The 72,089-nt window shown below is 37.5% G+C and overlaps 2 protein-coding genes across 2 annotated transcripts; one reads left to right on the top strand and one right to left on the bottom strand.

The window, feature by feature from the left end:
- The first annotated feature begins 24,965 nt into the window (after positions 1 to 24,965).
- On the top strand, positions 24,966 to 56,660 carry itgb8 (integrin, beta 8). The gene is made up of 16 exons (XM_030147938.1): positions 24,966 to 25,512; positions 27,703 to 27,788; positions 33,288 to 33,459; positions 33,543 to 33,649; positions 34,000 to 34,139; positions 36,455 to 36,620; positions 37,531 to 37,689; positions 37,913 to 38,008; positions 39,037 to 39,129; positions 42,961 to 43,101; positions 46,480 to 46,879; positions 46,980 to 47,202; positions 47,299 to 47,402; positions 51,767 to 51,883; positions 53,968 to 54,131; positions 55,866 to 56,660. Exons 1-16 carry the CDS (start codon positions 25,419 to 25,421, stop codon positions 55,992 to 55,994), a joined length of 2,391 nt encoding a protein of 796 aa, XP_030003798.1. The 5' UTR covers positions 24,966 to 25,418; the 3' UTR covers positions 55,995 to 56,660.
- Positions 56,661 to 59,328: 2,668 nt separating this feature from the next.
- sp8a (sp8 transcription factor a) lies at positions 59,329 to 61,200 on the bottom strand. Its single transcript, XM_030147948.1, has 2 exons — positions 61,024 to 61,200; positions 59,329 to 60,695 (listed from the first exon to the last, which is right to left on the bottom strand). The coding sequence occupies exons 1-2, from the start codon at positions 61,042 to 61,044 to the stop codon at positions 59,454 to 59,456; spliced, it is 1,263 nt and encodes a 420-aa protein (XP_030003808.1). The 5' UTR covers positions 61,045 to 61,200; the 3' UTR covers positions 59,329 to 59,453.
- Between the last annotated feature and the right edge of the window lie 10,889 nt (positions 61,201 to 72,089).

Genomic DNA, 72,089 nt, shown 5'->3' with positions numbered 1-72,089 from the left:
TCCATTCCCTCCACCTTAAAGTGATCCGATGCAGGTTTTTAATCACCTGACACATCTGTCCAAAAGCATGAAGCAGAACAGTCATCATCCATAATGCTGGTAAAGCACTTCCTGTTTGTGTGATGGGAGAATGCCCTTGAACTCACACCAGAACACACATGCGCTGGTATCGCTCCCAGTCTCACCATCAGACTCAAACAAAGAGGAAAAACACACAAGACAGTAAAAGAGAAAGTCTTCTTACAGCGCTCAGCTTTCCACTGTAAAACCAGGATAAACATATGGAGTTACTGTAATTCAGCCACCGACTCAGGAAGAACGGGAACAGAAAGATGAGGCAGAGATGACAAGAAGTGAACCTGAAACTGAAAAAACAGAGAGCACATTGAGTCAAAGCAAAAGGGAAAGTTCTAGGGTGGAAGATTTAGGGGCATTTAGTCGGATCTAATTATAGAAATGAAATATAAAGAATTATGTTTGTGTTACCCTAGAATGAGCCACTTTTATCTGTGAGAGGAGAGTTTATGCAAAGCAGCAACATGTTTTTTCTTTTTATTCGATTTTGTTATGATCATTTTATCATTTTCTGTTTTGACTTGAAAAAGTGCTTAAATAAGAAAAGAATATTTCTAAAATCTATATGAATTTATATAAAGCACACAATTACAATCAAATGTTCTATATATTCTTGCCTTTTAATTTTACACTTTTTTTAATGTTCTATGTAATGAAAGGAATATATTTCAGCTCTATATGAGATATGGATTTCACTGGTATCGTGTATTTGCTTCTTTTTTACCTCATGTGATCACTTTGCTTTGTGTGTTTGTTTGCATGTTTATTTGTTTGTTAGCAGGATAACTCAAAAAGTTATGGACGGATTTTCTTAAAATTTTAGGAAATGTTGATACTGGCACAAGGAAGAAATGATTAAATTTTGGTGGTGATGGGGGGCGGGTGATCTGTCTTGGCGGACGCCTGTGCTCTCCGAGGGCTTTTCTTGTTTTATTTATTTATTTACTCCTCTTTTACTCTTAGCTATTCTACCTATTCTATTTTTTTTTACCTATTTTACCTATTCTACCTCTTTTTGTGCTGCTTTCATGGATTTAGTTTGTTTTCTACATGAAACTGTTTGTTGATCCTGTTCTGACCATTTGGACTCCCTGAAAGAGGTCTTGTATCTCATTGTGACCTTCCTGGATCAAAAAAGGATGAATAAATAGATTCATAAAAGGCTGACAAGTTGCACTGCTATGAGTCTACTCTAGCTCCAAATGAAATTATTCTTTAAAATGCAGGGATTAAACTGCATTTATTAATTTATTTGTATGTATGTATGTATGTATGTATGTATGTATGTATGTATGTATGTATGTATGTATGTATGTATGTATGTATGTATGTATGTATGTATGTATGTAAAAAATTGCTTGCCTTGAATCCTATAAAAGTGGATCACAAATTAATGACATAGGGAAAACATGTTACAGATCCAGACTGAGACCAGCTGAGAAGCCCCAGTCTAATAACAGCTTTATTCTCATGTTTGCTTCTGTCTATTGTTTTTTTCATTCATAAACTGTAAACGCTATGTGCATGTGTAGCGCTTTGCCTCAAAGCCCAGATAATAACATCTTTCATCCCTGAGGACACATTCACACACAGTAACAGTGCAGCACAAATCAATGAGGTGCCTTTAATCACTGTATTGTCCCACTTCAGGTCATTGGTCAATGAGGAAGTTGCTTGTTAGAACTGAATGTGTATTAAAGAGTCAAAGGTGAAACCTGATGCTGTAGCAGCAGTTTATGTGTTCTCCTCTGGTCGATACTCACATGTTGCTTAAGTCTTTTTTAAATGACATTAGTGACAATGTAGTTTAGTGCCCATCATTTACCTACTTTCTATTTGACTCCTGTTTCCACTTCACATGCTGTTCATATCTAAAGCTAGATTGGACTAATTTAGCACAGGTTGTCTTCAGATTGTAAATACACAATTTGGTGTAAAAGGTGGATTTTTTTTCCCACATGACACAAAATCCTGACGCGTAAATTCTGATTTTAGTTTTGGAATCAACATATCTGAAAAAGATCAGAGGTTTTACCTCCAGGAGCAAATTAGTTCATAAGGTGGGAACACAGAGCTGTAATTCAGTTTAGTTAATATCTAAACTTGACCTGTTGTTCAGTAATCTTAGTGTTCTTCTGGAAACACTTTCACATCTCTATATTTGTCCTCATAATGTATGAAAAGTGAAATTAACTAAAATCATTCTTTATATCTATTTATCACAAAAACTCACAAAATTTAAGAAGATTTATAAAAACCTTATTTCTCAGAGATATAGTAACAATGAACAAAAGTCCAACAGTAATAGTAACTGATCGTATGTAATCATGTACTCTCTTTTTTTGTATTTTATTCTATTTTATTTGACTGACCTATTCTTTGTTATGGACTGTATACATTAGCTGATCAGTCAAGTCATGTAAGTTTGGTAGGTAGGTACTATAAGCTCGACTTCTTCTTACTCCTTTTCAGACAAAGTATCATTAAAGAGCCACGTGAAATATCTATACATTGGGTGACATTTGTTTTTCTTTTTTTGACTGACGTATTCCCTTCAATATATTGAAGTGTCCTGTTTAAACTGATATTTGGTTTTGCCTACTTATGTTCAAAATAAAGTCTATCTATCTATCTATCTATCTATCTATCTATCTATCTATCTATCTATCTATCTATCTATCTATCTATCTATCTATCTATCTATCTATCTATCTATCTATCTATCTATCTTAGCTCTTCTTGTCTGTTCATGTGCCTTTCTCTGCCCATCTGTCTCTTCATGTTCCATAAACAATATTTGTTTACAGAGATCACTTCCTCCTCCTCTCTCTTTCTCTCTCTCTCTCTCCTTCTGATATGACTCACCTGTCAGTAAGAGGTCGCTCCACCCGATTGTTTTGCTGTCTTTTTACTGTCACCCTGAAATTTTAAACACCCACTCATGCATCACCTGTCACTACAGAGCATACACATGGGTTGAGCTGAGGCCAGAATTGCACCAGTGTGTGTTTTCATGTTTTAGGCCAGTTACTGTCTAAAACAACTAAATGTACAGATGTACTCAGTAAAGTCAAAAGCTTAAAACTAAAACCAAAAGCTGTACCAACCTTCAGTATGAAAGCAAATCCGAAACATTTTTTCCTGATCATACGCATCATCATTTTGACAGTGGAAAAGTACACAGCTTGGCTAATAAGTCACACACTCACATACCAGTATTTTAATGAACCTGCTTTAGCTTTGATTGTGACACACATTCACCATGACATCATTTCAATAACATTATGCAATGTCACAACATTTATTTCTGTCCATCGTCAGAAGTGATGATGGGAAAATCAGAACACTGTGTTAAGTCTTCTCTAGAAATGATGTCTCATGCTCCCTGAACCACTCTTTCACAGTCTGATCCTGATGACTCCTGGCATTGTCGTCTTGAGAAATATCTGTGTCATCAGGGAATAAAAAATCCACTGATGTTCAGACCTGGTCCTTCACCCAATGTCATTTTATGGACATATAACATTGTTAAACCTAGACCTGACCAAACGAATCAACCCCAGATCATAACACTGCCCCCACAGGCTTATACTTTAGGCACTAGGCATGATGGGTAATCACTCATCCACCTCTCTTCTCACCTTGATGCATTCATCACTCTGGAACAAGGTCAGTCTGGACCCATCAGACCACATGACCTTTATCCACTGAAGCATAGTCCGATCTATACTCCCCAGTAAACTGATGGTTGTTTAAGTATTGACCCCCCCAAGACCCAGCATTGCATTTTTGTCCTCTGTAGTGGACAAACGTTAGACAGTTTTACTTAAATGCTGTCCGTTGCAAAGGACATTCCATTAAAAAATTTAATAAATAAATGAAAAGCAATTTTAACCCTTTCATGCGTGAATTATGAGAACCTTAGTCTAGATTTTTTTTCATGAGTGTTTTTATTCCTCTTCAGGCATGAAAAAACAATGCGATTGAATTTTTTTATTGAACCTATTTTTCATGAAGTTCGATTTGTTTCTTTATTGCTTTAACTAAAAAAAAATCAATAAAAAAAAGTGTTTGAATGCAAAAAAAAAAAAAAAAAAATATGATCCAAAAAATTGCATTTGAACACTTTTTTTTTTTAATTGAAAAGTTTTTTTTTAATTGAAGTAATTTTTTTTTTTAATTGAAATTTTCTTTTTTTTTTTTTTTTTATTGAAAATATTTTTTTTGTTAGAGCAATAAAGAAACAAATCTACCGTCATAATTTTCCTCGGAGTTCCAAAAATGTCCAATCTGCTGGACACCGTGTGTTTGATTTTTGAAGCAATGAATGCAATATCAGAAAGTGATATACTGTGTGAAATCTGTAAAATAAAAACATTTTTAATGCAGCTAATCTGATGTTTTCTCACATTTTATCATATTCCCAATTTTTATTAGCAACTGATTTACACTCAAACATGTCACTGCAGATCAGGTTTAACAAGAACAGCAAAGCTATAGTAATGGTATGAATGTCAGTGTATGAGATGGTGCATAAGCGTCCACTGTGTTAACTCATATCGAACAAAAACAACAAAACCCATTAATATATTAGAGAACAGATGTAGTATCGCTGTCCACTGTAGTGACCAATATGCATGAAAGGGTTAAAAATGTATCTGAAAAAACTGTTGCATTATGCAGTTTCCTATCAAGACAAGTGTTTAATGTAAAAAAGCTAAAATTTTCACATTACTGGGTCTCAGGAGGACAAGGAGCTGCTGCATCAGTTAAAGTTCAAGAACTGAAACATACTGTATTAATAACTGCAGTAAATATTAAATGGATGGATCTGAACTGTTTACTGAGTTAAATCCAGGTGACATTCTCTTGGTCATACAGTGTATCCATGTGTGTTAAGTAATAAAGTGAATGTTGACTGGAACAGATACTATTTGCTATATCTAAAGAAGATTCCATGGAGAGACACACTGATTGATATTGACTCATTAGAAAGATTAAATTGCTTGTGTGTAAACAGCTTGTGTGTGACATGCTTGTTTTCATTCTATATATATATTTATACTTTTTTCTTTTCTTTTAAACTGTTTTGCACTACGCACCACAAGAGAGTTGTCTCTTTTAATGTCATTGTACATATGTATAATGACAATAAAGGCATTCTATTCTATTCTATTCTATTCTATTCTATACAGTATGTGATAGTACTTTTTTTATATACATATATATATTTCTTATGCTGTTTTTATCAGATTTTAATTTGTCTTTGTTTTAATGATGGTTGTATTTTGTTGTTCTTAACCCGCTTTGCTCTCTGTGTTATCACTGTTTTACCTTGTTTTACCTTGTTTTATGATTTGTGTACGGCACTTTGGCCAGCTGTAAAGTTCATAAAGTGTTTTATAAATAATGTTGGTATGGTATGGTATGGTATGGTATGGTATGGTATGGTATGGTATGGTATGGTATGGTATGGTACATTAATAATTGGAGCTGCCAACATGTATTGTATTTTTTAATATGTCTAAGTGCTAAGTGTGTTTTAATTACTTTTTACTTTCTCTGATGTGTTATAAACTGTACATTTTGTATTGCAAAACTTTCATTGCATTCATCTGTGTTTAGGTATTTTAAATTCATATTTTGAAAAATTGCATGTTTATAAGTGTGTGCTACCTTTGAGGGTGACAGTTCAACATCTGTCCATGGGCTGCAGATGAAAACTAGCCATTAAGCTAACTCTGGTGCAATTACAGCAATGTGAATTAATATGCAATGTCCCTGTTAAATAAACCAATTAAAAGAGGGAAAAAAAGTATAGTCAGTGTTTTTCATGTTGGAGCTCTTTTTAATATGAAACTAAGTGGTGCATCAGTAGTAATAATCCTCAGTTAAATAAAGATTATATCAAAGAAGGAGAATAAGGAACCAATGGAAAACAGTAAAAGTAAGTTAAATCCTCTCCCAAACTGAATGTTGCTCGTAAAACTTCTTTGGATCTATTTTGGATTATTTTGGATCTATTTCCTGCGTTTCCTGAGTTGTATCTCTCAGCATTCGAGCAGCATCTGCTGTGTGGGCAGCAGCCCTGCCAAGTAAACAAGACTCTTATTAACTATTAAACACTTCACAGCAGGGACCACGGAAAAAACACATACACAGACATTAACACAAAGATGCACAAATGCAAGTACGTTTGAGGAGTGGCTGAGAGTCCCAGAGCAGAGTCAGTTGCCTCTTTTTTCTCCAGCCACAGTGAAATTGGATCTCTCCATCCTCTGTACAGAAGTTGTACTCTTAACCAGCAGCCGTCCACATTCCTGTCGGCCTCCAATGGATTGACAGATGAATGACTTAGTAAGCAGAGTCCCACCCAACCTGAATCAGCTCTGCCGAGACCTTGAAACCTGACTGTGCTGAATGTTCATGTGACTGCTGCAGAGGTGAGAGGTCACAGAAAGCATTTAAGACACAGAATTAAAAAAAAAAAGAGCCTTGGAACCTGAAATTTGACCTCCCCTGCACAATCATTCTGTCCACATTACTATATCTAAGAACAAAAATACACCCCTTACTTCCTTTTTTTGTTGTTTGTTTGTTTTCAAACCACTTTTCACTACTCAGTGAACGTAAAAACTGCTGTGAATGACTTCTATGTACGTGATAAGGCCACAAGAGGGCCCTGTCACACAGTGAGAAAATGGCCACAAAACACTGATAAACAACAGCTTTAGAGCAAAGTAAGAAGTAAGAACTCAGATTTAGTGTCGGTAACATGTGTCCTAAATGCACTTTTGATGAATAAATGAATGAATGAATGAATGAAATCTTTATTTTGAACATGTCAACAGTGAAATCAAAACAAAAATCAACCAACAAAATATACATACTGGTACATAAATGATTGATAAGCAAACAACTAAATAAATAAATAAATTATAGTAAATAATAATAATAATAATAATAATAATAATAATAATAATAATAATAATAATAATGAAATTATACATGCTCAAAAAGGAGTAGGAAGGAGTAAAAACTTATGTACTCCTACCCCCAATTTCTATTTGATATAGATGAAACCGTTCCAAATGCTGTTTAACTGTTGTATTTCTTTTTTTTCTTTCTTTTCTTTTTTTTTTTTACATTGTGTTTTAGTATGTTCTGCATACTGGACCATATTTCACAAAACAAAAAGTGGCAATATAGGGTGACCAGATCCCAACAAGTCAAATGAACACAGAGGACGTCTCAGTGGGACAATGTAGGACACACTGAGAGGCAGACTTAAATGTAGATATACTGTCTTTATAATTGAAAACACATTTGGTCTCCTCGGATCTGTTTTACACTGCTTGGCATTTTCCCCTGCTGCAGTTGAAAATAACATAATAAGCAGGTTGAATAAATCCTCAGGTAGCACTTATTTATATGAACAACCTAGACACTAAATCATTCTAGAACTTGAAAATAGTGCAATTATCAGAGCCTGGCAACATCTCATTTCCATGCTTAGTATAAGAAGCCAAAACTCATTGTTCATTTGGTTTTATTTGATAAGGTGCCTTTCCGTGTGTTTTTAATGTACAGAAAACTCAAAAAGATCAGGAGCTGGACAATTTTTAACGATTAAAATATGAAACTGCAAGTATGCACTTAATGTTTAACTCAATGAACCAAGTAATTGCTGATTTAATTAAATTTTAAGCACGGAAATGTACTTCCTGTTGTTGTACTTTTTCTAAAACCTCTAAACATCGTGATACATTAGATGAAATCCTGACTCAAAACCAAATATGAGACATGAGTAAAGGGGTAAAAATGGTGCACACAGCTCCCAAAGTGGCATGGTCACACTACGGCAGCCCCATACTGCACTGTTTGTGTGGGGTTTTTTGTGAAATGGAAAACCTAAACTATGATTGTTGCACTTCTTTGGATCATTACTGAGTCCTGCAGGTTCTGTCCAGGTACACTAAGCTTTGAACTGTCTGTCATGTATGTGTGGACAGTTTAAAGACTGTATACTGACCAGGATTACTGATTTAAAGTTGAGGAGAGTTAGTGCTTCTCCTCTAAAAGTAAAAAGGTTGACCTAATGTTTTTATTCTCCACCTCTCCTGTATGAATGCTGACCACAGGAGCAGCCCACTGAATGACACACCAGTTCACCCAGGAAGGAAACTCCCTGCTTTCCCGAAGGACGCCTGTTCAAAGTCCACCGAAGCAGCTGTGTGTTTGTGTGCATGTGTTTATGAGGGAGAAGGAGGAAAGAGGGGGACTATGTCAATAGACGCACATTAGCTGACTCCCTCGAGCGTACCGCAAAGCATCAAAGACGGAGTTTCATACTGATACACACAGCAGTTTAGTTTTAATAAAAACAATCCCTCCTTTCTTCCTTTCTCAAAGAGCTTTCTTTAGTGTTTGCGTGTTCTGCTGCCAGTACGAAGGGGAATTAAGAAATGTTGAAATGCAAACTACACATGAGTAGGTCTGCTGAAGGATGATGTATCTATCAATGACGCATACGGAGGGCGTTATTTAAGGGACACACACACACACATACATATACACAGAGGCATAAACTGAAACCATCAACCCTTCATGGACAAATACATTCATGGACTGACACACACACACACACACACACACACACACACAGTTGTAGAGGTGATGTAATAGCTTCCTGGAGCTGCAGATTCCCATGATGAATAACTTTGCTGAAGTGTTTCAGGCTTCGGCCAACTGTAGGACAGTAGACCGAGTGGATGTGGAGCAACAAAAGAAACACAAATCTATTTCCACCACTCCCAGTGCTCCCATTACACACCCAACACCCGTGCACCTCTCCAACTGTACTTTATGGCGCTCATGCTCTTTTGTCTCACACTGTAAAGTTGCACACGTATGTAGACAGCATTCTTACGTTTTAATTTCACATAATCATTTGGTTTAATTGGCTCAGATTTCTTCTTTCCACTGTCCGCCACCTTCTGAAAAACATTTGTAACTCAGTCATAACGAACCACACTCACTTATACTGGTCTATAAGTAAAAAACATCCAAAATAAAAGTAGTGAAACTTTGCCAAGTTTGAGTGACTGATAATGAAATATTAAGTGAATTTTAAGTTGTAACTTACAATTTAAGAGCAAGCCCCCACACACACCATTATTGTCTTGTCTTATTTTTGTTTTGTTTCTGTTTTGTTTTGCTTTGTTTCATTTTGTTTCATTTTGTCTGTGTGTAAATCTGTTGGTATGAATCTATCTGATGTGATACTTCAGTTTGTTGTCTTTTGAGTATTTACAGTATGACTGCATGTTGAATGTCTGTGTCCAATAAATAATAAGTTAAAAAAAAAAAAAAAAAGAAATATTAAGTGAAAATGCTGGTTTGTTGTAGTATAAAAGATATAGTCTTGGGTCAAAATATGAAATTATGAGAATTAATGAGAGAATGGAATTTGCTCAAAAGGAATATTTGTCTCAGAGCTATTCTACTTCCAAACACTGTCTACACATTACAGTACATTCACTTTCAGGTTCTTTACAGTGGAAAATGTATAAATCTATTATATAAATGTACATGAGCCAATATATGTGTATATACAGGAAAAACTACTGAGCATTTTTCCAGAGTCAAAAGTCAAAAGTATTTTCCTCAAAAAGAGTAAATTCGGCTCTACATAGAGTTTGGAGAGCTCTACCCAAAGAGTAACTTTTACTCTCTTTAGAGAGGGACCAAATGTTACGTGATGCAAAGTGAATTTTCTTCAATTTGGGTAAATTTTACTCCAGCAAATTTCCTTTGTAATAACACATCATCATATACATTGAAAACATCAGATAACCATCACTTTTGTCATTAGTTTTCCAGTTCATCTTATGAAAGAATGTACAATTTTGCACATTTAATCTCAAGGGAGATCACTTCTATAAAACTGGAAACCAGTGTTATCATATCCATTTGAAAGAAACCCAGCTTCACCAACTTTGTCTAAACTTTCTAGAAAAATTTTACAAGCGTAAAAAAAACTTAGAATCTGCCATGGTTGGATTTTATTTTTTACTCTGAGAGACTCAAACACATCAACAAACATTGAATAAAACTATGTTGTGTCAAATTTGTGCACATCTTTATCTGAATGTTGTGAAACTCAGCCCAGCCATATAATTTCCAGTTCCTATAATGTGACAGACACCTGGATTTGCAGAGGCAACAGTGCCCTCTTCCTGTTTATTCTGTACTTTGTTGTTCATTATTATGTGCTGTCCTGTGTAGAAGTGTCCTGGTGTTCCTACTGAGTTAATTCAATTCACTTCAGAATCAATGGAATTTATATTTAGAATAATTTGTCATTTAAAATTACAATGCAAAGAAAGTAATATTAAAAAGTAATAAAGTAATAAAGTAACAAAGTAATATTAGATAGATAGATAGATAGATAGATAGATAGATAGATAGATAGATAGATAGATAGATAGATAGATAGATAGATAGATAGATAGATAGATAGATAGATAGATAGATAGATAGATACTTTATTGATCCCGAACTAGAAAATTGCAGTGCAGTAACAGCGTTTGACATAGAAAAAAACAGAATACAAGAATAAAAAAAAGAACACAAAAGCATAGATAGCTCTTTAATGATACTTTATGTCTGAAAAGGAGTGGGAAGAAGTTGAGCTTATAGTGTCCTACCAAATTTACATGACTTGACTGATCAGCTAATGTATACAGATCATAACAAAGAATAGGTCAGTCAAATAAAATACAATAAAATACAAAAAAGAGAGTAAATGATTACATACCATCAATTACTATTTCTGTTGGACTTCCGTTTGTTGTTACTATATCTCTGGGAAATAAGGTTCTTATAAATCTTCTTAAATTTTGTGATGTTTTGTGATATATAGATATAAAGAATGAATTTAGTTAATTTTACTTTTCATATATTACGAGGACAAATATGGAGTTGTGAAAGTGTTTCCAGAAGAACACTAAGATTACTGAACAACAGGTCAAGTTTAGATATTAACTCAACTGAATTACAGCTCTGTGTTCCCACCTTATGAACTGTCAGGTCACTGCTGAATGTTTGACCTGATCTGTACAAATATGACCAAAAGGAGGAAACTCCTATCTCACCGTGCTCTTCATCCTCATCATTAAAAACTATAATTTATTAGTATTTCCACCCAGCGCATAGAACTCATGTTTATCTTCAAAGATAGAGCTCAGTCTTGTTTACATTTCTGTGTCATTCTGTTCACTATCCTGGGAAGTAGAGAGGAGAATTGAAACAGAAAGCCTTTGCATATTGATACTATGCTTCATCAGATGAATTTCCACAGAAACTGACTACAATCACTATGACATTGACCAAATAGGGCTGGTTAGATAAGACCTTGTAAGTTGTATTTAAGTCCACAGTGTTCCTCCTCTGCATTCACTGGTGTCTCTTCATCCTTCAGGTCAGGTCAAATGTACTTTATTTATTTTCCAGCTATCGCCTGTACCGTCAGCAAAAATGTGTTACGACTATTTGCCCATATCTGTGGCTCACAGATAAAAAGTGAATTTTTAACAAAATAATAAAAAGCTATACTGATAACAACAAATTCACAACATATAGTTCAGGGAAAAGTCCACAAACTTTTTCAGCTTTAGACCCAAAAGAGAATTTCAGTGTCTCCACTGAACCTACGTACGTTGACAGAAATACACTGTGAAGTTCCACTGACTCTTTCACCATGAAAACAATATTGAATAAACTGACTGATCTGTACTGGAATTAGTTCGACACATATGCAGAAATGCTAGTCTCAGTCACAGTTTATCTTTGGCTAGTGAGCAAACAGCAAAACATTAGCAAGTGAATTAGTAAGGCACAGTCAGACTGAGGAGAAATGACAAGAAAGTTAATGATTCTGTGCTTTTTTATGATTAGCCCCAGTTTATTCAACCAAAAAAAAAAAAAAATTGCCTTTGGTTTCTTTTCTGTTCAGCTCTTTCATGCATGAGCTTAAACTACATGTCCACATTTGTGGACACATAGTTTTAGCTCATTTTCTAAAGGGTTATAAAGACAATATTCTCCAAACCACATGGGGGCAGTCTTTACAGACCAGTGGTTCCCAACCTTTTTTGGCTCATGACCCCATTTTAACATCTCAAATTTCCGGTGACCCCAAACATTCAAAACAGAGACTTTTTTTTTTTTTTTGGTAAACTGAATTTGTTTTTGCAAATGAACATTAATTTTAGACGACATTTAGGCTTTATAATGTATATTATTATGGATGGTGGCAGAAAAGCCAGGTGTAGATTACTGCACAAAGTGAGAATTTTATTTTCCTTGGTCAGGATATGTACAGTCAGTCCAGCTTGGATTTACAAGGCTGACAATTAATACTGAACAAACAAGAACTCAAACTATGAATTATGAAAGAGCTGCAGCATCTGAAACTGACCACAATGAACATTTGAAAGATAAACAGTACCACAGTGCTTCAGTTTCAGCTTCAGAGTTTGTCATGTGTTTTATGGATTTTAATTGTCTCTCTCAACTCACCATATATTTTTTATTAGTAAGTTGTTTTTTTCTATCAATTGCCAGAAATTTCAGGCGACCCCATTTGAATTCGAGGCGACCCCACGTGGGGTCTCGACCCCAAGGTTGACAAACACTGCTATAGACCCTAAGCAATACAATGAAAAAAAGTATCATTTTAGTTTTAGAATTTATGGACACATTTATGGACAAGGGTTTCACAGCTTTGTACAAAAAAACAACAAAATAAGTCCACCACAAAGGACATTCCATAATTTTTTTTTTAAATGCATCTGAAAAAAATGCTGCATCATGATGTTTCCAGTATAGGCAACTATTTAATTTTTTAAAAAGCCAAAACTTGTACTTTCCTGGGTCTCAGGAGGTTAAATATCTTCTTAACAAAGCCATATTACAAAAAAAAAAAAAAAAAAAAAAAAAAAAAAAAAATCAAAATACTTTTCAACTTTTGCCTAATTTTGAGTAATAAAGTCAATCTTGAAAAAAAATCTAGATACTTTTTGCATAATTCATGCATGAAAGGGTTAATTTGCAACATATAGCTACAAAAAAGGTATTTATTTAACAATATGTCAATTCAATTTCATCTATAAGATACACAAAAATATAATGAATTTCATTTAATCTTGAACACATTTTATTTTAAAATACTGGAAACATGAAATGGTGTTTTCACACGTGCAGAATAGATTATGTTTCTGGTATGGACTTGTTAGGAAGAAAACCTTCACAAATACTTCTAACATTGAGAAGTAATGTTACTAACACTTTACTTGTCAATGAATAGACACACACACACACACACACCTACACACACACACACACACACACACACACACACACACCTACACACACGCACACACACACACACACACACACACACACCTACACACACGCACACACACACACACACACACACACACACACACACACACACACACACACACACACACACACACACACACACACACACACACAAAACATCCAGTTCAGCTAAATGCAACACAAACAAACATGTCTATCATACACTTGCTGGCCACTTTATTGGGTACACCTTACTAGTACCAGGTGTACCTAATGAAGTGGCCATGGGTGTGTGTGCTGCTGTAGCCTGACTCCTTCAAGGTTTGATGTGCTGTGAGCTCAGAGATGCTCTGCTGATTTTTGGCATCAATAAAACATTTTCACCCAGGGAACTGCCGCTCGCTGGATATTTTCTCTTTTTCAAACATTTCTCTAGGAACCCTGGAGATGGTTGTGTGTAAAATTCCCACTCGATCAGCACTTTCTCAGATCCTCAGTCCATCCCGTCTGGCACCAACAACTATGTTCAAAGTCACTTAGATCACCTTTCTTTCCCATTCTCACATTCACTTTGAATGTCAGCAGATCATCTGCTCCATGTGTACACTGTGCTGCTGCCTCTTTTAGATATTTGTGTTGAACATATACACCTAATTAACATGTATTTGAATGTGCCAGTAGGTAACACTACAAGAATAGGTGAGTGACCCATTTAGGGTCCCAACCCTAGGTTTGGGAGCTTGGGAAAGACAGAAATAAAATGAACACTTTACATAATGAAGTTTTTTCTGGTCTGATTTACTGTGGCTGAACCCAAAAACTGTTTATTTTGCAGTTAAATCTGTAACTGTATTAGAAGCATCCAGAATGTTACTTCCCAGCCCACAGTGGGAAACTGAAACAGTATCCAGTCAGTTATCTGCAGCAGAACTTATGCTGCACTCAGACTGTGTATTACCTGAAATCCAAAGCTGATTTCCACATGACCGCCGAGTCACTTCAAAACACACGTCCACAGAGGTTGTGTAAGGGAAATATAACCTGGGTGGAGAATCGGTGGTGCCGGTGGTATGTGTGGGTGTGTATGTGCAGACTAGACTGCAAACTGAACCACAGGATGGTATATCATTGTTACTCCTCCCTGCAGCTCAAATGTGTTATTTCCCTCTATATAGACGAAGTGGCTCAAAGTCCTTGAGACTGGTGACCTCTTTCCCTCCCTGCCGTTTTCCCCCTCCATTTCTCTCCTTTTTTCTCATTGTGAAACTGGCACTGAGCCGGAGAGTAGCTCCGCCGGCCTTGATAGAATTACAGTTACAATTGCACAGCAGCTGGCACCCAGGATGTGGATGAGAAACTCAGGGACTCTCCAAGACTCCCTAGTGGGCAGAAAAGGGCACGATGAGGAGAATAGATAAGCAGCCTCTCCTGGCACTCTCCTCCTGCATTTCACTTTCACATTTCAAGGACAAATGCGCCTGTGTTTGCAAAGTGTTTCTAGATAACAGTAACGCATGGTCATCCTAAATGCATCTGATGGGAAGAATGCAGGATATGATATACTCTGTATTTTTTCTTCACATTTGCACATGTGGATCTGTGGATATTATAAAAACATGAGGCTGAGGATACTGAACACTGTGCAGCCAAGTATAACCTACGCCAGTTTGCAGCAGATTCCCAGTTTATTCCCCAGCTTCATAGCCTGAAAAAATGATACCTCGCAATGAGACCTTTAAAGCCCTTTGTAATCTGGAACCTCATGGCTAGAATCCACTAAATCCTGTGCATTACACCCTTAAGAAGCTGTTCTGCCCAACTTTTCAAGGAAATGTATGAATCTTTACATGATTACATCTTCAGGAGGAACAGAAAGGATTAGATATCACAAATAACAGTAACAAACTGTGGAAGCATCTTAATGTTTTTGGTATGTCCTGAGATTTACTGATGAAAACAAAAATACAGAATATGACACCAGTCTCATGTATATATATTTATGCATTTCTTTAGTGGATGTATTTGAGAGTCTTTTGGTTGATTATCTTCATGTTTGTCTTGTTGCAACCAGAATGGATTCAATCGTTTGCAACAATCGCTGTTAAAATGGTGACTATGATATACTAGGTATTTTTAAGTATCTATTCTCTTCTACTGCATTTTCTCTGGGTGTCCACAGACCCACAGTGACTGATAACAAGTGATGGATTTCCACAAAAGCAGACTAGCATCCTTGGCTTGAAAGACTTGGAAATACCTAAAAGTAACAATGCCCACCTTTTAAGGTAATTTACTGACTTTTACATCTTCCTTTCCCAGTTGATAGTTTTTCCCAGCTCTTGAATCTGATTGGACACCTCAGGTGCCAATGCCACCCCAGTTAATTGACAGGTCACTTCACTTCTCATTGAAAGATATGCGATTATTGGAAATGTGAACGAGAAAGGCAGAACAAACCTATTTCAAGCGAGTGACACAAATTCAGAGAACCTCATTTAATGGAATACATAATTCTGAAGTAAGTTTTAAGGTGGTTTCAGAATGAGTCACTGTTAAACTACTGGTCGTATGACTGCACATTTACAGAAGAGATTTTGTTGCCAATAGTTAAACTGTGTGAGTAGGCTAACGTTATGAAAGGCTAACGTTATGAAAGGCTAATGTTATCCCATGTTGAATACATTTACATTCATGCAGCTGCTTGCGTGACCAGTAAAACCTACCAACTGCTCCTGATCAAGTCACGATAATTTTATAACAGTGAACAAATACTACTGATTGATTTTTTGGTAAACTAAATAGAGTAGTCTGACATGTCACTGTTTCTGAAACAGGACGTTTTTTCTGGACTACTTAACAAAAAGGGCAAAAATTGAGAGTATATCCACATCTCCAGGGACCACTACACCACTGGTCTGACTGACAAAAAGCATTATTTCTGATGTGAATTAGATGGAAATAGTCAATCAACAATAAAAAAGTTAATTTTATACATATATATATATATATATATATATATATATATATATATATATATATGTATATACACACACATATACATACATACATTTTTGCAAATTTGGAAACTGAGGAGAAAACAATTTTCTTTTGAGTTTCAAGCTTGAAAAGTTTGGGACTCCCTGCTTTCCAAGATTACATTTTCAGTGGGAGAGAAAGTTATAACAAACAGAGAAGTGACAAATATTACAAACTCATGTACGATGGTATTCAGGGTTTCTGCAGGTATCAGCAAATCTAATTAATGCTTTTTAATGGCCTTTTTAATGCCACTTTAAACAAATTTAATGCCCATGTCCAACTGCAGATACAGTTTTATATATAGTTTTATGACAGTTTAAGATCCACAGGCTTTAACCAGGTTCTGAATAGTTCCTCCTCCAATCACTTCTGCTGAAACTTGCTATTTCCCATTTTTCCAACATTTGCTAATATTCCCTCCACTCTTTCATCACAGCATGAGCACCATCACAGCATGTTGCATTCCAAGCATTTGGTGTTTTGACTTCATGCACCGGCCATAAACAACAGCCAATTAAAAGGTTCCGCCTGTCAATCATCACACTATACTACCAATCAAAATTATTAAATGTTTATATAATCTAAATAAATAAAAAATAACAATGCTTTTTTTTCCTCATCAAGTGTATTACATTTTGTAATGCCTCTGGACATAGAATTTAATGCTTTTTAATGCCATTTTAAAGCCTTAACTTTCACACAATCTATTAATGCTTTTAATGTTTTTTAATGACCCACAGAAACCCTGTTTGTTATCGATAGTAACAAACATATCCACAACCCTGATTTATTACTTCTACAACGGAGGTTCTGCGATAACTCCTATTTGAGTGTCTGTCCATCACAGTCAGACTCTGAAATGATGAAGAGTGGATTAATAGTTTTAACCTCAGTCTGCACTGTCTGACAGCAGTTGTGGTTTATGTGATGGATGTGCGTTCCTTTGTCACCACATTTGCTTTGTCTGCACTCAGACATGACTGACTGAATTAATAACCGCTGTTGTAATGAGGAAGTTGTGATCTGTGAGTTATTTTCTGTACAACCGACAATGACAAACGACAAGTGAGACATCTCCACAAAAACCAACAAAACTGATGATTGGCTTGAAATTTCTAATTTCTAAATAATGAACTTCTGTGCTCCAAAAATCATAAATAATTATTGATGACACTTTGATGAACAGAATCTGTACAGTAGAAATAAGACACCAACATGGGTTCTTCTATGAAACTGGTCCCTGAAAACAGGACAGAGGGGCTAAAAATTCAAACCAGATGTAGGCTAATGTTATGAAGCAAGTTTGGAAGCACTTTGGGTCTATTTTAAAAATAAATATTTACTGACATAAAAGAGAAACTACTTTTCAGATAAAACACTTTTTTATGTTTTTTTATATTATTTTGTACACAAAAATCCCCGTGTAACACGGTAAAAAGGAAACAAGAATTACACGCAGCAATTTTTTTGAATATCTCTGTATTCTCTCACAGGTACATTTTGGGAATCAAAGTAATTTTGCAAGGCAGAGGGTTTCACTCAAATGACCGCTGTTAGAAAATCTCTCATGATTTATATGTGTTTAAATGGGCAGGTTCTGTATGTAATGACAGTGGACATGATGAGTTATATGCAAAACCTGGAATGTGACTGAGATTCATGAAAAACCTGTATGTCTGGATTAGAAAACCACTAGGATCAGCAAATTTAACACAGTGTCTTTATTTATAGTGGTATATAAGACCATTACAGCCATGTTTCAGATCAAATGCACGGACACCCAGGTAGCTTTTCCTGTCCTAGTTTTGGTCCTATTTTTGTCCCAAATATTTGATTAAAAATTCATTAATTTTCAGATGGCTCAGAGCAAGAGTATACATATTTTATGCATTTTTCTGAGGTCATCATTAGGTACATCCTGAGGGGAAATATGTCTAAATTTCTCTTTTATTATTGGGTCTAAAAAGCTGGAAAAGCACCAGATACCAAAATGTACCCAGTTCCATGGAAGCACCCACATGTAAAATTCATTAGTAGACATATTTAAGACAACAAAATCAGCAGTTTTTGGATCATTGTGTTCTGGTAAGGAATTTGTCACATCCAATATGGTTGTTTAGTCATTAAGTTTTGTCATTTACTGAAATTCAATTTCCTCAGGGTGTTGCGACAGAAAAACAAGTATTGTATGGTTCACTGTGGTTGTGCAGTATGTGCTGACAGTCCTATTGGTGGTTGGGTCAAACGTAGGTGTCTGCATGTCTTTGTGCGTGTATGGAATGGACCACAAGGCCACCGATGGTCCGCATGTGTGTCAGCACTGACATGGTTACAACCACGGGGTTTCCTAGGTCATGTCCAGGAGGCAGCAGACGGATGTTTTCTCAAATCTAAGTGCATGCTATCATTCCAGCCATGAAACCGCAAAGGGAATGTTTAATCCTTACTCCCACTGTGAGATCTTTCCACAGAAAGAAGACAAAAGTTGCTTAATATTTTACAAACTTCCTCATGATACCAGACAGTGGAGAGACTGTTCTCATGCAAAACATCTCCTCTGACATGTCTGTAGTCTTCATGAAAGTGGAAGATGGAGGAGGAAGTTGGTTAAGTGCAGTGTTATTTCAAAAGGGTTTATGGGTATTGTGGTCTTAACGTGGAAAAACACACAGCTGCAGCTATAGAAGGTGGGGGATTTTGTTTCTGTTTTTTGACTTTGTCTGAGTTAAACATGATTTTAGTATTGAGAAATGATATTTTAACATGAAGGCACTATGCTTTGAAAGACTTTTTTCACTCAGAATTAAGATTATTGCAGATTTGACCCTAAGAGGGAACTTGAGTTAACCCATAAAGACTCAGTGCTACTTTTTTTTTTTTTTTTTTTTTTTAATTTTTAACATTTATTAAGTGATTTCTCACCATTTATTATAATATTATCTTTTGTACTTTGCATTTTTCCAGTGAAAATCAGGTATTTTCCAATATTTAATGTACTGATCATATAGATGTTCATAAAAGCTCAGATAAAACTTGAGGGTTATTATACCAAAAAATATAGAAAACTGGAGAAAAAGTGCCTTTTTAGTAAAATATATCATTAACTGAACATAAAACAAGTGTCTACGACTGCTGTTATTTGTGAAACGCCATGGGTTTTACTAGTGAATCTATGTTGTAGAAGATGACACTGTTTCCACGGTAACTGCAGAACCTCTGAACGTTTAAATGGGTCATATCTGATGACCATGAAAAGATGAAGAACTGTATTTTACACCAATTATTTACATGTATTGATAGAATTAGTGGAGGCAGCAGGTATTATACTTCGTAGATCAGTAGATGGTTTTGGTCGCTGGTGGATGTTTGGGTCTTTATGAGTTAATGCTCAGTAGTTTCATTTCTTTTGGTAGCAGTTTCCAGGAGAACTTGGATCCATTTTAATGTTTCACTACATAGCACTGCTTCTCTATTTATTCAGTTTTATTCTCTTTTTTCTTTTTCACTTTTGTGGAAATTATTGACAATCTCTTGGCAATTTGATGTCTTGAAAATGGATTAGACTTCATCCGACAGGGAATGTATTCTAGTTTCTGCTCAACACAACTTAAACTACATCAGCTGAAACATGATATGAGTTATCAGTATTTATTATAATTTCATCTGGTCAGAAATGGTGCTGTCGTATTTAAGAATATCTTGCCAAAGGAGCAAGTCATTATATTTTTCCCTCTTCTCTTTCCTCTGAACTTATCGTTTTGTAGGTCAGTTAATACATTATGGAAGACAAACAGATGCAAAATTCATTCCAAGCAGTGGTCTCAGTGGACAAACAAATAGAGCAGACACATGATGAATCATTACGATGAACAGAGGCAGCGCTGATCTTCTTACAGCTGAATGTGAACAGGCAACAGTTTGCTCTCAGTCTCATGATTATTGTTATCTGCAAAAGGCTTCGTCTTAGCAGTTTAATAGCAAAGAGTAGCTCTACAAGGCAATTGCTAAAATGCATCAGAACTTGATGACTGATAACAGCCATTTCTGGCTAAAACGTTCCTTTAAAAATAAATGACGTAGTGTTGTTGGCTTTGTTTTACATCACTGTGAAAGTCGTCAAAAATACCCCTATGGTGATCGGTTTTATAGTGAAGTGGTAACAATAGAAACACTCAGATAATGTGACTGTATGACTTTGTACATTCACTTCAAAATTTCAGTTCTTTCTTCTCAGTTTTCATGAGGAAGACACTTTACCAAAATATATATATATCTACAAATACACCAATTCGCATACAAAACAGGAAGATGAAAAGATTTCCCTGTTCTATTTTTGGGTTTTTATGCGTCATATAGTGAAATGCGTGTCTGTTAGAGTTGTCTCAGAAATTGCAGAAGCTAAATATAAACAGGCCACATCACTTCTGATTTGTATGTACTGCTTTGACAAAGCTGACATTTAAGTAAAAATCCACAAGAGCTTTGTGTTTGCCTTCTTAAGTAAGTGGGTGATAATTAAGGGGAACAAATTCACCTCACTAAATGCCAAGTCCTGATTTGCACTGTGAAGGGAAATTTACCTTGATCTGTGTAGAACTGAATCATGATGACATGCAATAATCTGTAAAACAGTCACTGCTACTCTGCTCCCACATACAGTGGGTAACACAACAGACATTCAGTTGACCCATTTCTTGTTTTTTTAATTTTTTTTATTTTAAAAAAAAAATATAATTCAAGTTTTTATTAGAGTTTTCACTTGGTACGCGACAATCATACAGTGTTGCTCAATGTTAACAATGAGGGCTTCTATACATACATCAGGGGTGTCAAACTCATTTTAGCGCAGGGGCCAGATTCAGCCTAATATGATATAAAGTGGGCTGGACCAGTAAAGTACTATAAACAATAGGATAAGAACTTTTGAGTGAAAAAAGTTAATTCCGTAAAATAAAAAATACACTTAAATATGCTTAAATATTCTACAATACAAGCAAAAATACACTTAAATATGCTTAAATATTCTACAATACAAGCAAAAATACACTTAAATATGCTTAAATATTCTACAATACACGCAAAAATACACTTATATATGCTTAAATATCCTACAATACGCACAAAAATACAGTTAAAATTCCGTAATTAAAATGTTTACATCTACAAATTGTACTTGAACATAACATGAACAAATATGAACAACCTAAAAATTCTTTAGTAAAATAAGTGCAATGTTAACAATATTACTCCGTAGTTTATTATTTATACATTTGAATCACAACTTACAGATCACAGTGGATCTACAAATACACAAAACATTTAGTAACAGGGAGAATATTATTAAAATTCCACATACTTCTCTTAAGACATTTCAGATATTCACATTTTTTTTGGTAAAAGACTAGTCTGTAAATGTGAACATTTCTGTGTAATTTTACTTTTTTTTACACTAAAACAAAGAGACAAATTTGCAGTTTTCATTATTTATAGTTTATTATGATGGTATTTTACTGGTCTGATCCACTTTAGATTGAATTGACCTAAAATTATTTTAACATCCTTGATTGTTAATATCTTCAGTGTAATTTTTGCATTTCACAAATTCATCCCACGGGCCAGATTGGACCCTTTGGTGGGCTGGATTTGGCCCCCGGGCCGCATATTTGACACCTGTGACATACATGAAAAGTATTTTTTTTAAAAAAGCTACAAAGTATGGAAGTTCTCATAAAGAAAAAAATAGATAAATAAATAGATAAATAAATACATAAAAAAATACAAGAGGGAAGTAGTTTAGCTGTCATCCTGCTGACTGTCAGTCATAGTTATGTAAGACCAGAATACCCATTTACCCATTTCTTAACAGTTTGTTCATCAGACTTTTCTATAAGTTAGAGTCAGTCACTTTTTTTGCACTTTGGTGGCCGGTTTAGCTCCTGGGAATCCCCATTTGGCTCTTGTTTCACCTCTAACCCCTACTTTGTCCTCCCGTCAACTTCATCAGTAGAGCCAGAGAATGTGAAGCTGAAAGGAGAGTGTGGGAGACACTTCAGAGAGAATCAGCCACAGGAGTTGACTTTGAACCGGGTATTTGGAAAACAGAGCAGGCAGGTGTCAGAGAGGGAGTGGTGCTGCCAAAGTGGACAGAAACTTGAATGGTGTGTGTGTGGCTGCAGAGTGATGAGACCAGACCGGCGTGATGGAAAGCCCAGCCGACTGCTAACACAAACACACCCGGGGGGAAGAAAAGAGGGGGGAGGTTAAAAAAGATGGGGGAGGAATGATTGAGTGTTTTGTGTCGGCTTTAGTTCATTTCTGACAGCTGTCACTAGAATGCTGATGCTGACCAGTATTGACAGGACTGGAGAATGTTTACACTAGAGTCCATTATCAAGTTTGCTCAAAGTGGACCAGATCCATACTTTGTCTTCCAGGCAGACACCCCCCACACACACACTCACACACACACACCCTCCTACTCCTCCTCCTCCACCCAGACGGCCTGGGCCCAGGCTGGTAAAGGGCTACTATGTGAGTGGAGGGGCTTGAAATCTGAATTTCAGAGATGTTTCACACACTTAGAAGAGAGTGTGGTGTGTGTTTGCATCATTACCATAATTGAGAGTGACTGGTAAGAGGGCATGGACGGGGAGGTGTTGGCACTCCCTCTCCAAAATTCCCATTTGACAAATTATGTGAATGAATAAGAGGAGAGGCGTAGCTGGCTCCGCTCCAGGCTCCAAAACGACAGATGGGGTCAAACACAGTAGATAAGGGACTTGTATAAGTGTGTGTATGAATGTGTGTGTGTGTGTGTGTGTGTGTTGTGCATAAGTTGTGACCACTGGCATGCTCACAATCACTGTTTAGGCTGCGTGCCAAGCAAAACATGCCTGTTTTCTTTTTCTTTATTTTTTTTTTTCTACTAGGACTCAACTGTGCATCAGATCAGGCCTAAAAAGGTAGACCATTGTGTCTTTTGTCTTTGGCTTCTCTGTTTTCTTCCAGCTTAAAATGTTGAGTTGTTTAGTAAGTCTTTGGCTCCTGCTCAGCCGAGCAGCCGGCACGGCGAGGTTACTCTATGTCAGTGGAATCTGTGCACAATGGATCCAGACCCCCCACCCCCACCCCCTCCCCTCCTCCTTAGCACCAGCTTGTGAACCCCCTCTGCTAGAGCTCTGGTTTAATTGACCCCCATACTCCTCCACCCCCATCATCCATCCTCAGTGTGAGTCCTCATATACACTGTAAAAAATGACTGTAGAATTAACACCAAAAGTGGAAAATTGCAACATAAAAAAACTGTAAATGACAATACGATGCAAAGTTATTTATTTGAAAAGATTTTTGTGTTAACGATTGAATCAAATATAGCTGTAGTTCTTACAGGAAGAGTATGTTAACAAAACCAGATTTGTATGTAGAAATTATGTATTTCTATTGTTTTTAGAAAATAAAACTGTAAATTGAAATACAGTGTGGTGCCGTTTAAATTGCAAGACCATAATGTTGAAATAACAGCATATTTGCTTTTTTTTTTTTTTTTTTTCTATAAAAAAGTTATTTTAAAAAAGTAAACATTTAACAATTTAACATTTTACATTTCTAAATGAATGGGTTGGTAGAGTTGGTAGAGTGGCTCGTCCAATAACCAAAGGGTTGGTGGTTTGAATCCTGGCTCTGACTGTCCATATGTCCAAGTGTCCATGGAAGACACTGAATCCTAAATTGCTCCCAGTTGGACCTGGTGGATTTGGAAAGTGCTTTGGACACCATGAAGGTGGAGAAAATGTACTAAATAAGTGCAGACCATTTAAGTCCAATGTTAAATCTACATGTTTAAAATGTCAAATCTACATGTTTAAAATGTTAAATCTACATGTTTAAAATGTTAAATCTACATGTTTAAAATGTTAAATGTACATGTTTCTCTGTAAATATATTTACAGTTGGATGTGTTTTTACAGTATTGTTCTGGAAACCACAGCTGCCAGTTTTTTTCTGTAAAAACAACAGATTTTTTTTTACAGTGTACACACACACACACACACACACACCTACACACACACACACACACACACACACACACACACACACACACACACACACACACACACACACACAGGAGCCCTCAGTGCTGCTAAATGACTCCCTGAAGAACCAATCTAAACATCAGTGTTCAGTTCAAGGCTATGGTTGACTTGGAATGCACCACACCACAACTTCTTGTAGTAAGCACTTTACTTCTCTCCTCCTCTCCCTCTCTCTCCTTATTTGTCTGTCTTCCCTTCCTCTCTCCCTCTCTGATACAGCGACCCTCGTTGCCATGGCACCTACAGCGGTTTAAAACACGTCCACTTTCCTGCTTTTATTGTGGGATGTTCAGTCAGCACGTTGGTGCGCACCGGCTCTGCGCTGTCACTACACGCCACTAGTGTGTGTGAGTGTGTGTGTGAGGGTGTGTGTGTGTGTGGTGCTCTGCTCTGCTCTGTCCGAGGATGCCACTTTTTCACCGCTCGTGAGTGGACTTTCACCGTGGAAGCATCCGCGGACACATCGCGCACCTGCGGCTGGATGGACGCACATTCATGGAGGGACGCGCGCATCAGCCGCCTCCGCCGCCGCCGCCACTGCCTCACTCCGCCGATGACTTCACCTCCTCTCGTGGTCCACGGGGGAGCGCGCTTGTAAGCTGATTTGACCGGAGAGTGAATACCTCTCCGGGATTAGAGGGTTCTTGGGTAAACGACAATGCCCCGCGGCTCGCTCCGCCACTCTTGGCTATTGTTCGCGCGGAGGACGCACGGTGCCCGGTCTCCCCCGGTTCCACGTCATCTCTGAGTCTCCACGCGCCGCTTCTGTGAGCCGCTGTCGCTCCTTCGCTCCCTCCGGTCGCCCTCCCGGTGTCACAGGATAATATGACTTCCTGGCTGCGCACATACGGCTGCGTCCCCCCGTGTCTGCTGCTCTGCTCCTTGGTGCTGTGTGTCTGCGCTGAAGCCTCCCGGCCGGGTGAGTGCAGGCTCATTAGGACTAATTACATCATAGCCCAGCAATTAGCCCGAGTCTGGGACCACGGCAAGACATCACTGCGCAACATCTCTCATCCCGCATCGGTGACATCTGTGCTCTCTGCGGGGGTTACTAAACATTCTCCAAATGAAAACATAGACTTGACTTTGTGTCTGTACTTCTGCTTAGAACTGTACCTAACGTGTCAATAATTCACTAATTCCTTCTTTTATTTCCTTAGAGGATGGAAACACTTTTAACCTATAGAGACGCAGTGCTACTTTTGCGGCAGCTTCCAAATTAATTTTCCCTCTTTTTACCTTTCTGAAGTGATTTATCATCATTTATTACAATATTATCCTTTATATTTGGCATTTTTCAGTGAAAATCACGTATTTCCCTATGTTTAATTTGCAAGTCCTGTAGATGCTCATAAAAGCTCAGAGTAAAGTTGAAGGTTATTATATGAAAAACAGAGAAAACTGAAGAAAAAGTGACTTTTTCAGTAAAATATAGCATGAACTGGACGTAAAACAAGTGTGTCCATCCACTGTCATTGATCCAACTCCATGGGTTTTACTGGTGAATCAATGTTGTAGAAGATGACGGTGTTTCCACGGTAACTACGGAGCCTCTGAACATCCAAATGAGTCATATCTGATGACCATGAAAAGATGACAAACTGTATTTTACAACAATTATTTACATGTATTGATAGAATTAGTGGATCAGATGATATTAAACATTTTCTATCAGTAGATGATTTTGGTAGATGGTGGATGTTTGGGTCTTTTAAAGCTTAATCTTAATCTCAATCAGTAGATCCTTTGGTAAAGTTTTTTAATGATTACATCTCTACAACCCTCATAAACACTTCCCAGGATTATCAGTAGTTTTTCATCAAAATATATCATTAACTGAATGTAAAAACCTTATTGATCCAACTCCATCGGTTTTACTGGTGAATCAATGTTGTAGAAGATGATGGTGTTTCTAGTTTCACTGCAGAACCTCTGAATGTCCAAATAGGTCATATCTGCATGAAACAATGACAAACTGCATTTTACTTCATTTATTTGCATGTATTGATAGGATTAGTGGGTCAGCAGGTATTAAACACTGTACACCAGTAGACGATTTTGGCTGTCACAGGCTTGTTTGAGTCTTTTAAAGCTTAGTAGATCCTTCAGTAAAGTTTTTATAATGATTACATCTCTACAACCCTCATAAACACTTTCCAGAATTACGAGTCATTATATGTGTTAACAGAAAGTACTCAGATGTCCATCAGCAGCCCCTTGACTCAGTCTAAAAGTACCTCTGATTTCTTCTTTGAGCTTTCATCGATCAGTTCTAACTGGCAGTTACATGCTACATCTATTCAGGGGACTGCCAGAGACCACAGAGCTAATTGGGTCAAAGCAGCTTGTTAGTGGGTTGTTAGTGATGCTCAGACCTGCAGCCTTTCCCTGTCCTACATACCAACCCTGCAGTCACTGAAATTCGCTGGAAAATTGGATTTCAGCAGATAAATCACTTTGGTGAATCATTAATGCCACTGCAGACAGAACAGGGTCCAGTTTTTTGCCTTTCATCGCTGCCGTACTGTATATTCCTGCTTAGGTTGCATTAAAATACCACGAGGAATAAGCAGGTTTGTGCCTCTGTGTGGAATACATTTGCCCCTTTGAAGCATCCAGTAATTGACTCATGGTTAAACACCCTCCTTGTGTGTGAATGTGTGGGTCTGGTCGTGATCTATTACACAAACAACTGGAGCACCTGTTCTCACACTCCCAGCCGTTTATGTGCTACATGTGCTCACCGATACATACTGAATAGGCCATTATTAGATGCTTAGCGGTACTTCCATCATCACAAGTGTCGGTTTGAGATCTTTGAGTATCCACAGGGGCTGCGGTGCATGGCTAATGAGTGCTGACATATCTTTCATATGCTAATCACAGATTCTTTTGCCTCTTTTTTATCTCTTCTCTTCTCTTCTCTTCTCTTCTCTTCTCTTCTCTTCTCTTCTCTTCTCTTCTCTTCTCTTCTCTTCTCTTCTCTTCTCTTCTCTTCTCTTCTCTTCTCTTCTCTTCTCTTCTCTTCTCTTCTTCTTCTTCTTCTTCTTTTCTTCTTCTTTTTCTTTTTCTTCTTCTTCTTCTTCTTCTTCTTCTTCTTCTTCTTCAGGTGACAGTGCTTGTTGGTCTCCCAGCGTCTCCTCTTGTACAGATTGTCTCAGACGTGGACCGCAGTGCGCCTGGTGCTTCAAGGAGGTAAGGATGCATCATGCGTCTGTGCTGTATAGTATAGAAAGAGCAGCTAAAACAAGCAACAAAGAAGGGAATGTCACTGACTCAGTCACTTTGTTTTGATGCGATTCACTCTTTCACGTGTGGGTTCATTCTACGGGTTCATCCTCTTGAAGCAGCACAAACTGGGCCACTTTCAGCCGTGTGTTTAGTCTAGATCACAGGTGTCAAACATGCGGCCCGGGGGCCAAATCCGGCCCACCAAAGGGTCCAGTCCGGCCCTTGGGATGAATTTGTAAAATGCAAATATTACACTGAGATATTAACAATCCTTTTAGTTCAGGTTCCACATTTAGAACAATTCAATCTCAAGTGGGCAGGACCAGTAAAATACTATCATAATAGCATAAAAATAATGACAACTCCAAATGTTTCTCTTTGTAAATGTAAATATTTTCATGTATTCACACTAAAACAAAATATAATTTTGCAAAAAATGTGAATAACCTGAAATGTCTTAGGAGAGGCAAGTACAATTTTAATAATATTCTGCCTGTTACTCAATGTTTTGTGTGTTTGTAGATCCACTGTGATCTGTAAATTATAATGTACATGTGTAAATGATAAACTGAGGCATAATATTGTTAAAACTATACATATTTTTTCAGTTTGTTCATGTTATTCACATCTTTTGAAAGGATAGTTTGTAGATGTAAAGCTTTTCATAATGTAAATTAACTTTTTCGCTCTAAAACATAGAGAAAAGTTTGGAGTTGACATTATTTATATATTATTATGTTATTATTTTACTGGTTCGGCCCATTTCAGATCAAATTTAGCTGAACCTGGCCCCTGAACTAAAAGGAGTTTGACAGCCCCCTGGTCTAGATGCTCATACATATCACTGAGCTTTTCTTCTGTGTATGTATCTGAGTCTGTCTTTGCTTTGGTATCTGTCTCATAAAAAAAAAGAGCCCACCCTGAATCACTGAACAGCCTTGAGAAGCTGTTAAGACTCCCTGTACCACACACTCACATTAACCTCTAAACACACCAGTAATAACAAACACACACACAAAGACTACTCTGGCTAGACTAGACCGCCAGCTTATGTGTGTGTTGTTTAAAGACTTCAGGTGGTTTCCCACCCTGCGAACCTTAACCTTATCTGACGTTATGAAGTGGGACTGGGTTCACTGGTGTGTGTGAAAATATTCAAGCCTCCTACACATGTTGGTTCACTGGAACACTGTGACTACCACCTAAAACTATGCAGGTACAGTTTGTGAATATGTATAAGCACATTTAGTACCAACTGAAGGGACAAATTATGCAAGGAAAGTCCCGGGAAGTTAGATCTCAAACTGTGATATTCAGAGTTTGTATTAAGGGCCTGGCATAAATAAACCCAATTCAGTCCAGTTTACAGGTGTAGGCACTGGTCATATGTGCAGTTTGTGTTTTTGTTTGGCTAATGTGGCTTTTCTGTTTAAATACACTGTCCATTGCCTTAAAGGAGTGATATTTTGCTTTTTTTTTTTTTTTTTTTTTAAATAGAATTATGTATTTTAAAACATTTCCCTGTGGTCTACATAAACTGTAAATGCTCTGCTTGGGTCTGAATCCTTCATTAATTCAACTCCACAGGTCCATCTTCAACTCCATTTCTGAGTAATGACACCAGAAAGGTCATTTTGAGCACTGGCCCTTTAAATGCAAATGAGCCACTTCAGGCCCCGCCCCCTCCAAGTTGTTGGCTATGCTGCTCTGTCCTATTCAACCAACAATTGAACATTTTAGGTAATTGGCTCCAAGTTTGGACATATTTTCAGTATGGACTACATCTGCTGCTGCTGATAAACAATAAACAATTACAGCATATTCGGAGAAATGTTCGTCGAAAGTCTTGACCTTATATGTGCAAAAGCCGTGACATAACTAGTTGTAGATGTAACAAATTAAGCAGGAATTGAAATAGGTTGTAGAAATCCACTCGATTTTTGCCAAAATTAATATAAAGATAGCTTTGCGGCACCTGGAGGGTTCAAATTCAAACTTTTGGAACTGTTAGGGTCCAAATACACAAATAAATGAACCAAAGACTAATAAAAGTGGGTTTAACAAAATATGACCCCTTTAACCTTTTATGTGTCTGAATGCATGATTTACTTTAAATATTCATAAAAAATCAATCATTTGCTCAATAAGAAAAATTTAAAACACGCTGATAGAATAGATCTCGTACTTTCCATAAACATCTGAGCATGCCCAGTTCACCCCCCTTCTGCCTGTGGAATAGAAGGCAAAGCATAGAACAGTGAGTGAGACCAACTTACCAAAAAAAAAAAATGGACAGTTTGGGCTGTTTGCAGTGTTGTCATGAGTTTCCTTTATTTATTTATTTATTTTTGCTGTGTTTTTGCTGTCAGTGTTAACCGTGTAACTGTTTTATGCAGTTCAACCAGGTGCCAAAAAGAAGCTGGACTGATTTAGAAAAAAAAGAGCCCCAAAACAAAAACTACTGGGCCAGAATTCAAACCTTTGTTGTTCAGTATGTTCCAGCTCACAGTTCATGCTCAACATCCTAAATCTCTTAGTGATGTACATTCTCAGTGCCTTATTTAGTAAAAACCTGTCAAACTTCAATTCCTCACTTTGTCTTTTTCAGTTATTTCACCAGTTTTGACTCTAAAACACACAGTAAAACAAAACCCCTGAAGAAAAGGAACATAAGTATATACTAACAGCAGCTTTTATGAACCTGAAACGGATGCTAATTCACAGCAGCATGTTTCATTGAAATAATGTCTCAGAGGTTAAAGGGTTAAAACAGATCATGATGCTACTAATCACAGTCGTTATTACCACTTTATCTTGCTCATTTTGCTGCTGTACATACACCACCACCTTAAGCTGTCGCGGCAATATTTTACAGATTCAGAGGTTTTTGTATTTATTCTAGTGTTTTTTTTTTTATTCTGTTCGGTTGCTCTTACCTATTTTTATCTAGTTTTACCAGTGCTTGTCTATTTTTTTTTTTTATCCTGTTCATGCAGGCTGCACACTGAGAGTAAATAGGCACCGTATAATGTTCATAATCCTGCTGGTCACACTCCATAAATATCCCCTTATCAATCAGGTTCATCTAGCGCTGTTGTATTTGTAAGTGTTTTACCAGCAGACGTAAGTATCAAGGGTCACTAATCCGCTCCAAAGCTGTAAGGCATGACACTGTAAATGTTGTTTAGAAAGATGGATATGAGGCAGTTGAGAGTTTAGCTATGACGTATAAAGATTAATTTGGAAAAGTGCTGCTCATTATTGTCCTCGCTAAAATGGCTCGGTGGAGCATGTAATTTCTTCTGTACCAATCTGAACACTTTGTAAGAAATGTAAATTTGACTGGCTCACCAGTGGCTGAATAAAAGCAGAGTGTCGTCGATCCACAGGAGTAGAAGCAGATGAATAAACACAAATAGGTTCTGGCTGCCCCTGGTGTTTTAAACTGATGAATCCCATAATAAAACAATAATGCTTCTGTGACTGCATAACCGATCGATACAAGCAAATGAAAAATGAAACCGAGGGGGATAATTGTGCGAGTGGTTTCTATTTGTGATGTTTTCTCATGCGAAACTGACTGTTTACTGCACAATGTACCACCTCTATTCCAAAAAGAAGTTGGGACGTTGTGTCAAATGTAAATAAAAACAGAATATGATGATTTGCAAATCTCATTACATGTTTTTGAAGACACGTTGCAGCCGTATTCACAATTCTTCCCTTAAAATGTCAATTTTACTATGTTACTGTGTGTTTTACTGTGAATAAAATATTGGTAAAATATGAGATTAGCAAATCAGTGCATTCTGTTTTTATAAACATTTGACACAGTCTCACAAGTTTTTTGGAATCAGGGCTGTAAAGAAGGCCATAGAGTAAAACAGTGAGCACTGATGGAAACAGAATAAATATAGAAAATAATAAACCTATTTTTCTACTCTGGAAATGCTTCAGGTAGTGTTTCAATGTTGTCAGTGTACAAATCTAAAGAATGTAACTGCATCTCTTCAACTCACAGAACAGATTCACTGTCATATGATGGTCATGTACTGTGTTTGTTACCATTTGTGAGTCTGGTTTGTCGGGTCATGTGACTTTCCACTTCCTCAGACATGAATATTGTGGTTGCATATTCAAGTTCTTAAAGCTTAGTTGTGTTTGCAGCACAAAATAAAGAAGCAAAAAAAGGAAGTTTTTTTTAAATTAACCCAGTGCTACTATCTCAAATAAATTTTTCTCTCTATTTAACCTTTCTTAAGTGTTTTTTCACCTTTTACATTTACATTTATGCATTTGGCAGACGTTTTTTTCCAAAGCGACATACAGGGGAAAAACCAAAAATACAAGAAAAATACAAGAATAGATCAAAAACATAAAACAGCTGTACAATTGAAACAATGTTGTACAGCAGAACGAAGAGCAAAATGATAGACTAAAATACAAGAAGGGATTAAAAAGACATAAAAGCAGCAGTACAATTAAAAACAGTGAAATAGAAATACCAAGTAAAACAACAGAATAAACATAATAGTACATTTAAAATGGAATGTATTATGTATGTAGTATAATATTGTCCTCTATTTTGCATTTTTTCAGTGAAAATTGGCTGTTTTTCTATATTTAGTTTACTGAGCATGTAGATGTTCATAAAAGCTCAGATTAAAGTTGAATGTTATTATATCAGAAACAGACAAAACTGAGGAAAAAGTGAGTTTTTCAACAAAATACAGGGGTTGGACAAAATAATGGAAACACCTTAAAAAATCAACAAAATATAATTTAATATGGTGTAGGTCCACCTTTTGCGGCAATTACAGCCTCAATTCTCCGAGGTATTGATTCATACAACTTGTGAATTGTTTCCAAAGGAATTTTAAGCCATTCTTCAGTTAGAATACCCTCCAACTCTTTTAGAGACGATGGCAGTGGAAATCGACGTCTTACTTGAATCTCTAAAACTGACCATAAATGCTCAATAATGTTGAGGTCTGGGGACTGTGCCGGCCATACGAGATGCTCAACTTCATTAGAATGTTCCTCATGCCATTCTTTAACAATTCTAGCTGTATGGATTGGGGCAGTATCATCTTGAGGTGAAGGTGTTTCCATTATTTTGTCCAACCCCTGTATATCATTAACTGAAGATAAACTAAGTGTGTCCATCCACTGTCATTGATCCAACTCCATGGGTTTTGCTGGGGAATTAATGTTGTAGAAGATGATGGTGTTTCCACGTTCACTACGGAGCCTCTGAAAGTTCAAATGGGTCATATCTGATGACCATGAAAAGATGACCAACTGTATTTTACACCAGTTATTTACATGTGTTGATAGGAGTAGTGGATCAACAGATAGTAAACATTTTATATCAGTAGATGATTTTGGTAGACGGTGGATGTTTGGGTCTTTATGGGTTAAAGGAAGTCAGTGATTTCCATCTTGACCTTGTTTGACCTTTAGGACTTTCTGGAGGGAGCAGCGTCTAACTCCCGCTGCGACCTGCCGGCGAACCTGCTGAAGAAAGGCTGTGGACAGGAGTTTATGGAGCAGTCAGAGGTCAAAGTGGAGGTCAATGCCACCATCAGTAGCACTCAAGTGTCACCACAAGACATCAGTATCACCCTCACACCAGGTATTTTTATGTCAAGCATGAATAGAGGACACACATTTTGACGCGACTGCTTCTTTATAACCTGTGTTTGTGTGTATTCTTAGGTGCGGAGGCCAGCTTCATAGTGGCAGTGAAGCAGCTGGAGCGCTATCCTGTGGATCTATACTACTTAGTGGATGTGTCAGCATCTATGCAGGAAAACCTCGATCATGTAAGTGTTCACTCCTCCACTGATCCATCACAACAGCTTGGTGAGTCAGTGCTAAAGAATGCCACTCCTTCCACAAAAAGTGTATTGTCTCTAGGTGTAAGCTCAGTTTTCATGTGTTTTACTCAAACATGTGAAACTGTCAGAGAAGACCAACTGAAATAACATCGATGTTACATTCAAGCTCATGATGGGCCTCAATTGTCTGAATAAACTGTAGAAATTTCACACCATTGGGGTTTGGATTTAGATGACAAATCTCTCTGAAATGAATCAAGTTGTGCTGACCAGCTTTCCTGTCCATGACTTTACCTGAATGTACCCTTTGCTTTTGTCTGTTTTCCATGATCCAGCTGAAGACGGTCGGTGTAGCTCTGTCTCTTCGTATGACGGAGCATTCCTCAGACCTTTGGCTGGGTTTCGGCTCATTTGTGGACAAACCCGTCTCCCCTTACATCAACGTCCATCCCTCCAAAATTAACAATCCCTGCAGGTAAGACAAAATTAGAATTAATACTTTCCATGTTGCTATAAAAAATTACAGATTTTTAACACCTTAGCAGTTTGCCAAGTTTTGTCTCTCTACTAAATTTTTTTTAAAATTTAAATTGGAAGAAAAATCCTCGATGATTTGTGAAATGTCCAAATAAGCTGCTCCCAGTAGTTGTTCTCAATTTTAGTGTGACTCATCAGTTGTTGGGGAGGATTGTCAGAATGATGAGATGCTCTGGGATATGAAAACCACAGACCTAATACATTTTGTTCTGTTTAGTGATGTGAGTTCGGCAAAAAATGTATGAAACTCAGAGTTAAGTTTTGTTTGGAGGAGCTGTCAACTTTAACATTAACAAACATTAACACTATTTTGTAACCCTTGGTGCAATGGTTTCATTTGAGGCTCACATACTTCATATTTCAGTGTTTCAGCTGCATGTTGAGTGTATAAAGTAGAATATATTCCATTTAAAATGAAGTCTAACACATGCATACTGACCCTAAGCTACTGTTATAAGCTAGGGCAGGGGTGTCAAACATGCGGCCCGGGGGCCAAAACCAGCCCACCAAGGGTTCCAGTCCGGCCCGCGGGATGAATTTGCAAAGTGCAAAAATTACACTTAAGATATTAACAATCAAGGATGTTGAACTTGTTTTAGTTCAGGTTCCACATACAGAACAATGTGATCTCAACTAAAATAATAGCATAATAACCTGTAAATAATGACTCTAAATTTTCTTAGTTTAATGTGAAAAACATTACACCTATAAATAATGATAACTCTAAATTTTTCTCTTTGTTTTAGTGGAAAAACTTACATTAAATTATGAAAATATTAACATTTACAAACTATCCTTTAACAATAAAATGTGAAAAACTTGAAATTTTGAAAGTGAGACTTTAACATTTTTTTTCCTGTTATTAAATATTGTGTGCCTTTGCAGATCCAATTTGTAATATGCATGTATAAGTGGTAAGTTGAGGTGTAATATTTTTACAATTGCACTTATGTTTCTCAAGAAATTTCAGTAGTTTCAGGTTATTCACATAATTTGTAAATGTACATATTTTCATAATTTCGTTTCATCTGCACTAAAACAAAGAGAAAAATTTGGATTCATCATTATTTACAGGTTATTATGCTATTATTTTACTGGTCCGGCCCTCTTGAGATCAATTCGGGCTTAATGTGGCCCCTGAACTAAAGTGAGTTTGACACCCCTGAGCTAGGGTTAGGGATCAATGAAAAAAGTGAATGTGAAAGAGACCTTAGACTTGTAGAAGTCTAACCCTAGTCTTGCATAGCCTTACCTAACTCCACACTTTGTCAGTGCTGAGCTAGTGGTAGAAGTAGGTCTGGAACCCTTTACTATTGTTCTAGAATAGGTGTAAAAACACTGAGGTGTTTGCTTCATTTGTTAAATGAATCACATTCACCTTGACGAGAACAGGATGCAACAGCAGTGTCTTTGGAAAATAGTGTCTGGGGAGAAGTTGTTTTGGAACGTGTGCATAACAAAGTGTGTCATGGGACTAAACTGTTAAAATATCTTACAGTAGATCAAAAACAAACCTGTGCAGCTCTTGTACAAAGATTTATTCCAGCTGTAATGTTTCGATGCGCATTGCAATTCTTTGGATCTTTAGAGAAAATATTTAGAGAGAAGCCATCAAACTCACTAAGCAGACAGGGAGGTGCATGTTTTGATGCTTTACTCCATGTAGAACTTGGCCAGGACACTCCTGCAAATGACATTTTTATTCTCAACAAGTCTTTTTTCCTGGTTAAATAAAGGTTAATAAATAGTAAAAAGGCAGAGACTTTGTCAAATCTTACCATTTTCAGTCTGTAGTTGATGCTCAGAGGTTGTTCTTTCTTGTTGTGGAAGTTTTCAATAGTATCAGGCTAATATCAACAGGAAGGGGAATGCCAATCCTTCTACTGCATTACTGAAATGTTACACTTATTCCAGTGGAGTACATCTGACAGGCCAGAGTGGCCAAACCCTAACCATAAACCCAAGATGGGGTTAATTTTTATGTTTTTAAAACCTCTGCCAGGTTACTGGGGACCCCTGTTAGCATTACACCTCCCGGAAGAGAGTGGATATTAAGACGTTAAAATAAATGTAAGGCCAAATTAATAAGTTAGACTTCTTTTGGAAATGAACATCAACAGTCACCCATTCCCTGTGTGAGACTAAAACATAACCTAATCTTTTCACACATGGCTCATATGTAACCCCAGTGGGTCACAGGTGACCGACCTGGTGGATGTCAAACTTTTCTGACCTGGCTCTGTTTTCGACCAGTGATTATGAGATCCGCTGTCGTCCAGCTCACGGCTTCCACCACGTCCTGAGTATGACAGGGAACATGAGCGAGTTCACACGTGTGATCAAACGTCAGCGCATCTCCGGTAACATGGACACACCAGAGGGAGGCCTGGACGCTATGCTGCAGGCTGCAGTCTGTCAGGTAAATAAACCACATGTGTGAATGGAACAACGACGGAGACAGTCTGTTTTTATTCCAGTCGTGGTGTTTAGGATTCCTTTATATATGTTGGTTCTCTCCGTCCTCCATCAGTATATTCAGAAAAATGTGAGATACTTAATTTGGTGCTAAGTCTGCAAGCTTGTCAAAGAGCCATTTATACTGGGAGAATGGTGGCACAGTGACTCAGCATTAGAGAGCGCCTCTGGAATCCTACTAAGTAATGACACTAGTGCTGGGGTATGGAAGACAAACACACACACGCACACACACGCACATATAAAGTCAGCGTTGCTTATACTATGGCTGCTGGAGGCCTGTGAGTCAGTCCACGCAGGGGGGCCTGAGTAACCAGCCTCCAGGGAAACACCACCGCGATCACAATCCAGAAATAGACTCTCCATTATGTCAGACATACCTCAAAAGCTCACTGGCTTTCCTTAAATATACACATGTGCAGACTCAGACCCATTTTCCACACACTGTCTATGATGTGTCACAGACAAAAAGAGATTTATTCTCTGACTGTGGAGGAATTTCTGCTGCTGCTCCTTTGATTGGGCAGCACAAAAAAAGCTGACCACCGTGGGAACTGCTTTAAGTTAGATGAGTAAAATGCAAATACGTCATTCTTTACCACATGTGTACACCATTAAAACATGAACGATGCACATTTTTCCCACATCACTTGTGTGAGTGTAGTTGATTAGTTGTACACATGAATAATACTAAAACCTCCACTCTGAAAGTAGAATATATTGAAGAACATTTTGAGTTTTCTTCCTCATGAAATATCGTTTGCTTATTTTGGTTATTTGGCTGTTTGGTTTCCTTGCAGGTCAAATTATAAGCTTTAAAATTCATTGGGAAAAATCTAATTTCTGCTCCTCAGAGAGCAGTGGGTTGGCGTCCAGAGGCGAAGCGTTTGCTGCTGCTGATGACCGACCAGCCGTCTCACCTCGCTCTCGACAGCCGGCTGGCGGGGATCGTCACGCCTCATGATGGTCTTTGTCACCTGGAAAACAATGTCTACACCGGGAGCACCAAAATGGTAAGTGGAGGAGGAAATTTATAGATACTGGAAAATGAGACTCACCAAAGTGGCATTTAGGGATTTTATTGCACAGTTTATATAATTAATGAGCTGTCCAAATAATGACAGATTGTAAATTCCAGCCCGAAAAGCTTTAAATGAAAATTGGTCATGTCTAATGCATCAGTATTTCTGTTACAGAAATGCTTTTGTGATGAAAACCTGCTTTTTTCCTTTCTAGGACCACCCCAGTGTGGGCCAGCTGTCTGATAAGCTGCTTGAAAACCATATTTATTCCATTTTTGCTGTAGAGAAGCAACAGTACCAGTGGTATGAGGTAAACACTTTATTACAGTTTTATTGCACATTATGCATGCAATATATGTATCTAAACACAAAACTCTCAATACTAACTCCAGATGTTATACAGCCTAGCCAAAAAAGATCGCACACACAATATTCTGTCAGACCACCTTTAACTTTGACAGGATGCAACATCACAATAAATGTCACGTGGCATTTTTTCTGTAATTTTATCCAGTGGTAGAGCTTATATTTCCATCCAGAGCTGCATTTTTATTTAATTTTTTTTTGCCAAGATCTGTAGTGATTATGGGAGAGTCGGACCACCGCTTTAAGTCTTCTCCATCACATCCCAAAGATTCTCAGAGGGGTTCAGGTCTGGACTCTGTGGTGGCAAATCCATGTGTGGAAATCATGTCTCATGCTCTTAGAGTAACCCTTTCACAATCTGACTCTGATGAGTCCTGGTATTGTCATCTTGGAATAGGTCTGAGTCATCAGCGAATAAAAAAATCTCCAATGTTCAACCTTGGTCCTTCAGTATATTCAGGTTCATCTAACCTCAGCTTATGAACACATAATGTTATCAAATCTGGACCAGACCAACTGAACCAACCCCAGATCATAACACTGCCCCCACAGGTTTATACTGTTGGCACTAGGCATGATGGGTAATCACTGCATCCACCTCTCTTCTCACCTTTTTGTGTCCATCACTCTGAAATAATTCAGTTTGGACTCATCAGACCACATGACCTTTATCCAATGATGCAAAGTCCAATTTTTATGTTCTCTATCAAACTGATGGTTGTTTAAATGAGAAGCTCCTCACTGCATCAGTTAAGAAACATATAATTCACTTTATTAATTATATAATCGAAGGACCTAAAATATTTACATAGTTAAATCCAGGTGGGGACTTTTTTTAGGCCATGCTCTGTATGTTACACGTTAAACACTCTTAAAGAGGAGTATACAATAAAATTTTCCCATTATATTTGACATTTAGGTCACATTTGGCATATTCTATTTTTTGTGCATTGTCATGTTTCTCTTTTGTAGGAGTTGGTGCGTTTGCTACCTGGTTCTCACCTGGGGAAGTTGGGACTCTTCCAGGCTCCTAATCTCATAGACCTGGTGGTGGATGCATATAAGGTAAGTACAGATCAGGTGTAAAATCACTGGAATTATAATGTAAAAATGGAGTTATTTGTGTAAAAATCTACTCAAATTAAAGTAAAAAGTTATATAAATTACGTACAATTTACCAAGCAAAAGATACTTAGTGTAGGAGAGAATGTTAATGTCTTTGGGTTGGTGTATGATAATGACATCTAGTGGTGAAGCTGCAAATTGCAACCCAACTGAACACCTCTTCACTCTCATGTACGGTGGCCGCAGAAACACTTGTATTAGCCAGTGTTTGTAGTAGTAGTTGACTAATGCACTTTAATGGATGGTATCTAATATAATCCAGAAGAAAACATCAGAAAGGCTGTGAACTGTGACTCACTTCCTCTGTAGTTATAAACAACTCAGTCTATGGTAACAAAAACACAGAGGTTCCCAGTTTGTGTGATTATATACTAATGAAAATATATCAATAAACATTAGTAGTAGTAGTAGTGTAGTTTTATGTCAATGTGTATCACATACAAGGGTTTTTCTTAACCGGGGAACAGGGGCGCTGCGCCCTCATACTTTCGGCTAGCGCCCCCTAACCGAAATTCTGATTTTTAAAAATTTTTTTTTTACCCCGAACCTCACAGTTACGCCGTAGTGCCAAAGTATGTTCCAGTCATCTGGACTTGTTAAAAGTGTGAGGAGGGTGAGCTGTGAATAGTGTACGAATTGTTATGTTAGATTTAGATTAGAGAAAAATACAGAAGTAGAAAGAGTGTGAAAGAAAAGAGGAGTAACACTAGAGTTAATCATTTGAAAACAGAAGCTTGGCCAATACAATGTATCTGTCATGTGATTTTTGTCTTCATTTACAACATTATTACACTTCTAACTGAAGAATAAGTTACTCTTTGATTGGTTGTTTTAAAAAATTGCAGGAGGCCACTAGAGTTGCAATATCCCTCTCAGACAGCCTCAGACTGTTCCATTTTTTCCTCAATTTTTCAAAAGGGAACCCCCCCTTCCACACCATCCCCCCTGCTTGGTCGTTTCACTCCCTCACCTACCTGTGCTCCCTCTTACTAATTTTTTCTAGAAAAACCCCTGACATAGAATCATCAGATAACAAAGAACCATACAACATGGTCAAACAAAATTTTTCTACACTCGAAAAGGAGTGGGAAGAACTATAACTTATTGACTCCCACCCCTTTTTACAAACTAATAATCAAATCAAATCTGCCTTCTTTGCTTTGTTAACACACTTTTTTTCTGTATATTTTTACAATAACACAAAACATTCATACAAACCATCTCCATACACTTTTTTGGTCACCTCACACACAATTAGATTTGCATAATCAACTGTTTTTGTTTTTTTGTTTGTTTGTTTGTTTGTTTTTTTTGGGGGGGGGTTAAATCAGTTTTTTTCATTTATATTCATCATGCATCTCCAAAAGTACAATACAAAAAAAAGAAAGAATGTCACATTTTATGATGTAAGATTTTGTGACACACAAAATATAAACCCCACCCCCCCAGAACCAATGGCGACCCCCATACCAACCCAACCTGGATCTCAAAATAAGAAAACCACTTATAAAACAAATACACATATATAGATGAAAGAGAATATAATTTACAGATATAAATGGACAGGTGATCAGGATAGTCATAGATAATTATGTTGCACTCTTTCTTTAACCATAATATAAACACCATCCCACACACTAAGGGTTTTTCAACTGGCTGCATGCATCCGGGTCAATGACCTCTCCATCATAATTATGTCTAGAAAATAATTGATCCATTGTTGCCGTGATAAAGTATGAGGTGGCTGCCATCTCAATGCCAGCATTTTCTTGGCTGCAGTGAGGGCAATAATCAGCCGTTTTTAATATAAACTATAGTATTTATATGCACTTTAAATATTTACTACAAATACAATGATCTGTAAATGTGATAATATCTTCCTATCATGATAACCAAGTAATTACAATAATATCTTATTTTATGTGTACTTCTATTTATAACTAGATATTCACTTATTCAGATAATGTTCTATATTTTGTTATTATACTGGATTTATACATCCTTTATTCCACAGATGTGTCTCTAACAGAGATACTCTGATTTTTTATGTTTGTTTGACACTTCATTTTCTTGTATATTTCAATTCCCCTTAAATTCTAATTACTTTGCCTGGGCTCAAACATCTCCTGTAGATTGTAGGGGAGCGTATGGTCATGGGCTTTATACATTATTATAAGAGTATATTCCATTTGTCGGCATGTGGAGTTCTGTAACAATTTTGTCTATTCTCTCAAGTGACCAAACTTGCATGACCCCCAGGTTTACACAAACACATTAACAGTTTGCTACCAATGTTGGCTGTTTGCTGTTAACCTGGAGTTTTTGTTGCACTGGCTCTCTACACATTTTTGGCCAAAAGTTTAGCAAACATAATGAAGCCATCACCTTTCTTGGACTTGAGGTTGAAGCGGTTCTTTAAATGTGGCCATGGATTTTCTTTATGTTCAACTTTGGCTCCAGCTTGAACGTGACTGGGGCTCAGATTCTTTTAAGTCTGGATTTAGATCTTGTGTGTCCATCTTTTTTACTTCTGCGGTGCTTCGTGTTTACCACTTGGAATGAGAAGCTGACTTGCTATCTTGGTGGAAGAGAGCTGTCATTTCTTGGCATGTCGTTTTTGTTTTTTTTTTATACTGTATAATTGAGGTGGTTTAAATTGTAGTGAAGTCAAATTCCTCTAAGTTAAGTTTCACCAAAAAGTCTGAATTCTATGCAAATGCAACTGTTACTTCCATCCTCGTATGAGGTATAGAACATGTGCTTAATCACTTTCATGTCTTCCTCTTGGACAATAGAGGATCTTCTTTTACATCCTTTTGTCCTCCTTCTGTATATATTTATCCTTTTGGCAACAATAAAAAGAAAAGGGACAAGTGAAAGGTTGTGGAGTCAAGAGCTGCAGCACAGCATGAGGTGGATCCATGAGCCCACGCACTCCAAGATTAAAAGAGGTAGACATTAGCTGATCCACGGAGGCAACATAAACGCTTCGATTCATTCCAGCTGACTAATAGGTCATCCTGATCGTACAAATACGCACCATAAAGTGACCGAAAGAAAGCTTGTAAAAGAAAGCCGTAAACACTGAAGATTGGAAAACAGATAAGAGGAGATTTTCTTTTATCGCCAAAGGACGAACACAACAGAAAAACAGATGAGAACAGGAGGTGAAAGAAGGGTAAGGCCTACTATGTGTGTGTGTGTGTGTGTGTGTGTGTGTGTGTGTGTGTGTGTGTGTGTGAGAGACCATGGGCTTGTTCAGTTGGCAGCAGTCTAGGCTATAATCTTGCCTCAGGCACAGCGCCCCATTGTTTGCTTGGGGAATCTGCAGAATCCACAGATCCGGGTGCACAGCTACACATACGTCCACAGACACACACAGACACACACGGACACACACAGACACACAAACCCACATACACAAGCAGCAGGGGCCGAACAGAAGCTGCCATTATATGAACTATCAGATCCCCGCAGAAACCATGTTTCCGAATCATGAACGAATACAAAGATGCTATTTTTGGACCCACCTCCTTTTTCCCATAACCTCCCCTCCTGTATTTGAGAAAGAAAGGATGACAGTGGGGGCTTTCTGGGGACACAGTTAATTAATCACAGTGCTCCCTTAACTGTTTCTCTTTCTGTCATTAGTTTTATTTTTACAGATTCTGTTCATTAAAACAAAATTTTGGTGAATCCCCACAGCCTCTTTGTCAATATTCTTTCAACTCAGGAGGTAAATGGATGATGTTTTGTCCTTCTTCTCCTCAGACGTTGCTGTCGGAGGTGGCAGTAGCGGTGTCAGTGGAGGACGAGGCAGTCAGCAGGTACTGGGTGTCGGTGTCTCCTATTTGTCCGAATGGGTCCACTGTGAAGGAGCAGAGCTGTTCTGGAGTGCAGCCTGACCAGACGGTAAGTATACACACATCAGTCACAGTCAGATGTTACCCATATAAACTATATATTACTGTTAACAAACTGGAAGAAAACTCCTTTAAACATTAAAATGCCTTTATTACCATGGCATGGTAATAAAGGCCTTGGAGTTTTCTTCTAGTTTGTCATCTACTTTATGAATCCTTTTTCCTAAAGAGCACCTAAAACAAACTCTCTTTTGGTCCTAGAAGCATGAATTTTTATATATTACTATTATTTATGCACCTCCATCCTACTGGAATGTTACATTTCACTTGTACATTACAGTCTATTATTGCATATCACTGTTAAATTGTCCAGATTCTTACCCAGTTCTGTTTGTACTTACTTCTAATTTATTATGTATAGTGTGTTTGCTTTTGTGTTCTTTTTTTTATTCTTGTATTCTGTTTTTTTCTATGTCAAATGCTGTTACTGCACTGCAATTTTCTAGTTCGGGATCAATAAAGTCTCTATCTATCTATCTATCTATCTATCTATCTATCTATCTATCTATCTATCTATCTATCTATCTATCTATCTATCTATCTATCTATCTATCTATCTATCTATCTATCTATCTATCTATCTATCTATCTATCTATCTATCTATCTATCTATCTATCTATCTATCTATCTATCTATCTATCTATCTATCCATTGTTTTTATATTAGCTTTTAAAACGGCACCATTGGTTGACCTCTACCTATGAGTCACCAAATATTAACCCAAAGTAGAGGTGGACCCATAGTAGATTCATGAAGGCTGATACAGTAATGATAGTCTGACTTTGGAATCAGCAGATGGATGATTAATCTGTCAGTATCAACCCTTAAAATGAAATCGACACTTATGTGCACTAAGATTACCATATTTTTACAAACTGAACATTCATTCATTCATTTTCCAAAGTGTTAAATCTTCTGGAAAGTTGCAAAATGTGTTTTATGATCCTATTATAGAGTTGTAGTGTTATGATATTGAGGTCAAGAAAAGGCTCCTGTGCAAAGAAGAGACTTTCAGAGCCTTTTCAGAGTGGAAAAGGAATGGTTTCATGGTCTCCATGTCTACTTTGTGGTGATGGCTGATGTTATTGTATTGGCTGTGCTTAACAAACCGACTCACAGGCTTGTCTTTAATCTGAATCAGGCAGTAACGGGCATTTTATCCTACACTGTTTTGAAAATGGAAGAGTCTGTAAAATATGTGAAGAAATTCACATTACATTTATGGGGCCAAGTTCAGGTTCCAGGTAGACACTAAATTTCCCTTTTAGGTCTATTGGTTCAGTTCATTGTTGCACCGAACTGTTTTACTGCCCAAATTTTCTACTATTGCTGTTTTTTTATACCTCCAATTTATTACGTATAGTGTGTTTACTCTATCTATCTATCTATCTATCTATCTATCTATCTATCTATCTATCTATCTATCTATCTATCTATCTATCTATCTATCTATCTATCTATCTATCTATCTATCTATCTATCTATCTATCGTAGAACTCATTGGCCTCTAGTTACTGACTGTCTGTTACTGTATACCTTCAACACATCAAAAACCTGCTTACATCACTGAGAGCATTACGTGACAGAGAAGATTTGGTAAATAATCCAAGTTGAGAGGATTACAGGCTGTATTTACCAGCAAAACATTCCCATGTGATTCAGGTTTTTGTGTGAGAAACCTTACCCCACCTACTGTGCCTGATATGAGAGCCGAACAAGTAGGACACTTATTTTAAGAAATAGGCTGGATTTGCCCTTCTTTTACACCTGTTCTATTGAGTCCCCAAAAGAAAAAGGCATTGATTCTACCACTGCAGAGAAGTCTTCATGTTTCTTTATGCCAAAAGGAGCTTTTCTATATTGTAGTTTATGTCAAAAATCCTCAACTATTACAACCAAATGGACCCTCTTTTGGTAGAATCCTGTATACATTTCGTTTTGGTTCACTCCCTGAATTGCCTATGAGACTTATTTCCTCCTTAATCTTTTGGGGCTCTTAAACTCCTCTATAGTTACTCTTTTGTACAAAGAGACTGCAGTTTAGCCCTTTAATCCATGGGTGGATTAAACTGAATTATGGAAAGTACCCAATTTTCCCTGAACAGTGATAGAAATCAAGTGAAAGTCCCCACTGCAAAGCTTTTTAAACTTAAACATGCATAGTTTTTATTACAGCGACCACATCAAGAGTGAGATCAAAACAGGAATGATAAAAAAAAGCAGTTTAGAAACAAAGGCTCTGTGTTGTTTTACTTGTTGCATCTTATCTTTATGTGAAAATCCCTTTATAATGACAGAGAAAGTAGCCATAGCACTTACATGTTTCTATCTGACAGTACTGATGTACAGTCTTGGAAAAGAATATTAGACCATCAAAGGTCATTGAAAACATGGTTATGCAATCAAGTACTAATGCTGCGTTCTGGGCAACCTGTAACTTGTGTTTTTCCAACCTTCTACTTGTAAAAATGCACTGGAATGTCAGTCAAACCAGTGACTTCCCACCCGTGAACTCATACTAGATCAATGTACTCCCAGTTCTGAGCTCTGACATCACGTAGCCCATGAAACAACAATGGCGGCCCCCATGGATGTGTTATTTATGCAAATTGTTCATTAAAACAAGGTATTGCTCTGACATTATTTATCTGCAAATGTTCTGCTTAATCAGCTGCTACTCTAGTGTTAGCTAGTTTTCAGTCCATTGAGTGCAAGAATAAATTAATACCAAATACGTATCCAAATAAACAAATAACATAAAAGGTAGAACAGCTTCTCTGACCTTATACACCATTTTTACTCCTCTGTTTCCCTCAAAGAAGCAAAGAACAAGTACCATTGGCAATAGAAATGATTGTAAATGAACGTAACTTACAGTCCACCATGTTGGTTTGTTTACATCTAGCTACCACAATTCCTTGCTCTCAGGCAGTTTGGCGTGACTTGCCTGGAACGCCACAAAGTCGGGAGTCGTGGTTTGAAGTCGTGACTTACGGGCTTGAAACCTGGCCTGGAATGCAGCATAACTCCTGTGTGTATCATGTGACTAAAACAGACAGAAAAGAAAACATAGAATGCCTAAAAGCACTGTTTTTGTCAGTACAATGTCATAGTTACTGATGTAAGAACTGAAGTGATTTTGGTTATTATCAAGAAAACATGGAAAATGGATAGATATCAGCTCTGAAATTAAACTCTTATGAGCTATTTTGTTGTTATCATTATATTTGTCCAAACAAATGTACCTTTAGTTGTACCAGGCATTAAAATGAACAAAAAATTAAAGAAAACAAGGGTGGTCTAATAATTTTTTCCGCGACTGTATATTAAAAGTCCAAAGGTCATGTTTTCTGTGTTCCTGTGCAGGTTTACTTTAACATCACCATCGGCCTGCGCTCCTGTCCTGATGGTGGTCAAGATGAGGATGTAACTGTGATGGTTCACCCGGTGGGTTACAACGAATCCACCGTGGTCAGGGTCCACTCTAAATGTGGCTGCAGTTGTGGATCATCGAGACGCTGCCATGACAACGGCCAATCGACGTGCAGCAACGGCACAAATCTGGATCAGTCTCTGACCGACTGGGATGGAGAAAACTCCAACTGGAACTGCAAAGCCGACGGGTCTGATGTAGACTGCAGCGGTCGGGGATTTTGTGACTGTGGGAGGTGTGTGTGTGAGCAGAGCAGGCTGGGGACAGTATATGGAAAATACTGTGAAAAAGATGACTTCTCATGCCCGTACTATGATGGACTGCTGTGTGGTGGTAAATCAGAGAAACACACTGAACACACTGTGTACACTTACTGCTGTGTTGTGATTTTTGTAACACACTTCCCCTGTTTCTGTTTTTTTTTTCCCTTTAGGACGGGGAATGTGTGTGTTAGGTGAGTGTGTGTGTGAAGATGGATGGACAGGCGATAGTTGCAAGTGTCCTTCCTCAACGTCAACCTGCCAAGCACCTGGTGGTTTAGTGTGTAGCGGCCAAGGCAAGTGTGTTTGTGGCAAGTGTGTGTGTGACGACTCAAGATACTCTGGAAGCTTCTGTGAGAGATGCCCCGCTTGCCAAAGCACCTGTCAATCATACTGGTACTTGTCAGCTTCTGTTTATCTCCTCAAAAATGATACAAGCTCCTGGAGAATGCCGTGTACTCACCCTGTCTCCATTTTCCCTCTCATTCTTAGGAAGTGTGTGGACTGCCATCTGTCTCACGGCCTCACACAGACAGAGGGAGGGATCTGCAACAACACGTGTGCCCCTTTAGTGGGTTACACAGATGATGTGTCAGGTACAGGCACTTTCACCATTACAATCTACTCGGAGCTCAATATCAAGTCAATAACATGGTTTCGGTTCATGGCTCTTGTCAAAAAGCCGCAGTGATAGATATATTTGCATCTGATCACATGAGGAGCAAGGTTATTATCGTTAACGAAAACTAACGAAATGACGAAAACTAAAATTGAAAAAACATTTTCGTTGACTGAAATAAATAAAAACTATAATTAAAAGAAAAAAACTATAACTAACTGAAACTGTATGTGTGCATACAAAACTAACTAAAACGTATAGAAATTATGGATAAAATTCCCTTTGTTTTCGTCAATGTCGGATTGATACAAAAGCGATTTATTTTGCTCAAGTAATTTTAGCTTGCGGCACCATACAACACTTCATGGTCACTTGTCGTTTAGAGTCGTCTTTTTGTCCCCACTATACCTGGAAACACAGAGACTAAAGCTGGGAGAAAGCAGAGTCCTGTCTGGGATTTATTTGAATATGATGGCGAAGAAGATAAAAGATATGAAAAAACTAAGCATTCAGAAAAAAATTGAAACTAATAAAAACTAGCAAACCTGCTCTAAAAACGAAAAAAAAAAAAAAAAAAATGAATTAGAGAAAAAAAAGTCAAAACTAAATGAAACTAAACTATAATGAAAAATCCAAAACTATTATAACCTTGCTGAGGAGTCGGCTTAGAGCAGGGGTCTCAAACTCATTTTCTTTCAGGGGCCACATTCAGCCTGATTTAATCTCCAGTGGGCCAGACCAGTCAAATAATAGCATCATAACCTATAAATAATGACAACTCCAAATTTTTGTTTTTGTTTTAGTGTAAAAAAACCCCAATTAAATAATAAAAATTCTTATTTTTATAAACTATCCAAACAAAAAAAATGTGGATAACCTGAAAAAACTGAAATTTCCTTAGAAAAATATGTGCAATTTTAACAATATTATGCCTCAACTTATCATTTCTATATGTGCATTATGTATTGGATCAACAAAGGCATTAAATACTTTGTAACAGGCAGAAAGTTGTTAAAATTGTGCTTAATTTACTTTAGACATTTCAGGTTGTTCATATTTGTTCATGTTATTCACATTTTATTGTTACAGGATAGTTTGTAAATGTAAATATTTTCATAATTTAATGTTATTTTTTGCACTAAAACAAAGACAAACATTTGAAGTTGTCATATTTACAGACATAATGTCATGTTATTTTTTTCATGTCAAATTGAGAAGAAAATATGGAGTCATTATTTTTTGTAGGTTATTATGCTGTTATTTTACTGTAGATCATATTGGTCTGTATGTGGAGCCTGAACTAAAATTAGTTCAACAGCACTTGGCAAATTCATCCCACGGGCTGGATTGGAACCTTTGGCGGGCTGCAGGCATGTTTGAGACCCCTGGCTTAGAGTTTGGTTTCACCCAACTCAATATGCAAAGTGTCATGAGTTAACTTTTGTTATGATTTGGTGCTATATAAATCAAATTTGATTAATTGATTGATTGAGGACTGAGGACTGGGTGTGCCACCCCAGAGGATACTAGCAAGGGAGTTTTGAGAAAAATATAATTTGTATCGACATGGATTTACGGTGGCCGACAAGGGCCAAACACATTGCAACGGCCCAATGTGTCTCAGTTAAGAGAAAACAGCTGAAAGTACAGAAACGATGCAAATTCACAAACTCAAACATAAGTCTAAACAAGGTATAAAAAGAGGAACGTGGTGCAAATGAAAAAATGTGTTGCAGGAAACAAAAACAAATGCATAATCATCAAATGCCCTGCAAATAAAGACACAATACAAACCAAGAAAACATCTGCAAATGAAAAACGCTGCATAACCAGTCAGTACAACAGAAGTGCTCCAAACCTGCAGCCAATGTTTATAGACAACAGACTAGTGTCAAATATAACCAAATAAAAGTCACATGACCGCACCACACCGTAACTTCAGTGGACTCTATGCACGGCCCCACTACTTCCTGAACTTCAGGTGGCTCCTTTATTTCCTGTCTTTCATTATTGGACACACTGATTAATCCAGGTGTGCCTAATTAATCACTAGTCACAATAAGACGTAGCAGACACACCTGGATTAATCAGTGTGTCCAGTAATGAAAGACAGGAAATAAAGGAGCCACTTGAAGTTCAGGAAGTAGTGGGGCCGTGCATAGAGTCCATTGAAGTTACGGTGTGGTGTGGTCATGTGACTTTTATTTGGTTATATTTGACACTAGTCTGTCGTCTATAAACATTGGCTGCTGGTTTGGAGCACTTCTGATGTACTGACTGGTTAGGCAGTGCTTTTCGTTTGCAGATGTTTTCTTGGTTTGAATCGTTTTGTGCTTGGCATTGTTTCTCTATTTGCAGAACATTTGATGATTATACATGTGTTTTTGTGTCTTGCACATTTTCTCATTTGCACCACGTTCCTCTTTTTGTACCTTGTTACACTTGTGTTTGTGAATTTGCATCGTTTCTGTACTTGCAGCTGTTTTCTCTAACTGAGACGCATTGGGCCATTGTAATGTGTTTGGCCCTTGTCAGCCACCGTATGGATTAGCTCAGAAAGTCATGCTAATTTTTAACAAATATACAATAACTATTTAACTGACTGTCACCCTGAATCAGTTGAAACCCTTTTAACGCTGCATGTTGCATTGGAGGGTACAGAAAAAATAGTACACTTAAAAAAAACAGATATTGCAAATGTGGAAAAAAGGTTACATCAGCAAAAATGATAAAATGATGAGTTAAATGGAGAAATAAACAGTTAGCCAAATTGTAGGCTAGTAGTTGGTTTGTAAGTGTACCAACTGCAACTTCACTACATGAATGCATTAAATTCATTATTTATTTTAGCTTAGCGTACCAGGTGAACGCTAACATAAATAATATCGGTATTTCAGTTATTATTTAGAGATATGGCTAATAATTTCATTACATATTAATACTAACACACTCTTAAATGTAAGTCAACATATACGTAAATAATGCAAGAACATAAATATTTCAGTACTTACACATTTAGGTACACATTTTATTTTTTATGTTAGCTTATGGTTCTAAGAGTAAGATGAAATAAGTTATGTTAATGTTACTATTTCAGCTGTTTATTCATTTATTTAGTTATTATTTTATGATTTATGTTAGTGTATGGTTCTCAGGATATCATAACATAAATGATGTTAGTATTTCAGTATTTCAGCTGGTGTGATTGTTAGCTTCCACAGAGGTTTAAGATAACATGAACAGCATTAATCAGTATGTTAACACTCAAATTGTTTATTCATACATTTAGTAAACTTTTAAATCATTACTGATGATAGCTTACCATTCCAAGACTAAACTGATATAAGAACTATTAATTTGTTTGTATGTTCAGTTGTTTCTTTACATAATTATTCATGTTGCAATTTCAGGTGTAATCCAACATGAATAATGATAATACACCAATATTTCAGCTTTACAATTATTTTATTATTTAACTCTATACATCAAAATGTAAGCCAACATAAATGACTAAATTTTTAAACTGTCAGTTCATACAATGCTAATAGTTTATTGAAAAACTGTAGTAATAAAATTTTTACATAACAATTAATGTTGAAAATCAGTTTAGAAGAATTAGCAAATCAATAAAAACGACTTGACCTTATCTGACTTTGCTCTTGGAGGGAATCAGCCTTAATAAGACTGGGAGCCACTGTACTAATACATCTTACAAAGTCTTCTGTCTGTTTTTTAATGCTATGCAGATCTCTGTTGCAGCTGGAATTGAAGTCAGTGGTGAAAGTATGACAAAAGACTAAAAGGGCTAAGGGCAGTTGCAGTAGTGGGAGTGATTTTTCATGAATTTCTTACAAACTCATATCAGAAAAAAAAGGGGGAAAAAAAGGTAGAATATCCAGCTTGTCCTTTGAGAGACATTCAGTCCATTGTCTCACACATTTAAGGCTTTCTTCTCAAAGAGCCCTTTCTTGGATGCTGTTACAGTCACCTGCTGATATCAGCTGTTTCACATCACATCATTACAATAACTTTTTACTTTATTACTTGTCCTAGATTTGCCTCGGTCCCATCTTGCTTTAGAATGATGTCACATGCAGGAATGGATGCACATTTACAGATTAAATGAATCACACTGGACAAAACATTCAATGTATTTTTGCCATATTGTGTGCGATGAAAAACAAGACAAGAAAATACTGCTTTCATCGCATTTCCAACTTATGTGGGACTGTACTATGCAAGAAAAAAACTGCAAAACTCCAGTCATGCTACTCTCAGCAATTTTGTTTTTAGTAGTCCTTGAGGATTTTCAGAATGCCTAAAGCTTTTCTCTCTCTGCAGGTCAAACAGGGGATATGTGGATTCAGTGTATGTATATCAGTAACAACAACTGTCGCTATCGGTTTCTAACGGGCTCAAACTCTGGACAGGCCCAGCTTCACATTAGCACAAGAGCAGGTATGATGTCAACACACACACACACACACACACACACACACATGCACAGACACACAAACAGTCACACATGTGCCTTCATTCCAGGTCACTTCCGTTGCTACCATTGCTGCACTACTGCACCCTGGTGTATTTGAGTCAGCAAGCCTGCTGTCAGTGTTACAGCTGTATTTTACATTTCCCCTCAGTTCCCAGCTCACTTAGTTGATTTCCGTACACACACACTCATACATATACACATTTCCAAACCCGCTCGTATACACATGCCCAGGGTTACACACACATGTATGAACATCCAAGTGTTACAGTTCATTCTCCGCCTTCCCAATTTTTGGAACAGCACTGCTCATTGTGCGTCCCCCCCCATCTCCCCCTATCCCTCTTTACCCCCCTCCACCCAACGGGACAGTCTCTTCCTGCTCACGCCTACTCCTCCCGGGTGCAGCAGGAGCCAGGTCTCCATGGTAACCCTGTTACAAAATGTCAGAGCACTCTTTGGGCTCTTTGTGTGGAGCAATGAGCCCGTCATCCACACATGCTCCCCAGCAGACACACAGTCAGCGAACGGTTCAGTCCAGCACCACTGGCACAGCTGCCGCTGACCGGACCACTCACATGGGACTCTGTGGGTGTAAACAGTTCACTAAAGTATAGGAAAGTACTTTAACCTACATGAATATTTGTATTTTATATAACTCTACGCTTCTAATCCTTTGTATTTGTCTGATAGTTACACTTATACTTACTAATAAGACCATGTTTCCAAAATTTGGCCAATGCAAAAATATCTTAATGTGTAACACCTCCAGACGACTCCTAATTTTACTTTGAACTCCTGTCTAAAAATACAAACTCTTTTCCAGGAGTCGTTCTGGTCTCATTCATTTAATTTGGACCCTCTAATAACTTATAGTGATTCATTAATTTATTTCTCTGTTAACATGATTTTAGGACATTGATTAACACGTAGCTTGGCTACCAAGTCAGACTTTGTGTTTATTGAATAAAACATTTCAGCCTTTTGTCCAAAAGTGGTCACTTCTAGCTCCAAAGAACCAAGATGGCAACAGTCAAATGTCCTAAACCACTTTTATCTTTTTTGTTTTTGCGAGGTTGAATGAGCATACATATTTATTTTTTATTCTCTTTTCTTTAGGTATAACAAGAATACAGGATATATGTGCACAATCTTAAAAGACACACAAAAACTGAACTAAATGGGTTGTAAAGGTTAAAGTGACTATTTATTGTGACCCCTGACCCCATGACAAGAAGCAGCGCAAACAATTAGAAACACCTGACATGTGTTGAATGAAAGCTGGTATAAAACAGCAGAAAATTAACACGATAAATCTCATATTGTCTGAATAAAAGGGTTAAAGACATGTTAAGTACAAAATGCAAAGGGAGGTCACACTAAATACGACCTCTTTGGTTTATAGAAGCTGTTTTTTCCCTGAGGTAAACTCTGTAAAACTCTGCTCTCTCTCTCTGGTCTCATTGGTGGTGTGTGTGTGTGTGTGTGTGTGTGTGTGTGTGTGTGTGTGTGTGTGTGTGGATAGATAGATAGATAGATAGATAGATAGATAGATAGATAGATAGATAGATAGATAGATAGATAGATAGATAGATAGATAGATAGATAGAATGTATATAATTACATCTCATACAGATAATATAAAGTAGACTATATTAACTGTATGTAATGTAATTAAAATGCTCTATATTCCACTGCATACTGTGTATTACATTATTTAAAACCCTGTGATGATTTCCAGTTTCCAGCATAAAAAATGTCCTCAGATAATCCTTGTCTACTTCTACTGAAGACAATGTCCTAGTTACTGTTCACCCCTGCTGCTCTTATCTGTTTATACAAACACATCTTTTTCAGTGTCAGTTTGTGTGTTACACATAAACAGTGAAGACATTTTTGAAAAAAATGAGGATGTAGTAGTCACATGTGTGTAAGAGGGGAATCCATGCACCTGCAACTGCACACTTCCCAATTACATATTTATTGTCTGTGTGTGAGAATGTTTTAGTTCCAGTTTCCAACTTGTGTGTGTGTTTTCATGTGTCCACAGAATGTGCCAGCACCGGGCGAGTGGTGGGATATTTCCTGAGTGTGTGTGCACTTACAGTACTGTGTGGTCTTGTGGTGGTGGCAGTATCCAGGCTGCTGGTACAGAAGAGACACTGGTCACCAGGGGACCCTACTGAAGACACCGACTACCACTGCAATGTCAAGGTTAGCACTTAAAGCTCATCCAGGCAGTTTTATTTTCTGATTTATTCAAGACTAAATCTAGAAAAGCACTCGGAGAGCGCAGACCTCCGCCAAGGCAGAACAGTAGCACCCCCCCATCACCACCAAAATTCAAAATTTAATCATTTCTTCCTTGTGCCAGTATCAACATTTCTTGAAAATTTTATCAACCCCCCCCATCCCCTGATCACCACCAAAATTTAATAATTTGTTCCTTGTGCCAGTATCAACATTTCCTGACAATTTCATCCAAATCCGTCCATACCTTTTTGAGTTATCTTGCTAACAGGCAAACAAACAAACAAAAAATTGTAATGAAAACACAAGTGTTCAGAGAACGCAAATCTCCGCCAAGCACCCTGAACGGTGTGCATGTGTGGATCAACTATTTCTGTTTAAATTAAACAGTTTCAAGGTTGTTCCATACAGCAGAAAAATTGCGGTCAAACGTGGTAATACATTTTTATAGGTTTTAAATTTTTGTTGAGTTATAATGAAAAATGTGTGTTAAAAGGGATTTTCAATGTTGAATTGAAATGTCCACAGAGTCCACATTCCACAGTGGATGTGGACAATTTTGTGCCAGATACAAGATATTGTTCTAAGCTACAGGTGTATCAAATTGGAGGCTAATTGGAGTCGTTTTGAATTTTTTATGAATTTTTGAAAATTGCTCAGTGATGAGAGATAGGAAAATTGTAGATTTTGTGACCTTGCTGTGACCTTGAACTTTGGCCTACTTGGCCCAAAATTTAATGGGTTGGTCCCAGGGCCTAGACCTATCTGTGGGTACAATTTGGTAAAGATGGTTGGAATAGTTTTCCCGTAAAGTTGCTAACAAACAAACACGCAAACAAACGAACACACAAAGCAAAGTGATCACAATACCTCCTGGCAGAGGTAATAACATCTGCCGTTGCACTTGGCAGAGGTAATAAACCAATGTGGTCAAGAAGACAACAGGGTTTCATTAGGGTTGAAATGCCTCTGAAATGTCCTAGCAGAAGCAGCAAGGGATACTTTGAACACTTTTATCATCATTTTTGCAAATGTGTTCTGCCTGCTAGAGCCAGGAGGTGGACATTAGAGTCTGCTGTTTGAGGTACAGTACATCTGTATTTCATATTTCCTCTCAACTCCCAGCTCACCATCTGAAGCGTCCAGATTTTAACTCTGTAGTGATGTACAGCACCACTGAGAAGGAAAAGATGCCGATTTCAACATTGAGGGCCTTTTCAAGAGATATATTTACAAAAAAACATCAGTGGCTCATTCATTGTTTGAAAACACCATTGCAGAATCCTCCTCTGGATTACACTGCAGAAGATAAAGTGTATGAATTGATCTTACATTTTAATCATTTGATGGAGAATAATTCCCTTGTGATACTGCAGATGTAACATATACGCTCTTTTAAATGTTTTGTATTATCTGTGCATTCTTCCTCTACTCTTACATAATTTAACAAATGATCACTCTCTGCCGCTGAGGTTTAATATTTATGAAATCCAGCCATTCGTTGGAAACCTTGACAGATATGAATGATTAAAGGGCAAAAAACTCAACTATAGTTACACTCTAGATCTTGTAGCTTCATGGGTGTGTTAAAGTAAACTGCTGGAATGCATTATAGCTTGATCAGATTTGTATGTTTTCATGAAACTATGCAGGAGTGTACGTCTTGTCACTTAAAGTATATTTCTGTCGCCTCGTCAGGACCTTTCATACATCCCTACAACCAATGAGAAGACAGTTACCTACAGGAGGGACAGACCACCTGATCACCCTGTGGAAATGCACATCCAGCTTCCCAAGATGCCCCTTGGTGACCCCTGGCGCTGCTAGGCAACCATGAAGGTCAAAAAGAACCATATAGAGACATGTTGAAGTAAAGCTGGACGAATGGGTTTTCTTTACGTCTCATCAACCAGCTCAATATGGAGAAGAACTGAACTACGAAACCTCTGAGGAGTCACTGAACTGAAGGTGGACCAGACTCATAAACTGTGTGACTAATATGGTCAGTATCCTAAAAACTGAGACAAACAGCACAAGTACCCCCACCTCTTCTTCTTCTGTAGCAGCAGGTCGTCTTCTACTACAGAGTAGCAGGTGATCATTCCTCGCTTTTTAGCCATGCAGCAATTACTGCTCTAATTTATGATTGAGTGTGTGTGTGCATGTGTGTGTGTTGAGGGTGTATTCTGTGCTCTATTAGGGCATTCTATTTATAATTTTATAGTGACAACACTACATGTTTTAGATTTATGTTCTGATGAAACGCTCCATTGCTTCCATATTAAAATGTCTCAGTCTTAGTGTGCCCCCCTGTGGCCAGCCTGAGGTACGACATTTTATCCCCTAATAATACTGTCGACATTACTGACCTCAAATGTACTTCTTTGGGATTTTAACCCATAAAGACCCAGTGCTATTTTGTGGCAGTTCCAAAATATTTTTTTTCTCTATATTGAACTTTTCTTAATTGATTTATCACCGTTTATTACAATATTATCTTCTGTATTTTGCATTTTTCCAGTGAAAATCAGCCATTTTCTAATATTTAATTTACTAATCATGTAGATGTTCATAAAAGCTCAGATTAAAGTTGAGGGTTATTATATCAGAAACGGAGAAAACTGAAGAAGAATTGATTTTTTTCCAGTAAAATTTACTAAAATCAACTAATTAACTAAACATTAATCAAGAGTGTCCATCCACTGTCATTGATCCAACTCAATGGATTTTACTGTTGAATTAATGTTATAGAAGATGACGGTGTTTCTATGTTCACTACAGAGCCTCTGAACGTCCAAATGGGTCATATCTGATGACCATGAAAAGATGACAAACTGCATTTTACACCAATTATTTCAACGTATTGATAGGTTTAGTGGTTCAGAAGTTTTTAAACATTTTAGAGCAGTAGATGCTTTTGGCCGCCAGTGGATGTTTGGGTCTTTATGGGTTAATAATGATGACATAAATTGGCATTCCTCATACTGTTACACTGATCATATTTTCCAGTGAATTGTGGGGATCTTAGTGTATTTGATTTTTTTTTTTTTTTTTTTTTTTTTTTTGTATATTGTACTGTGTTATTGTTAACCAATCAATTTAGTGATATTTTTGGATGATTTTCTGTCATTGTTTTAATGATAATATGATTTTTGCAATGTTTATAGTCTCTTTAGATTTGCACTTAAACAATTGTTTTTGCATTGTACTACTGAAAACTGGGGGGGGTCTTGTTATGACAGGGCAGGAGAGTTGTTCAAGTGGGTTTGGGAAAACTCGTTTGCATTATTTTGGGCATTAGGAGACATTCATGTATTATGTTTTCAAAGCTTCAGAAGCTCATGTAAGCAAATCCACAACACTGGAATGACAATGGACTGAAAAATAATATTAGAAATGCCTACATACTGACAGTTTTTGGCAGCCAAGTCATCAAAAGCCAAACATCTCTATATTACAGGCAGAACTTCTGTTTGGACGCATCATCACTGGACGTAGAGGTTTAGACTCATAGACCAACCCCTGGGCAAAAAGGCTGGAATCAGCTCTAAAAGTACTGAGATCAGAGGTGGAAAACATTCCCCTCATGCACTAGATCCTCTAGATCCAGAATGCCAGTTCCATGGCATCTTGTGAGATTTTTGCTTGCCCAGTTTTCTATCTTCTTCAGTTGTTATTTAACTTAATGTTGTTTACAGCAATAGCTGCTTTATTTTAAGTCAGGAACACTAATTATTATTTATTGTGATTTTTATTTTTATTTTATACCTACACTTATCAAGAAAAATGATCAGACTTTTGGCTACTTGAGTTGCAGGTAGTAAGTACTGTTACTGTTTCCGACAGTTTGCATTTCTAACCATGATAATAATTCAGCAATAAGGTAATAATCATCTCATTTGATCGGGCACCGTGCTCGGAATAACAGCAGCACTTTTCTGTGTAGTTTTACTCTCAACTAATGTGACTCATTGTGTAGCAAAAATGTTTCCATTACAATAAAAACATGCAAGTTTTTTTGTAATTTCTTGAGTTCTGCCGTTTTTTTGGTGTAAACCTGCCTTCATTTGTATTCCAGTGTAAAAGGATGAAGTATCTTAGAGTAGTGAAACATTCCACCAAGTACTCCTATATCTGCCACAGGTTGACTTTATAAAGTGAACACTAGGTGGAGATACACACCAACAGACCTACAGACCGCCACTGTCAGGGAGTCCCTTCACATGCACACTACTCTATTATAATCCCATTTCTAGAGTCATCAGAATATTCAAGTGATCATGTAAACAGCATAATCTGATATGCTTTATCAGATAATGGAAGTTGTCTGATTATGAGAAATCACACTTGGATTTCTCTCCAATATTCCATAGTACTTGTTAATCTGATTTATTTCATTTTCAAAAGAAAAGAAAAGAAAAGAAAAGAAAAGAAAAGAAAAGAAAAGAAAAGGAAAACAAGTCTACTCCCAGTTGTCATATTTTTGTGGTCATGTAAACGGACTCACTGTAAACGTCTGCTACAGTAGACAGCCTAGCAGGATTTACTTCTGCACTAACCAAAGAACGACAAAAATCTAAAATCACATCAAAATCTTAAACCAACATCCAAACATTTTATACCGGTCTCAGTTAACCTCAGCCAAAAACTGAGGCTGTAATAAAAGCTCTAGTAGAACTCACCACTGACATAACATCTGAACCAAGCATGTATAAAAGAAATACACTAAATTAACAAATTCAGAAACTCTTAACACTCTAAACACTAAATGAATTCAGCTTAACCTGAATCTGTTTTATGTGAAGTGTTCCTTAGATGTCATGTAGGCTACCATACTGGTTGAATTATTTAGTTCCTTCACATCATCGATGCCGACGCCAATTATACACCTGAGACAAAGGCAAAATTAACAAATAATCCCAGTATAACAGACATGAAAAATAGGAATAAATAGAAAGAAAGACAAATTAATCACGGAAACATAATTGACGACATTTAAACTCAATAAAATGTTGATGTCCAAAAATGTCAAGAAATAACCCAGCTATAAAACAGTCTGCAATGAACTTTAGTAAAATTGAACATATTTACAAAGTCTTCAAATTACACAAATTTGTTCATTAAGTAAAAATTTATTTTTAAAGAAGGGGGTAACAGATGAGGTAAGGACACAGTGTTCATTCTAAAGTGCCATTTCAGTTTCATGTGTCCGTGGAAACAGTCCACGGGCTGGTACAGTGTCATCAAATGCCCAACGATTTTCTGAGTCCGTGTTTAACTTTATTATTACTCCACCGCATCCTTGTCCCCGGTGGTCTGTCCAGCCTCGCGCCCGCTCGGCCCGGGGGACTGTGTGGGACTACCGGACACGCTGTTGTCCGTGTCACTGCCGCCTTTCCCCACACCCTGTTCACCGCCCTCCTCTGCGCTGTGCGTCCTCACATGTTTACTCAGGTGGTCGGAGCGCATGAACCGTTTGTGGCAAACCGAGCATTCAAAGCGCTTCTCCCCGGTGTGCGTGCGCAAATGCCGCTGCAGTTCGTCGGAGCGCGTGAAGCGCTTCCCACAGAACAGCCAGTTGCAGACAAACGGCCTCTCCCCGGTGTGCCACCGCAGGTGGGCCTTAAGGTGAGAGGTCTTACCATAAACTTTACCACATCCCGGGATGTGGCAGCTGTGCAAGCCCCTCCGCCGGGGGCTCGTGCCCCCTTGGCCCAAACTCTCCGCCTCCTGACAGTTTGGACAGTCGCACGTGGCTCTGCCGGTGTAGCGCCTCGAGGAGGAGCGCACAGACGCGGGAAGAGAAACGACGGGAGTGGTGGTCAGCGAAGGTGAACCGGACGAGCTGGATTCTGTGAAGGGCGCCGGGCCAGGTGACCTGAAGCCGTCGAACAGGTGCTGTGTGGCCGGGAGCAGGTGCTGAGAGGGGCCCGCGCTGAAGGCGGAGTGGCCGTGGGGCAGCGAGCTGTAGTCTGTGGTGTATCCGCCCAGAGGAGGAGGGAGGCCGGCTGGGTTCTGTGTGTCCACCCAGCTGGAGCCCATGTCCCACCAGGCAGAGGAGCCGGTACTGACCTCTGACACCGGCTTGAACCAGGGCTCATAGGGGTGCGCGTGCATCCTCTGGTAAATCCCTCCTATTCCGTCCACAGAGGAGGGGAGCTTGGTCAGAAACACGGACCGCTGTGCGTGCGCGCTGTCGGGAACATTGTTATCTGACGGTAAAGTGGTCTGGTACATGGAAAAGTCATTTCCAAAAGCTGTGTTTGTAGTGGTCACCGAAAATGCGCTGGAGGTCTCCCCCAGACCTGTCCCGTTAGTCCTGGGTGTTCCAGAGGTGACCCCCAGGGAGGCCAGGCTGGTGCCCAGGCCCCCCGCGCACGGGCCGCTCAGCTTCCATGGCTGAAAGCCTTTGATGAGTCCGGGGGCTCCGTCGGAAAGCGCAGGGGAGCATGAGGGGCTGGGATCACCGATTCTACTGCAGGTGGCGGCCAGCATGGCCAGAGGGGTGCTGCCGAGCCGGGGTTCCTCCTGCGGGGACACAGATATGAGGGTTCTCATTCCAAGTGGATAGACACGGTGTGCGTAAATACGCACAAATGATGGATAGGCTGGAGAAAAAAAGTCCAGTTTGTCAAATCCACAGGCCCTGTCTAAATTTGAAGTTTTAGGCTGCATTAGGTGTGACAAACATTAATTTGTTTTAATATAGATCCACAACAGAAAGCTTATGATTAAAGGAAGATTATATGAATATCCTGAAAATCACTGGACGCAGCATGAAAGGAGCTCCACAAACAGTGAAACTACACCACAACAGAAGAAGTATCTAATAGTCAGGTTTCAGAAGTAAACTTACCCCTAGCAGGGTAGCAGCCATTATCTGCGCTGCGGTGTTTTCAGCTGAGCCGTGTGCGTGGGTCTGTTCCGTGGCTGCGTGTGTGTTGGCTGTCCCGTGGGTCTGCTGCTGTGTGTTCTTGTTCCGTGGGTCTGCTGCTGCGTGTTCTTGTTCCGTGGGTCTGCTGCTGCGTGTTCTTGTTCCGTGGGTCTGCTGCTGTGTGTTCTTGTTCGGCCGCTTTTAGTCGGAGTTTGTGAGTGGCTTTGAAGTGCCGCGGAGGGCCCGACGACCAATCAGAGAGCAGCTCGAGCTGTCTGCACACAGCAGCGCTCGAGGTCGTCGTAAATTATCAGGTGACGTCTCAGGGGCCGCGCGCTCCGCATCTGCAACAGGTAGGACAGTAAATCCACACGAGCCGAATCATCCCAACAGCTGATGAATCAGAGGAAGTAACAGACTGGACCTGCTGGTCACCAGCCCTGGAGCTGATGTGAATCAGAATCCAAACATCTCCACTGCCCTGTCACCTACTTTAACAGTGTCATCACATCAGCTGCAGCTTTATTGACTGTTAGAATACATGTTGTTTTATCTACAACACTGCAAAAGCAAAATGCATTCCATTATAGGGTCATTCTTTTTGCTATTATCATTTTTTCATGTTCCAAGACTTAGTCACTAAACTTACACAAAACTTAAGAAAGTTCTTATTATTATACTGTTATTATTTATTCGTCTTAATGTAGAATAAATAGTATGTTAAATGAACAATTACAGGTTGGTAATATTTGTTTTCTAACTAAGCAGTACCAAAATCCATGTCCTCTCATGTGTAGAGATTAAGTCTTGTGTTTTGCAGGAAAACATTAATATAGAACTATTAAAGTATAACAAGTCTATGGAATATATGAGTGGCAGTTGAACAAAGTGTACAATAAATGCTATGATGTTTATCATGAATGTGCTTCCCCTATAGCCACTGTTTTCACTGTCAAAACAATAATGTCTAATGTCATTTAACTTCCTTTGACATATTTCCTGAAGATCTATTAAGAAAGACACATGATCCCCACTGCCTTTTTTCAACTCTGAGAAATGTCCTCATTTATGTTATTACTGGTGTTTCCCTCTGTATTCCTTTATTCTTAGGGAACTGACGAAAAAAAAAAGAAAACAAATTACATAATTCAGTATATGTAGGCTATATCAAGCCTGAAAAAAATGTGGTTTAATTAAGAGTAATGGCCAAATGCAGTATATGTAAAACTATCACTGGGGTGTGTAATCAGTAAGCTGTCCTATGTTGTCCAAAGTGTTTGATAATAATGTTGTCTAATTTTTTTTGTTAGAAAATGAGATACATTTTAAGACGTTTTTCCATCCCATAAGTGGATATTTCTGTGAAATGGTGCATAAACCATGCAAAGCAGCTCCAGGGGTTCCAGAGAAGAAATTACTTTGTAGTCATTTAAAAATATGCATAAATATGCGCAATTTCAGTGATGTTTGAAAAATTCCAACCTAAAGTCAGCGTGACATTTGTTTCAGTCAAATGAGCTCCAGAGTAAAAGGGAAACACTTTAGCATCTTGAACATTTAATGAAATGCATGTTGAAGTGAAATGACGGACGTGTTTTGGTGTCACTTCCAGACTGATGTTGTTTTTACTGATGTTGTGAAGGGCTGAGGCTGATGAATGAGAGGCTGGCCCGGTCCATCCCATCTCGTCCCTGGGGCGTATCCAGTCAGCCCTGGGGGAGGGAGAGGAGGACAACCGCCACTGCCTCTGCAATTTCATCTCATTTAACATAAAACAAATGCTGGCTTTCATGAAACCACCCCTTCCTGTGCGTTTTCCCTCAACTTTACAACCCCTGAAAACAGATCATGGGACTGTGTACATTATGAGCAACAACTTTTATAAGCTGATAACCTTCTGTTGAGTCTATTGTGAGGACACACACCCTAAAAATAGCTCAGAACAATCCTCATCCTCTTAATATACGAGCATCTGCAGCACAGGGGGAGCATTTCATTTGAAATTCAGATTTAATAAAACAGCAGGATGTAATCCATTTCCTTCATTTGTTTGGTATTAACTGCTTCCCTGCCCTTTCCTCATCCCTCCTGCTCTATGACCAGTCAGCTGGACACACATAGAGGAAAAAAAAGTTAATCAAGTTCTTCATTTGCTCAAACCACCAGACACATAAACCCATGGTGATTGAAAGCACTTAACATGAATATTGATAGCACTACGCACACAGTGTTCTTCATCAGACTCTATACTGCATGTATTTTTAAACTTTTTTAGCGATATGGTTCTATTTTTACTGGGAACAGAACAGTATTTTCAACTGCTGAAATATTATGAGTGGGGCTAATGTCTGGAATTAAGATGAAGTGTTTTATGTTAGGACCAGTATTTCCATAATTGAAACCATGTTTTTAAGTATTTCACATGTTATAGATGTACATGAGTATAGCATTTATCCACAATTTAAATAATGTAAAAATGTAAATACCATTTAAACTTACATTTTAGGAATGTTTCAATTCTAATTCTCTATTTATATAAATATTCATAGAAATATCAAGTTTCTTATTTTTTCTATATTTCACTCTCACTTGTGTCTTTTTTTCTACCTGTCTTTCTCTTGCACTGGTGTGGTGTATGTTGCTGCTGTCAACTGTGAAATTTACCCATGGTGGGATCAGTAAAGTCTTATCTTATCTTATCTTATCTTATCTTATCTTATCTTATCTTATCTTATCTTATCTTATCTTAAAAAAAAAAAGCTATTAGAGTAATAAATAAAGCTGGTTATCTTCAGTCAAGTAATCCCCTTTTTGTAGAATCTGGTTTATTAAATTTTTTTGATATTGTGTATTTAAAAACAATGGAAATTATGTTTCGTGCTAAAAGTAAAAATCTTCCTGTTTGTATTCAGAAAATTTTTATGTTAAGAGAAGGAAAATATAATTTAAGAGGGATGTTTGTGTATGAAACATGTAAAGTAAGAACAAACGTTAAATATCACTGTGTTTTGGTTATTGGTGTCAAATTATGGAACAAATTGAAGGATGAACTGAAACTGTGTAGCTTGCTGTCGAGTTTCAAAAAAGCTTTAAGTTGTCAAATTCTCAAGGGTTATGAAAGTAATATGATTTCAAAGTGACTTAAGAAACCGAATGTAGATTAATTTGTGTTAATGTTTAATCTGCCGCAACTTCAGGTGTGGAGTTGCAGTAAGGATGGGAATAGGAGAAGCAGAAATAAGCCTCTGACTTCAGCTTCTTCCTTTTGCAGTTACCAATTGTGTTAATTTTATGTTTGTTTGTTTTTTTATATGTATGTGTTTTTGTACATAACTGAAATAAAAATATTCATTCATTCATTCATTCAGTCTTGTCTTGTCTTGTCTTATCTTATCTGTGCCTTCACAGGTGCAGTAATACTCCAGGGGGATCTTGGGACTTTCAGGGGTAAATTCCAGGTGGTAAATTACAAAATGTATTCTCCATTAAGGATCTATTTGGGAGAGTCTGCTCACACTAATGTACACCTCCCAGTGGACCTGACCAAATCACAGGCTCCCACGCTGGCCTGTGTCTTCCTCCACAGCCTGAGGCCCGGCTGAACACACAGGTGGAGTTTACAGTAGGCCGTCTATCCTTTAACCTGATCACCACCCTCATGAGCCACCCAAACAGCTGTCCCTCCTTTAGAAGCTTTCTTTTCCCACACTGAAAGTGTGTGTGTGTGATGTGTGTGTGTGTGTGTTGTTTAAAGGCCCCAATGAAACCCTGTCTGAGCCCCAACCTGTTCCCTCAGTGATGATAATGACCACATTATCACGCACCATCGGACGTCGACAAAAAAAGATTGTCGTGTGCTTTCCAATCGATTTGTGGGCACTGAAACAGAAAAAGCAGAGAGAAAAGGGTGAAATAAAGATCTGGCACTTCTCGGGGAGAGGGATGGGTGGAGTATTTAACTTCTCCTTGGTGTTTTCCTCATCTCCTCTTTTGTGAGTGGAGTATGGTCACAGTGATCCACAGGGCAGGGCAGCCATCTTGTTGAGCTGCCCTGCTGAGACAATTAGCGGGAGAATCACAGAGTCAAAAGCCGAGCTGCTAAACATGACACCAAAAATATTCATTACAACCACGAAGTTGGACAATTAATCTGTGTAAAGTTCAGATCTGTGTGCAAATCTGTGGAGAAAAGATAAACATACTTGGTGTAAATATACATATTCTGCATATAGAAACTTTTTTAAATTAAATGTAATAGAAGCCATTATTCCATTTATCTGTCTGAGGTGGAAAGTAACAAAGTACAAATACTTTATTGCTGAACTTGAGAGTTTTCAAGTATGCGTTCTTCAGTATTTATTCTTCTGACACTTTTTTACATTCAAGCACAAATATCTGAACTCTCTAACACTTACAGGCTCATGATTCAAGTTTTAAAATGTATGAGAGGAACTTTTTTGCATCATTTTTTTGTGCCTTACCAACATTAAGACAAAGTAAAAGACAAAAAGATAATAAGACAAAGCCAGTGTTAAAGACAAAATGAGACATAACTATGTAAAAGAGAAACACAATGATTAAAAAAAAAGAATGAAAGGGATGTAAGAAGAAGAAGAAATGAGATGAAAATGATTGAAATAAGACAAAAGTGATGTAAAAGATGCCAAGAAGAAGAGACAAGACCAAAAAATATTAAAGTAGTGATGAAGGAAGACAAAATAAGAGAAAAACACTTTAAAAGACATGAAAAGATGAAACAAAAATAAAAATTACACATAAAAGATCCAATAAGGAGATGAAATAAGACAAAAATGTAAAAGATAGGAGAGGACAAGATAAGACAAAAGCAGTATAAAAGACGTAACAAGATGAAAATAATGCAAAAAAAAAAAAAAAAAAAAAAAAAGCAACAGGATGAAACTGACACAAAAAAACCTGTAACAAAACAAAAACACACCTGCAGTCTCTGATTGTATGATTTAGCATTAATATTTATTTATTTTGATTTGATTGCAGTTTGTCAAAGCAAAAGAAATGACAGCATCAGTCATCAAATTAAAATAAAATAATTCTGATTTTAGATTTTATTCAACAAGATGAATGTGACATAAAAGATGCAAAACAAGAAAAAATTTAAAACAGTGACACAACATCATGAAACCAACATAAAGGGAGACTGAAATGCAGAGGAAATGCGTTGTTTTCATTGTTAAGTTTGAGTGGAGTTCAGCAAAGAAATAAGAAACAGCCTTCACAAGATTATTTTTACTTTTCCTCTCTTTTTTTTTTTTTTTCATTTTACACACATCTGGAACTATAGTGTGTCCTTTTGCAGCTGCTGTTATTTCTGTACTGTACTTCTGCTGCCACAGAGTTTCAACAAAACCAACTGAACTTGTTTTATGGGAGACAGAAAACAGTGGTCCAGGTGAGGAGGATGCCAGGATGTGCCTGGAGCAGCTCCTCTTCTGGTTTCCTGTAATTACAGCGTGGAGAGGACACGTCCGCCGTCTGTCAGCATGGGGCTGATGGACGACTATGGCAGCAACGTGTTCAGGTTTCCACCGATGAAAACTGCACGCTTTAAATTATTTACAACATCCACCTTTTTTTAATCCACATTTACAATAAAAAAGGATCAATAATTGCTGAAAGTCTTACAGCAGTCAGATATACAAAACACATCTACTTCAGCAGTCGATTCCCTTGGATTATTTTAATTGCCTTCATTATTTTTGATGGTTCTATTGTTTCCTCCCATTGTTTGTATGAACACTGTTTACTCAAGTTTCCTGCTATAATTACTTCACTTACTTTTCAGGTTTTATTGCTTACTGAATTCATTGTTTTCTGTGGTTTTGTCAGGTATTTTGGGGCCTTCACTTCAATATATTCTGAGATTAAATAAAGGTTGAATAAATGAGTGAAATCCTGTTAGCTGTATTGGTGAGATTGTTTTAAAATTTCAGTATGTGATGGACAAGAAAATTGCAAAATGTTAAAGTTCTCATTTTAACCCTTCATAGGGCACTCATAGAAATACTCTGAGATTCAAATTTTCAACCTTAGTGTGTTATTGGAGGACATAAGACTTCATTTTGTGAAATTTTTCTAAATTTTGTGTTGTCATGTAGAAAATCACTGTCAGTGAAGTTCCCATATTTGGTTCCGTGCCCATAAGTAGCAAAAAAAAACAAAACAAGAAGTACAAGAAAAACACATGTAAGGTGAAAGGAACATGTATTTTAGAACGTTAGACTAACATAAGTGCTGATCCAGACCCCTGTCCACATCCACATTACCCCTTTGAACATAATTCCTTACATTAGTACCATTACTTCATGGTACCTAACAAAGCAGGTCCACTCACTGTTCATGCAGAGGTGGACCTTACAGACCCTGGAGACGACATTGGACCTGAGATTATTTATTTATTTATTTATTTTACAAGTGTGTTGTGTGTGTGTGTGTGTGTGTGTGTGTGTGTGTGCGTGCGTGTGTGTGTGTGTATTTTTATATATATATGAATGTGTGGTTATTTATAATTTAAATTTTTTTTTTTTTCCCCTTTTGTGCAGGTTTTGCATATCCAGGTGGAAACAGAACAGAGAATGAGAACACAATTGCCAGTCTAATAAGTAAAAGGGTTAAAGGATATGGGTATATAGCAGCGAGAAATCAGAAAAGGGTTTTAAATAATAGTGTCGAAAGAAGCTTAGGGGGAAATGAAAATTAAAAATAAATAAATAAATAAAAATAATAATTATAAATAAATGAATAAATAAATAAAATTTAATTAATTAATTAAAAAATTAAAAAAAAACAAAAAAACAAAAAACTGGACCTGAGATTATTGACTCACTGTCCTCACTGGAACTGTTGCTGCCACTGTCTTGTAATGAGTGAAATAGTCACTTGCCCGATAAAGGGTTAACATACCACCTGTGGAGATTAGTGTACCCTCACTGAAAAAAAAAAGATGCATGCATATATGAAAAGTTTGTTATTTATTTTGTATATACCAAACAACAAAAATATTTATTTAAAAAGAAAGGAAAACATAAAAAAAAAAAAAAAAACTCAAACAAAAACAAAGTAAAACCAGCCACCTGTATAATAATTTACCTTTAATGCTACTGGCACAGCGCCTTTGTCAAATGCTTAAAAACCATCACACTTCTACAGTTGGCAGACAGCAACAAGCCGCATCTGGTCCATGTATCTGAAACACAAAAACATCATTGGATAATTACTGCAGTGATGAACGTGTTTCAGCTGCAACAAGTTCTTGAACCCTTTAACTGATGCAGCAGCTTCTCATTTCTTCAACAACCATGAGTTTGATAGACAGAATAAAGATGGGACTGTGTTTCATTGGATAAAGGTCATGTGATGTGATGAGTCCTGACTGACCCTGTTCCAGAATAATGAGTTCATCTGGGTGAGAAGAGAGGTGGATGGAGTGATTACCCATCATGCTCAGTGCCTACAGTACAAGCCTGTGGGGGCAGTGTTATGATCTGAGGTTGATTCACTTGGTCTAGATTCAGTAACATTATGTGTCCATAAAATGGTGGAAATACATGTTGTGATATTGCATAATGTTACTGAGACGATGCCAAGATGAACACGGACTGACACAAGCTAAAGGAGGACCAGAGCTTACAGATTAGAGTGGGACTGGTTTTAGGTTTTTGCTGTGTATATGTGTAAAAGTATGTCACTGTGTAAATCAAGTTAATATCTATCTATTTATATTCAGTCTGGTGCACACACACACACACACACACACACACATATATATATATATATATATATATATATATATATATATATATATATATATATATATATATATATATATATATATATATGTATATATATATATATATATATATATATATATATATATATATATATATATATATATATATACATATATATGTCTCTGACAGTGGGTATAAAAACAATCAATCCAGCTTTAATTAAAGGGGTTTAAGAAAAATTGCAATTACCCTTAAGGAATTACAACCATTTTAAACAAAGTCCCTCCATTTTTAGAGGCTATATAGAAGCTTATACATACTAGTGCTAGTGGTTTAGTAGTTGTTTTGTTTTGTTTGTTTGTTTGTGTGTGTGTGTGTGTACGTGTTGTTGTTGTTTTTTGACCACAGTACTGATTGCCTTTTTTTTTTTTTATTTGTACTCTACTTTGCACTATGGATGTGATCCTAATCTAATCTAATTAAATGTAATCTAATATAATGTAATGTAATGTAATGTAATCTAATCTAATCTAATCTAATCTAATCTAATCTAATCTAATCAATATCTTGATTACATGTTAACCAGTTGCAGTAGAAAATAATACTGACTAGACTTTAACAATAAAAGAGTAATTGAAATTTATTTTAGTCAGTTAAAAGTTGTTAGTTTAAATTTTTTCAGCGATCATGTTGCATTTTTACATGATATTTTTTATTGTGAAATAATATTTTAATACTTTGATGAGGGAAAAGTAGTTTTTCAGTGTTGTGTTTGTTTGTTGGGTTGATTGTTTTTTTGTTTTTTTTCATTTAAATAAACTTCACCTGTAAATTTGATATAGAAATCCAAATGAATGTTGGTGAAATATTTGGTAAAATAACATCTTTTGATTGACAAAATACCCCACCACAGTTTGGAAAATGAATACATTCATGAAAATATAAAATATAATTAAAATATTGATATTTGGCTCTAGTGTGTCAGCATATTTAGAAATGCACTATTTAGAGCAACATTTTTCATGCAACCAGACAGAAAACAATCACAAACCAGTGTGATGGTGAAAATAAGCAGTGTGCTAATCTGGACTTTCTTTCACTTGTTGTCATGCGGTGTTTGATGATTATGTTTTGATCCTTCGCAGTGCGTTCCCTTATTCTCCCCCACATCCAGAGGTCAGAAAGGGCATCTCCCATCAGCCTGTGCAGCAGATTCCAGGAATCCAGGCCGAGGTAATTGCACTTCATTCACATTAATGTATACAACACATCTACATACATCAGCAGACACACCTTCATTCATAAAATCAGAGGAAAGGTGTTGGGTGGATTCGAAAGTCCCTGTCCACAGAAGAGGATGCGTGGGTGTGTGAAGTACCTGCTGTTTGTGTTTGCTAGACACCAGTTTGGGCTGAAGGTGAATTGAAATCTCCCTCTGCGTGGCAGCATCTCTTTTCTCTCCGTCTTTGTTCCACACACACACATAGATAGAGTTAGGTTACAGTTGACGGATGCCTGTGGTTTGTTAAGTCATACATCACAGAGGTCATTTAACCTGCCAACACATCTGCTGTCTCTCCCTTCACAAAGAGGGGAAGAGGTGGAGGGAGAAGAAAGATTTATAAAGGCGAGGGAGAGAATTATGCAGGGTGAGAGAGAATGAGACTGTGATTAGTAAGTGGAGTGGATGAAAAGCTCTCATTCTCTCACACACACACACACACACACACACACACACACACACACACACACACCCACCATCGTCCTATAAAGTGGTATCTTTTTTTTAACAGGCTTCTTGACTGAAGCTGCTTGCGTTATGAGTTTCTCTGCTGCTCCATCAACTTTTGTCGCGTCTCTCTTAACTACTGACAATAAACCTGCTGATTTACGCTGTTGCAGCCGTTCTGCACGCCAAAGTATTAATGAGATGCGTCTGAAGGAGGAGTCTGCATTGATTTCTTTAGAGGCAAAGTTGATGTTTGTGAGCAGGCTTTATCTCAGATGTTTCAATGAAAGCATGTTTGTGTTGGTGTGTGTTGACTGAACATCATTTACTGTCATGCATGATTCAGACAGTTGAGATATTTGTACTTTACTTGAGGGGCTCTATTTTCTGCTGCTTTACACTTTCACTCCTATACATTTCAGAAGCACATGTACTGATTTCACTGCATTTGTCTGTAAGCCAGTGTTTTCCAACCTTGGGTTGGGATGGCACCGGTGAAATTTGTAGTAATTGATAAAAAAAAAATAAAAAAAAAACAACTTACTAATAAAAAATGTATGATGAGTTGAGAGAGACAATCCCAATCCATAAAAGACATGTCAAACTGTGAAGCTGAAACTGAAGCACTGTGATTCTGTTTATCTGTCAAATGTTCATTGTGGTCAGTTTCAGATGCTGCAGCTCTTTCATAATTCATAGTTTGAGTTCTTGTTTGTTCAGTATTAATTATCAGCCTTGTAAATCCAAGCTGGACTGACTGTACATATCCTGACCAAGGAAAATCAAATTCTCACTTTGTGCAGTAATCTACACCTGTCTTTTCCCATTTTATGCTCTGACTACACTAATATGCATTTTCTTAACACATATTTTCTTCATCTATTTAAAAAAAAAAAACATTCTGTCCATACAACCTGTTTTATAAAACATCTTGGTCTGCATGACAATAAAAAATAACTACAAACTGGTACATACACGTGCACAAACCATTGTTTCTGTTTTAAACTGTGCACGCTGTGGATATTAATGGACATAACAGAAGTAGAGGCTTTAACCTGTAAAGACCCAAACAGCCACCGGCGACTAAAAGCATCTACTGATCTACATTGTTTCGTACAATGTTTTTCAACTTTGGGGTCGGGACCCCACATGGGGTCGCCTGGAATTCAAATGGGGTTGCCTAAAAATTCCAGTAATTGATAAAAAAAAAAAAACAACTTACAAATAAAAAATATATGGTGAGTTGAGAGAGACAATCCCAGTCCATAAAAGACATGACAAAGTGTGAAGCTGAAACTGAAGCACTGTGGTACTGTTTATCTTTCAAATGTTCATTGTGGTCAGTTTCAGATGCTGCAGCTCTTTCATAATCCATAGTTTGAGTTCTTGTTTGTTCAGTATTAATTGTCAGCCTTGTAAATCCAAGCTGGACTGACTGTACATATCCTGACCAAGGAAAATAAAATTCTCCCCTTGTGCAGTAATCTACACCTGGCTTTTCTGCCTCTGTCCATAATAATATACATTATATAGACTAAATGTCATCTAAAATT

This window comes from Sphaeramia orbicularis, chromosome 11 (genome assembly GCF_902148855.1).
Source record: "Sphaeramia orbicularis chromosome 11, fSphaOr1.1, whole genome shotgun sequence".
NCBI classification, from domain to species: Eukaryota; Metazoa; Chordata; class Actinopteri; order Kurtiformes; family Apogonidae; genus Sphaeramia; species Sphaeramia orbicularis.
Note: the sequence above shows the minus strand (reverse complement) of the source record. Positions and strands in the feature narration are given on the sequence as shown.

Bases quoted from the DNA above. Each gene is read 5' to 3' on its own strand.
- sp8a (XM_030147948.1), bottom strand. From the start codon at position 61,044: ATGGCTGCTACCCTGCTAGGG. The intron at 60,696-61,023 runs GTAAGTTTACTT...GTGTCCCCGCAG, and splicing joins TGGCTGCTACCCTGCTAGGG to GAGGAACCCCGGCTCGGCAG.
- itgb8 (XM_030147938.1), top strand. From the start codon at position 25,419: ATGACTTCCTGGCTGCGCACATACGGCTGCGTCCCCCCGTGTCTGCTG. The intron at 25,513-27,702 runs GTGAGTGCAGGC...CTTCTTCTTCAG, and splicing joins CGCTGAAGCCTCCCGGCCGG to GTGACAGTGCTTGTTGGTCT. The intron at 36,621-37,530 runs GTAAATAAACCA...TCTGCTCCTCAG, and splicing joins TGCAGGCTGCAGTCTGTCAG to AGAGCAGTGGGTTGGCGTCC.